Source organism: Aotus nancymaae, unplaced genomic scaffold (assembly GCF_030222135.1).
Source record: "Aotus nancymaae isolate 86718 unplaced genomic scaffold, 86718_ANA_hifiasm-v0.15.2.pri h1tg000002l, whole genome shotgun sequence".
Classification (NCBI taxonomy): domain Eukaryota; kingdom Metazoa; phylum Chordata; class Mammalia; order Primates; family Aotidae; genus Aotus; species Aotus nancymaae.
Window position 1 is genome coordinate 65,143,891 of NW_026988413.1, and position 72,089 is coordinate 65,215,979.

The 72,089-nt window shown below is 42.8% G+C and overlaps 1 protein-coding gene and 1 non-coding gene across 2 annotated transcripts; one reads left to right on the forward strand and one right to left on the reverse strand.

The window, feature by feature from the left end:
• Window positions 1-2,439: 2,439 nt before the first annotated feature.
• LOC135274274 (U6 spliceosomal RNA) lies at window positions 2,440-2,546 on the forward strand. Its single transcript, XR_010342117.1, has one exon. It is a non-coding gene; the product is annotated as a U6 spliceosomal RNA (small nuclear RNA).
• Window positions 2,547-40,184: 37,638 nt separating this feature from the next.
• On the reverse strand, window positions 40,185-40,457 carry LOC135270135 (non-histone chromosomal protein HMG-17-like). The gene has a single exon (XM_064365416.1). The coding sequence runs from the start codon at window positions 40,455-40,457 to the stop codon at window positions 40,185-40,187; it is 273 nt and encodes a 90-aa protein (XP_064221486.1).
• Between the last annotated feature and the right edge of the window lie 31,632 nt (window positions 40,458-72,089).

Below are 72,089 nucleotides of genomic sequence, written 5' to 3' on the forward strand. Positions count from 1 at the left end.
CATCAAATGGCAGTATTAAACTCATATATATTATTAACCGGATAAAAAGCCAAAACCCATTGGTACGCTATATCCAGATCCATCTCACAAGCAATGATACACAAAGACTCAAAACAAAGGGACGATACACAAAGACTCAAAACAAAGGGACGGAGGAAGATTTACCAACCAAATGGAGAGCAAACATAAATAAATAAATAAAAAGCAGGAGTTGCAATTCTCACCTCAGATAAAATAGACTTTAAAGCAACAAAGATCAAAAGAGGCAAAGAAGGACATTACATAATGGTAAAAGGATCAATGCAACAAGAAGAGCTAACAATCCTATATATACACACAGCCAATACAGGATCACCCAGATACATGACAAGTTCTTAATGACTTATAAAGAGACTTAGCCTCCCACACAATAATAGTGAGAGACTGTAACATCACATTGTCAATATTAGACTGATCAACGAGATAGAAAATTAACAAGGACATCCAGGACTTGAACTCAGACCCGGAACAAGTAAACTTAATAAACATTTATAGAACTCTCTACTTCAAATACACAAAACATACATTCTTATCAGTACCATATCACACCTATTCCAAAAGTGACTACATAATTGGAAGAAAATCACTCCTCAGTAATCACATAGCATTTCATAGGTTTAAATGAAATATTGGTTGGCTGCTTGTTTGTTATTTTCTTCCCTTATTCCTTCCCATCTCCATTGTTAAGCACAATTATTGGCATAAAAGAGGTTTTCAATTCCCATTTTTAGACTGCATTCTAGCCCAGGCAATAAAGCAATACTCCCGTTCTCTCTCCCTCTTTCTCTTCCTTTTTTTTCCTCCTCTTCATTCTTTTTTTCTTTCTCTTTCTTTCTTCCTTTTTCTTTTTTCAAAAAAAAAAAAATAAATAAAATAAAAATAAAAAAATAAAACATGTTTAAAATATTTTATCTGATGCCTTTCTAACTGGTTACACAATTGCCAGTCTACATCTAACAAGGGTTTCTAGGGATAAAAATTATCCCTAGAATATAGCATAATTCTTTTCCAGAAAATAATCGATTGTGTCAATAATACTCCAGTTTTAGGGAAGAATTCTCTTTACCTTACAGAGTTACTTTACTCCAAGTGGAAGATTATCATCTGCCATGAGAACCCAGCATCCCAATATTTTCCTATTTGTAGTGTGTCAGAGCTCATTACTACTGTTTTCTTTCTTTTTTTCTTTTTATTTCTTTTTGTTTTTTTGAGACACGGTCTCAGTCTGTTGCCAAGACTGGAGTGCAGTGGTACAATTACAGTTCACTATAGGCTTAATCTCCTAGGTTCAACCCATCCTCCCACCTCAGCCTCCAAGTAGCTGGTACCACAGGCATGTGCCACTACTCCTGGTTACTTTATATATATATATATTTTTAAAGACCGGGTTTCACCATGTTTGTCAGGCTGGTCTTGAACTCCCCACCTTAGGTGATCCACCTGCCTTGGTTTCAAAGTGCTTGGATTACAGGTGTGAGCTACCATGCCAGCCTCCTTTTTATATTTTCTGTAGAGAGAGTTTTTGCCAAGTTGCCCAGACTGGAGTGCAATGGCACGATCTCAGCTCACTGCAACCTCTGCCTCCTGGGTTCAAGTGATTCTCCTGCCTCAGCCTCCTGAGTAGCTGGGACTACAGGACTACAGCCATGAGCTGCTGTGCCCAGCTAATTCTGTATTTTTAGTAGACACAGGGTTTCTTCATGTTGGTCAAGCTGGTCTCGAACCCTCGACCTCAGATGATCCACCCACTTTGGCCTCCCAAAGTGCTGGGATTACAGGCATGAACCACCATGCCCAGCTTATTACTTATTTTGAATTCCCCATACAACCTCCACCATCCGGGTTCAAGTGATTCTCCTGCCTCAGCCTCCTGAGTAGCTGGGATTACAGATGCACACCACCATCCCCAGCTAATTTTTGTATTTTGGTAGAGACAGGCTTTCACCATGTTGGTCAGGTTGGCCTTGAAATGCTGACCTCGTAATCCACCCGTCTCCGCCTCCCAAAGTGTTGGGATTACAGGAGTGACCCACTGTGCCAGGCCATAATCTTAATTTTTTAGGAGGTTTTCAGATTAAAAAATTTACAGGGCTGGGCATGGAGGCTCTCGCCTATAATCCTAGCACTTTGGGAGGCAGAGGCAGGTGGATCACCTGAGGTTGGGAGTTCAAGACCAGCCAGCCAACGTGGTGAAACCTGGTCTTTAAAAAAAAAAAAAAAAAAAAAAAATATGTAAATTAAGTTGGGCACAATGGCTCACACCTGTAATCCTAGCACTTTGGAAGGCTGAGGTGGGTGGATCATGAGATCAGAAGTTCGATACTAGCCTGATCAACATAGTGAAACCCATTCTCTATTAAAAAAATAAAAATAAAATAGATAAAAAAATTACCTGGGCATGTGCTCACTTCAGCAGCACATACACTAAAATTGGAATGATACAGAGAAGTTTAGCATGGTCCCTGCGCAAGGATGACATGCAAATTCATGAAGCGTTCCATATTTATTTTGCAGTTTTGTAAAAATCAAATAAAAATACATTTAAATATAAAATTTAAAAAAATTAGCTGGGCATGGTGGTGGACACCTGTAATCCCAGCTACTTGGGAGGCTGAGGCAGGAGAGTCGCTTGAACCAAGGTGGCAGAGATTGCAATGAGCCATGATCACACCAGCCTGGGTGACAAGAGGGAAATTCTATCTCCTAAAAAAGGTGGGGCAGGGGGAATTATCCGGCACCTCATTTTTACAATTGTAGACACTGATCTCTCTTGATTTATTTATTTTTTTAAAATAAGATGGGGTTTCACCATGATAGTCAGGCTGATCTTGAACTCCTGACCTCAGGTGATCAACCCACTTCGGCCTCCCAAAGTGCTAAGATTAGTGGCATGAGCCACAGCACCCGTCCCAATCTCTCTGATTTTTAAAAATACATTTGGTCAGGCATGGTGGCTCACCTCTGTGATCCAAGCACTTTGGAGACCAAGGCAGGTGGATCACCTGAGCTTGTGAGTTCAAGACCAGCCTGACCAACATGGTGAAACCTCGTCTTTAAAAAACAAATAAATTAATTAAAAAATAAATAAAGTTAAGACTGAGTGTGGCGGCTTAGGCCTGTAAACCCTGCACTTTGGGAGACGGAGGTGGGAGGAGGTGTTACTGGTAGGGTGGAAATTCCAGTCTTAATTACTTATTGCAAGTCGCAGGGGCCAAGATAACATGGGTTTGGAGTGCTTGCCTGTTACATTTGGGTTACAGAGAGCAGTTTTAATGGAAAGCCGTGGTATGGTTGAGGTCTGCAGTTTTATGGGGCTTTTACTATGTTACATTTCCCCCTTGTTTTATTTATAGGAATTAAATCATTGATTTTTTTAACAGATTTTTATTGTTTGTTGGTTTTAAGGGCTTAATTTATGTGTTTAGTGTACCCTGATATAGTGGAGATAGTTTTATAACCCTAATGGGGGCAAAATAATTTATTTATTTTTTGGGGGGGTGGATTCTGGGTGCAGATAATTGTTGCTTTGCCCCTGAACTGCTGCACTTGGCTACACCTTCACTTGTTCTGAAATTTAGGTTGCGGCCTAGGAGGGCACAGAGGTCTAGGGAGAAGGTAATGGGGTTTTTTGGAATGTACTTCAGGGTTTTGTTCACGAGGATGGATCACTTCCCGGTTAAGGAACTAACATATTTTTTAGTGGAGCCCTTGGTGAGGACTCACTGATAGTAGGTGGGTTTTAGGGGGGTTTGCTGTAGGGATTTACAGCATGGATTAGGGTAGTGAAGGTGGTGACCACAAAGAACGCACAAGTTTTAGCTTTAGTGAATCAGGGGATGAGTGTTTGATACTTTATTGTTCTTTTGGTGGGGCAGTTTTGACGTGGCTGTGATGAATTTAGGCCGTTAGTCCCTTTACTTTGAGTGCGGTGGGTGTGGTAAGGATAACTGCATAGAATTCTTTTTAACAGGGAGTGAGGCCAGAGGTGGCAAATTTTTTAACAAGGACAGAGTTTTCAGGCAGGAAGGGGTGTGTTGGCTGCTTTGCGAGGTTCAATGGGATGGGACAGGTGTTCTTAACAAGCTGGTGTATTTGGGATTGAACAGACTGGAGCGCTTGTAAGGACTTAAGGAGTGTATAATTCTGGACTTTAGCATGCACGGTATCCGTGGGTCTGGGGAGTAAGGGAGGGGACTTACCGAACATGATTTTAAAAGAGGAGAAACAGCCGGGCAAGGTGGCTCACGCCTGTAATCCCAGCACATTGCGAGGCCGAGGCGGGTAGATCACGAGGACAAGAGATCGAGACCATCCTGGTCAACATGGTGAAACCTGGTCTCTACTAAAAATACAAAAATTAGGTGGGCATGGTGGCGTGTGCCTGTAATCCCAGCTACTTGGGAGGCTGAGGCAGGAGAATTGCCTGAACCCAGGAGGCAGAGGTTGCGGTGAGCCGAGATCGCACCATTGCACTCCAGCCTGGGTAACAAGAGCAAAACTCCATCTCAAAACAAAAAAAAAAAAAGGGGAGAAATTTTTTTGATAGGGTGTGCATTGGACGCGGAGGAGGATAAAAGCAGGCTAACTTAGTTTTTACCGGTTTTTAGGATAAACTTTGTTAGGGTTTTTTTTTAAGGTCTGGTTTATTTGTTTGACTTGGCCTGAACTTTGAGGATGATACGCCCAGTGCAATTTCCAGGATACACCCAGGGCCTTGACTAGGCCCTGAGAAATTTGTGCAGTAAAGGCAGGCTCATTGTTCGACCCTAGCATTAGAGGGAGGCTGAATTGAGGAACAAGGTTCTTTAATAGTTTTTTTTGTGACTACTAAAGTAGTCTCGGACCTAGTGGGGAAGTCTTTGACCCATTTAGAGAATGTATTTATTTATTTATTTATTTATTTATTATTTTTTTTGAGATGGAGTTTTGCTCTTGTTACCCAGGCTGGAGTGCAATGGCGTGATCTCGGCTCACCGCAACCTCCACCTCCTGGGTTCAGGCAATTCTCTTGCCTCAGCCTCCTGAGTAGCTGGGATTGCAGGCACGCGCCACCATGCCCAGCTAAGTTTTTGTATTTTTAGTAGAGACGGGGTTTCACCATGTTGACCAGGATGGTCTCGATCTCTTGACCTCGTGATCCACCCACCTCGGCCTCCCAAAGTGCTGGGATTACAGGCGTGAGCCACCGCGCCCGGCCCGAGAATGTATTTATAAACACTAGGAGATATTTATAGCTATTTGCTGGGGGTTTTATTTTAGTGAAATTTACTTCCTAGTGCTCCCTAGGGCTAGTTTCTCTGAGTTTTACTTCTTCCTGGCTAGACCTGTTCCCTCCCAGATTTACTCGGGCACATACATTACACTGAGTAATAGTAATCTTGTTTATACGTTTATGTAAGTGGGGAATGTAGTATTTGGCTTCTAGCAGCTCCGTTTGGTTTGTCCTAAGTGAGTGGCCTGGTGTGTATTTTTAACTAGGGCCTGTTTTAGAGCCTTGAGGACTACAATTTTTGTGTCCGGTAGAATTTACTATTTTATGGAATTTTGTGTGCCCCTTTGTTTTTTAGCAAAGTTTTTTTTATTAGGTGAGTATGTAGGGGTAGGAGGCAGGGTTGGGGCCGGCAGAGTTACAAGAAGAGTTAGATGTTTTACTGGTTTTAAGGCTGCCTGTTTGGCTTGCAGGTTAGCCGCCTTATTTTCCCTCACTTCTGGTGAATTTTCCTTCTGGTGTCTTTTGCAGTTTATTAATTCCACTCCCTTGGGCTTTTATGTAGCCTTTAGTAGGGCTAGAATTTTCTTTTATTTTTGTTGGTTTTTTCCCTCTGAAGTAAGTAGTCCTTTATATATATATATATATAAATGGCTCCATGTACATGAGCCATAGCAAAGGCATACTGGCTATTTGTGTAGATGTTAACAATTTTTCTTTCCACCTCATTTAAGGCTTTTGTTAGAGGCATGAGTTTTGCTTTTTGGGCCGAGGTTTTATGTGGAAGAGCTAGGCCCAGACAACCGGCTCTAGGGTGACTCCAGCTGCCCCGGCATACCTGACTCCATTGACCATGAAACTGCTGCTATTTGTATACAGTACTTCTTTTGGGTTCTGCAGGGGGAGGTCGGTGAGGTGCGGTCGAGCAGCATGGAGGACATCCACTGTTTGTTGGCAGTCGTGTATGGGCTCCTCCGGCTCGCTGTCTGGCAGTAGTGTGGCAGGGTTTAAAACTGTAGCTTTTAAAAACATTATGCAGAGCTGGTTTAAAAATAAAGCTTGATATTGAACTATGCGGGCATTTGACATTCATTTTCCCAGAGCTCCACGGAGTAGTGACTTCACCGTGTGGGGTGTTACTAAGTTTAACTCCTGCCCTAAGGTTAGTTTGTCCACCTTTTTGACTAACAGGACTGTAGCTGCTACCAACCTTAGACAAGCTGGCCACCCAGAGGTTACGGGATTAAGTTTTATTGAAAGGAAGGCGACTGGCTGGGACCACGGTTCCAATGTTTGGGTGAGCACCCTCTTAGCAACTCCCTGTATTTTATGCACAAAAAACCGGAAGGGTTTAGAGATGTTTGGCAAGGCCAAGCCTGGGGCTGTAGATAGGGTCCGTTCCTTTATTTCTGTCCACATTAAGGGCTGATTTTTTTCAGTATAGGCATACAGGGGCTTGGCTATTTTGGCAAATTCTAAAATCCATAGCCTGCAGTACCTTACAGCCCTAAGGAATTTTCAAACTTGGCATTTTGTGGTGGGGGCGGGTATTCGCAGCACGGCTTGGACTTGGCTAGGTGCCAGTGCCCAGTTGCCTTTCTTTGTGATATAGCCTAGGTAAGTAACTTTGGGTTGGCAGAGTTTGGCCTTTTTAGCTGAGACCTGATAATTTAAAGTTTGTAGGGTTTTTAATAATGACTGATGTTTTATTTACAGGCCTCTTGGGTTTTTGTAGCCAAGAGTAAGTTATTCACGTATGGGAGTAGGGTGCACTCAGGGAACTTAGCTTGGAAGGTGGCAAGATTTTGGCTAAGTGCCTTGTTAAACAGAGTGGGGGAGTTTTTAAACTTCTGAGGCAGTTTTGTTTAAGTGAGTTGCCCTGAGACCCTTATTTAAAAGCAAATATGGGCTGGCTAACAGGAGCTAGTGGGATGCACAAGCCTGCATTCTTGAGATTCAAGACAGTGTAATGGTGGTGTTCTGCACCCAAGAGACTTAGGAGGGTGTGTGGATTTGGAACCATAGGGTGGACAGTTTCCACTCATTTGTTTATTTCCTTTAAGTCTTCTGCAGGCCAATAGTTTTTTGTGCCTGGTTTTAAGACAGGGAGCAATGGGGCATTCTGGGGGGACTTACAGGTAGTAGGGACCTCTCCTTTTAGAAGTTTGGTTATATGTGGAGCAGTTCCCTGTCTGGCTTCCTGCCTCATGGGATATTGTCATATGTGGACTGGAGTTGCCATTGCCAATAGCTGGACCACAACTGGGGTTTGGTGACTTGCCAAGCCCGGGGAACTTGTCTCAGCCCACACTCCAGGTACACTTTTTTGGAATTGGTGGAGGAGGTTTGATGTTGATGGTTAATTTGTCTCTGAGGATAAGGTTTCCTGCAAGAGATACTTGTTTGACAGAGCACAGGTGATGAGGATTTTCCGAGGTGGCCCTGATGCCAAGGGAGGAGGAATTGAGAGGCAAGTCTGACTATCACCGAAAGAAATATTTGCTTGAAGTTTGTGGAGTAAGTTCTGTTTTAGGAGTGGGTACAGACACTTTGGAATGGCTAAGAAGGAGTGGGTGATGGTGCTGTTCTCCAGATTAATGACTTGGTTGGTGGTTTATGGGCTTGTTGTGTTTTTTTTTTTTTTGTCTGCAGCCCCTTGGATAATTGTTTTTTACTGGATAGTGATCCCAGAGGCTAAGGACCGAGTGGGCCACCTGGTGTTGACTAAGAAGCTGACATGTTTGTCCTTAACTTTTAAAGTGACCCTGAGCATTTGGGGGCTTAGTAAACAAGAGCCCCAGCCCCATTAATTCTGACCTTTGAAATTGAGGATAGCCCTCAGTGGATTTTTTTGAGCGATTATATCTTTTTTTTTAATTAGGGCATTTATTTAAAAAAATTTTTTTTCTTTACAGTACACACATTGTTTTTTCCTTTAATGGGGCCAGAGACACCAGGGGCCCTTTTACAAGGCCTACTGCCCTTGTGGAATGACTTATGTCTTCTGAAGGGCTGCTGTTACTGCATCTTAGTAACTTTTTTGTTTTGTATGGCTCCAGGAGTATTCCTGTTATTAAAAACTTTCCGGGCAATTTTTAGCAATTGGGTTAAATTTATTCCCTGGAATTTCTTTAACTTTTTAATTTTTTAATTTTTTTATTTTTAAGGCGGGGTTTTTCCATGTTGGTCAGGCTGGTTTTGAACTTCTGACTTCAGGTGATTCACCCGCCTTGGCCTCCAAAGTGCTTGAATTACAGGCATGAGCTACCACGCCTAGCCCCCCTTAATTTTTGTAACTTTTTTTTTAATATTTGGGTTTGACTGGGAAACAAAAGCCAGATTGACGGTCTACTGATTTTCTGGAGCTTTAGGGTTAACAGAATTGTAGGTGTGATAAGCGTTTTGTAGACGGTCAAGGAAGGCAGCCAGCGACTCTTGCAGACCCTGAGTTACAGTCCCTGCAGTGGAGAGGTTAGTGGGCTTGTGGGCCGCTCCTCTAACCCTTTCTAAAAGATACCAGTGAAAAGTGTTTAGAGCCTGGTGACCCCCAAGGTTTTGGGGTTCTATTGGGGTTGGATAGAGGAAAAACTTTTTAAATTTGGTCCCATACACACACACACACACACACATATATATATACACACACACATATATACACACACACATATATACACACACACATATATACACACAGACACACACATATATATACACACACATATATATACACACACACGCATATATATATACACACACATATATACACACACATATACACACATATATATACACACACACATATACACACACACACACACACACACACACACACATATATATATATTTACTGTTCTTTGCCCTGGACCTATGATGGCTTTTAGGACTTCTTGTTTAATTTTGCCTCTTTCCTCTGTGGTGAACAGAATTAGTAATAATTGTTGGCAGTCGCCCCAAGCAGGGCAATGAGTCTGGAGTACAGATTTTGAAAGCTTTGTTAAAGCCTGGGGCTTCTTAGAGAACAGGGGATGTTGAGCTTTTTGACAGAACTTACTCTATTGTAAACTGCCTTAAGTTTCCCAGCCTCCGGCCGGATGCGGTGGCTCACGCCTATAATCCCAGCACTTTGGGAGGCCGAGGCAGGTGGATCATGAGGTCAAAAAATCATGAAGGACTGCTAGTGGGTGTGGGGCCCCGCTGTGAGTGTGCAGGGGTGACAAGGTTTGGTTACTAGTACTGTTGAGGTGGGTGCTGAGGCCCTGGTTCAGAGAGCCTTGAGTAGGGTGGAGGTAATTCCTGATCCTTCGCTGGTGTGGGGAGAATGGCTGGTCCAGAAGGGGCTTTCTTTGGGCCGGTTAACATGACCTGAAGTTTAGCCTGTTTTATGCAGCATTTTAGCCACGGCTGGGTAGGGGTGGGGGGTTGTTGGACTAAATTTAACTATTGGTTAATGTGTGGAAACTGGTCATGGTGTCCAGGAGATTTTGAGACCATTTTCCGTACACCCTGTGTAATTTATTATTATTATTATTATTTTGAGTCATAGGTTCCAGTGTCAGGCCACCCAATTCTAAAAGATGGCCATTTTAGTTTAGATAAAGAGCAGAGTTCTCCAGGGGTTAATTTTACCCCATATTGGCCGGAAAACCCAAACTCAAAGTTGGCCACCGTGCATTGGAGCAGGATACAAGGCCGGCAGCTAGACGACCCCATTTGGATTTTCCTTCAGTTTTTGAATTTCCCCCAAGAGATTTCACTAATTTAAGACTGGCTTCACTGAAGATTTGAACCAACAACCCTGCAGTTGCAGGCCCTACACCTTAACTACTGTGCTAACAGGTCACTTGCATTGCAAAACTGATAGAAAACTTATTTCAAGCCATATTTTGTATGTAAACACTGCACCCTGAGGCAGTGTGGCCTGCCTGAAAGCTGGGCAGAGCTGGCAGCCAGCAGAGAAAGAAAAAAAATGCTTTTTGTGTCAGTTTAAAACTGAGCTCTCAGCTGCTGGGCCGGCTGCAAGATCCCCGCCCCTGCAGCTTTTGGTCGCCTTGACACAAGGACCCTAAAAAGCATTAAATTCCTCTCTCCCTATCTCTCTCTCCTTCTTTTATTTCTTTTCTCTTTGTCTCTGTATCCTCTCTTTCTCCTCTCTCCTCTTCTGTCTCCTCTCTCTCTCTTTTCTCTGTCTCCTCTCTCCTCTTCCCTTCCCCTACTTTCTTGTCCTCTCTCCTCTTTCCCTTCCTGTTTCTGTTTCTTTTGACAGAAGAGACAAGGACTCCTTTTTTAACCCTAAAGTGACAAAGAGGGCTGGTAGTTTCTTAATAAAGTTTGATTCCCTAAAACAAAGGGAAAAAAAACTACACCCAAGTCGTCAGGCGCAGAATTTTCTCACAGACATGAATAAAAGGAAGGATGAGGCCTCAGTGATAGAATAAGAAGAAGAAAAGTGGGGACCGGGCACAGTTGCTCACACCTGTAATCCCAGCACTTTGGGAGGCTGAGGCGGGTGGATCACGAGGTCAAGAGATTGAGACCATCCTGGTCAGCAAGGTGAAACCCCGTCTATACTAAAAATACAAAAATTAGCTGGGCATGGTGGTGCGTGCCTGTAATCCCAGCTACTCAGGAGGCTGAGGCAGGAGAATTGATTGAACCCAGGGGCTGGAGGGTGTGGTGAGCTGAGATCACACTATTGCACTCCAGTCTGGGTAACAACAGCCAAACTCCCCCTCAAAAAAAAAAAAAAAAAAAAAAACCGGTTCTAAAAATGGAATCTAAAAACAAATATTTCCTGCAAACTCCTAGCTTATACAAAATAGCAGTAAGACTGACTTAACACAAAGAAGAAAGGTATCTTTGAAACTGCTATGCTGTGTGTCTGTTCAACTAAGAGTATTGAATCCATGTTTTGATTCAGCAGTTTGGAAACACATTTTTTATAACAGCCAGCTTTTGACATTCCAATGTGAATATGAGTATATGCCGTGAAGAGGAATATCTCACCTTAAAAATAAAATGAAGCTATCTGCAAGAATGCTTGTCAATGTGTGCATTCAACTAACAGAGCTAAATTGATGTGTGGATGCAGCAGTTTAAAAACATTTTCTGTGGAGTATCTAAAAACAGATATTTCCAGAGAAATCCTGGCTTATATGAAATAGCACTAAGACTGCATGTAAAACAAAGAAGGAAGATATCTGTGAAACTGCTCTGTTGTGTGTCAGTACAACTAAGAGGATTGAAGCTCTCTTTCAATTTGGCAGTTTAGAAACACTTTGCTTATAGGAGCTAGACTTGGACATTCCAGAGTGAATGGAAGAACATGTTGGCAAGGGAAATACCTCACCTTGAAATCTAGAAGGAAGCTACCTGAGTGAATGGTTGTCTTTTTTTTTTTTTTTTGAGATGGAGTTTCGCTCTTGTTACCCAGGCTGGAGTGCAATGGCGCGATCTCGGCTCACTGCAACCTCCGCCTCCTGGGTTCAGGCAATTCTCCTGCCTCAGCCTCCTGAGTAGCTGGGATTACAGGCACGCGCGATCATGCCCAGCTAATTTTTTGTATTTTTAGTAGAGACGGGGTTTCACTGTGTTGACCAGGATGGTCTTGATCTCTTGACCTCATGATCCACCCGCCTCGGCCTCCTAAAGTGCTGGGATTACAGGCGTGAGCCACCGCACCTGGCCCGGATGGTTGTCATTATATGCATTTAACTAACAATGTTCAACTGATGTGCACATGCAGCAGTTTAAACACCCTTTCTGTGGAGAATCTAAAAGCAGATGTTGCTAGCAAAATCCTGGCTTATGTGAAATAGCATTAAGCCAGCCTTTAAAATGCAGAGCAAAGATACCTGTGAAACTTCTCTGCTGTGTGTCCTTTCACTTAAGAAGATTGAATATCTCTTTTGATTCGGCAGTTTTGAAACACATTTCTTAAAGGAACTAGATTTGGACATTCCAGAGTGAATGTCTGTATAGGCTGCAAAGGGAAATATCTCACCTTAAAAACTAAAATGAAGCTATCTGAGAGAAGGATTGTCAATGTGTGCCTTCAACTTACAGAGTTAAACTGATATGTGAATGCAGCAGTTTAAAAACCCTTTTTGTATGGAATCTAAAAACAGATATTTTCAGCAAAACTCAGGCTTCTACGTAATAACAGTAAGACTGCGTTTAAAACAGAGAAGAAAGATATCCTTAAAATGGCTCTGCAGTGTTTCCATTTAACTAAGAGAATTGAATCTACATTTTTATTCTGAAGCTTATAAACACATTTTTTATAGGAGGTAGATTTGGACATTCCAGAGTGAATGTGAGTGTAGGGTGTAAAGGGAAATATCTCAAGTTAAAAAGTAAAACAAAGCTATGTGGGAGAAAGCTTCTCAATGTGTACATTAACTTATACAATTAAACTGATGTGTTGATGCAGCAGTTTAAAAACACTTTTTGTAGAGAATCTAAAAACAGGTATTTCTAGCAATATCCTGGCTTATTCAAAATAGCACTAATACTGCCTTTAAAAGACAGAAGAAAGACATCTTTGAAATTGCTCCACTCTATGTCCGTTAAACTAAGAGAACTGAATCTGTATTTCGATTCAGCAGTTTAGAATCAGATTTCCTATGGGAGCTAGGTTTGCGCATTCCAGAGTGAACATGAGTACAGGTTGTAAAGGGAAATATCTCACCGTAAAAACTAAAGTGAAGCTATATGGAAGGAAACTTCTCAATGCATGCATTCAATTTGCAAAGTGAAAGTGATGGTGTATGCAGCAGTTTAAAAACTTTTTCTGTGGAAAATCTGAAAACAGATATTTCTAGCAAAATCCTGGTTTATATGAAATAGCAGTAACACCGCCTTTAAAACACAGAAGAAAGATATGTTTCAAAGTATTCTGATGTGTGTCGGTTGAACTAAGAGGGTTGAGTCTCTCCTTTGATTCAGCAGTTTGGAAACACATTTCGTATAGTAGCTAGATTTTGACATTCTAGAGTGAATGTGTGTATATGCTGTGAAGGGAAATATCTCAACTTAAAAATCAAAATGTGCCGGGCGCGGTGGCTCATGCCTGTAATCCCAGCACTTTGGGAGGCCGAGGCAGGTGGATCATGAGGTCAAGAGATCGAGACCATACCGGTCAACATGGTGAAACCCCGTCTCTACTAAAAATACAAAAAATTAGCTGGGCATGGTGGCACATGCCTGTAATACCAGCTACTCAGGAGGCTGAGGCAGGAGAATTGCCTGAACCCAGGAGGCGGAGGTTGCGGTGAGCCGAGATAGCGCCATTGCACTCCAGACTGGGTAACAAGAGCGAAACTCCATCTCAAAAAAAAAAACAAAAACAAAAAAAACAAAAACAAAAAAAACAAAATGTATCTATCTGGAAATGTAGCAGGAATCACCACGGGAAATGGATCTCTTGGACACTGAATACAGGAGGAAGAAATTTATTCAACTGGGAGCAAGGTGACATAGTTACCTAATAGCCAAGCTCGGCCAGGCATGGTGGCTCACACCTACAATCCCAGCACTTTGGGAGGCCGAGGCACGTGGATCACGAGGTCAAGAGATCAAGACCATCCTGGTCAACATGGTGAAACCCCGTCCCTACTAAAAATACAAAAATTAGCTGGGCATGGTGGTGCATGCCTGTAGTCCCAGCTACTCAGGAGGCTGAGACAGGAGAATTGCTTGAACCCAGGAGGCAGAGGTTGCAGTGAGCCGAGATCTTGCCATTGCACTCCAGCCTGGGTAACAAGAGTGAAACTCTGTCTCAAAAACAACAACAACAACAACAAAAGCCAAGCTCATTTAATGAAGGGAGGTTCAGCCTTTATATAGGCTTATACTGGCCAGACGCGGTGGCTCACGCCTATAATCCCAGCACTTTGGGAGGCCGAGGCGGGTGGATCACGAGGTCAAGAGATCGAGACCATCCTGGTCAACATGGTGAAACCCCGTCTCTACTAAAAAATACAAAAAATTAGCTGGGCATGGTGGCATGTGCCTGTAATCCCAGCTACTCAGGAGGCTGAGGCAGGAGAATTGCCTGAACCCAGAAGGCGGAGGTTGCGGTGAGCCGAGGTCGCACCATTGCACTCCAGCCTGGGTAACAAGAGCGAAACTTTGTCTCAAAAAAAAAAAAAAAAATAGGCTTATACTTTAGATGTTACACGTGGAAGAATCTTAGGTTCCATAGTTTTAGGACTCACATGTGAAACGGTTTTAGTTTATAGTTTCAGGAATCACACATGAAAGGGTTCCGGTTTACAGTTTTAGGACTCACATGTGAAAAGGTTTCTGGTTTGATCTTGTTTTAAGGAAAAATAGTGCCTTCTGGTGGGTTTCCCCAAGGCCTAGCCTGTCACCTATAGGAATGTAAAACCGGAGTTGCCAGTCAGTCAACCTTTTCTTCTATTGAAATGCAGCATGATAGTCAAAGGGGAAGTTTATCTGAGAAGCCTGGGTCTCCCTCTTCACCGCCCCCTTTGAGACCCTCACCACCTTATAATTAGTGAGAGGTCTCACTTTCATTCTCACTTTCTGGACTTTCTGAAGAAACCAACTGATAATGTTTCCTATAATATACTTGTGATGTCATTTTTGGGTAACTACAGTAGTGATGAAGCCCCTAATCATCTGAAGGAACAGGGGGAGTAGACAAGGGAGCAATGAACAAACACCTATTATTATGATAACACTTATGATGAGGGTTTTGAATCCTCCCAAGGATGAGAACCAACCTCTGAATAAGGACTCAGGGTTAAATCCGTGCCACACCTGTACAGGCACATGTGCTAATTTGGTCATGTCTCGCACCATACCTTCCACTGCTTGCCCCTGGTCATCTATGTGCCAACAGCAGTTGGTTAGACTGAATTTTCCACAGACTCCTCCTTCGGCTGCTGGCAAATAATCTAGGGCCAGCCGGTTCTGATAAATTGTGTTTCTCATTTGAGTTTCTTGTCGGGCCAAGAGGGACAGCTTTGCCTGTTTCATTAGTGAGTATCTTCAAAACAGCCTGCAACTGGATGATTCAGTTGAGCATGTAAATAGGGGTCTGGTATCCCCATGAGCCATCCTCTGCCCATGTGGCCAGCCCATAATACTTCATAGTTCTCTCTGGTGGCCGCTCACTATCTGTCCATTCTCCTATGTTTAGGTTTCTTTTTCTCTCTAGTGGAGTAGACTGATACATTAACAGCCCACCTGTCATAACAGATAATAGGAAGAAAGAGGGCTTAATGATGCCTGTGACACAGCTACCTGTCCATCTCATGGATTACACACCTTATATTGAGTACCATTATATAAACAGGTTCCCTTCTGTGTCCCTGTATGTTTACAAGAACTGTAGGACAAGAGAATGGCAGTAACTTTTACACCCTACCTGGTGTATATACTGAGGGCATTCTTTAAAATTAGTTCATGTTCCTACTGTACAAGTCCAAATATTAAAAAGAACAAGTCCCACGATGAATTTCCTCATGCTTTGGCCGTGTGTGGACCAGCCAGCTTCCAGGATGTGGCTGGAGCAAGGCTTGTTGTCCTTTTTAAGGTGATTCTGCAGTCCTTGCCTTGGTCCAAGTCTCAGGTGTTGCTGGTTTTTACACGGCTGTGGTGGATTCAGGCTGGGATTCTCTCTACCTTCACAGCTGTGGGATTGGTCAGGATCAGGTCTGAGGTCATTTCCATTGTGGCTTTAGACGACTGTACTCCTGTCCTTTATCCACACGTGATTACCTAGTGAGAAAGGGTGAACTGGGGAGAAAAAGGGTTACAGAACATTTGTTATTTACTCAGGTCGAAGCATCCTAAGTGATTCTCCCCAGGGCTAGTAACCAGCATCCTAACTCAATCTCTCCCCACTCCCAAGGAGTTTCTAGGAGTGCCCAGAATAGGGGAGGGGGCCTATGGTATAAGACTTCATAGGGGAATATCCTATTTTTCCTGAAGGGGGTGCCTCTAATTTTGAATAACACCAAGGGAAGTGCCTGCACCCACTTTAATCTTGTTTTCTGACATGCTTTCCCTAAGCTGTTTCTGATGGTCTGATTCATTTTTCCAGTTTTCCGGAACTCTGAGGTCGGTAGGCAGCATGCAGTTTCCAGGTGATACCCAAGGCCATTGCTGTTTTCTGGACTAAATCCTCCATAAATGTTGGTCCATTGTCTGATCCTAAGGATAAGATCTCAAAGCAGCACACAGATTACTTCATGGGCCCTTCCAGTCCCACCCAGAGTATGTGCACACCAGGACCAACAAATACTATGTTCCCCACACTTGGACATTTCAGTAAATTCTACCTGGAGATCTTTAAATGGAGCTGCTCCATAAGCTTGAATGCCAGGGAGAAGAGTTGGGACCCTGCCTCACATCATGTTGCTAACATGTGATGAACGCATCACTGTACCATAGTTTTAGTTAAGGCTGATAAGTGTAAGATGTAAAAGTACCGACCCAGCATCTTTTCAAGTGACTCTTGACCTAAATGAGTGGTCTCATGTATGGCTTGTACAACCACTGCACATAGCAGGCCCTGGTATTTGGCTGGCTTACCAATGAGGTCTTTTGGTATTCATTAGAGTCCCCGCTGTGTGGGGTGCTTTGATATTTAAATTCTTCCCAGAGTTGAGGCTAGAATCTTTGCCATTTTTCTTCTTCCTTTATTTGCTTTTTGACAGCATGAAAAGGCTGTTAAAATCGTCTACCCCCAAAGCCAGGGCTGACAGAAGTTTCACTTTTAGCTTCTGTCCCATTTAAGGGGTGTCTTGTCTTCTCCCCTCCCCGCTTTGTCACTTTGTGTAAGGGTTTGGCCAGTACTGAGAAGTTTGGAAATCCACAATTTACAAAACTCACCGCTCCCAGGAGCTCTCTCATCTGCTTTTGGTCTCAGATTCTGTGACTTTGCAAATGGCTTGCTTCCTCTCTGCTTCTAGGCTATGCTCTCCCTTCCACAAGGTGAGCCTCAGATATCGCATTTGCTTTTTGGCAAATCTGGGCTTTTGTTTTAGACACTTTATACCCACAGCCCTCCAGGTGCTGAAGTAAGGCATTTGTTTGTGCACCCGACTGCCGTGGGGTGTCCCAATAGCAGGTTATCACCATACGGGGGCAGCATGCAAGCAAGGAGCTTCTAGGGGGTGGTCACAGGCTGATGCCTCCCCAGCGATGATGAGAGTTTCTGAGCCCCTGGGAAGCCTGGTCCAGGTGTATTGAGTGGTTACACCTCCTGAGTTTCTTCCATTGAAATGCAAATAGTTTTTGACCCTCCAAGGCCAGTCCACTGCTAAGGAGGTATTCTTTAAGTCCAATTAAGTGAACCAACTATTCGCTGCTGGCAATAATACCAACTGTGTGTATAAGTTGGGTGTAAAGCCATGCAAGCCCTGCATAGGCCTGGGTGATAATATCAGTCCTCTGCTTCTGGCTAGGCAGTCTCCACCCTCCTTCCCAAGGGACAGTGAGAGCCCAGATGACCCCCAACTGAGGCAGTTTTAGCTGCAGATAGTCCCCTTTGTTGAATGGGATAGTGGCCCTTGATTTGCACAACAGATTTTGCCGGAGAAGGGAGGCAGGGGCAGTTCATCAAGTACAAGAAAGTTCGTGTTAAAAAGATGCATAAGCAGCTGATGGCACTCAGCCCAAATGGGGTTGTGAGTCTGAATAATAGTTTGCAGTAGATCAATGAGAGCTTGGGGTTTCTCGGTATAAGATACGTTGTTATTTTTCCAGTTGATAAGATCAGCCGAGGTGAATAGCAGGTATGTGAAAACACGCCTTTCTACCATGTGGCCATCCTTGTCCACTCCTGTGTACCTCTGCTCTCTCAAAGGCATCTGCACCCCGGCCTTGGGTCGCAGACGATCTGCCGGGAGGGGGGAGGAGGCATTATTGACATACACTCTTCTGCCGCTGGGTTAACCAAAACCTTGGGAGTTGTCTCTGCCACTGAATCTGCCCAGGACTTGAGATTCCACGTTTCTCAGTGGTGATGGGGATGGTGCTTTCTAGCAGTCTGTCCCTTGGCTACTAAAACAGTCGCCGCCTGCTCTCTTAGCCACTTCAGAGGGTTTAACACTAACTGCAACCACGGGTCTATGTATGGAAATTGATCGAGGTGTTCTCATTCACCATATATAACCTCATGCCTTACTTTGGAGACAAGGGATCTGTCTAGGGTCCCCTCTAGGGGCCAACCTACCCTAAGTGCTGGCCAATCTTCCCTACATAAAACCCTTATTTTTTCTGGTGTCATAGTTACTTTATAATTCCCACTAAAACCCTTCTTGAAATTTTTCAGCATGGATTCTAAAGGGGTGGTCTTGCTATGGGAGTGACCCATATTAACACTTCAAAGAAACAATTCTGACAGTTAGGGGAGTGTTAGTTCACTCACAGCAGTTCCCATTCCCGCCTAGCAAGACGCAGCATGGAGCACTCTCCAATTTACATTCACTTCAATCCTTTTACAATTTCCCAGAGGTTTCTTCACTCAAGCCTCTGTGGCTGTCTCTAATTCCTATAAATTGCTCAATGCATGAGGACCTTCCTAAACGGCCCAATACCTTTTATGACTGATGAGTCCTGTCGGACACATCTACACACACAGACACACATCCAGTCACTCTCCTTCCAATTCAAAACCATAAGCAAAAGCTTCCAAGGTTACAGAGAGAGCTACTTTCAAAAGTGCCGATCTGGCACCCGTGGGTGATCAGGCCACGTTTCTACCCAAGATGGGGTGGGCTACTTTCCTAGGGTTCAATCTTCTCTTACAAATTGCTTGATGACACAGACACACATTCACACACAGACACACATCCAATTGCTCTCCTTCCAATTCAAAATCATGAGCAAAAGCTTCCAAGGTTACAGAGAGAGCTACCTTCAAAATTGCCGATCCGTCACCTGTGGGTGATCAGGCCACATTTCCACCCAAAATGGGGTGGGCTACTTTCCTGGGGTCAATCTTACCAAATTCAATGTCCAGACTTCCCCAAATATTTGTTCCTCCTCGGTGTTCAGCCACTGGGTGGATCGACACTGCAGGGCCTCCTTGCTCTGCTCTGGTGAGACTTTTCCACCAGGCAAATACCTGCCCAGGAGCACTCTCAGGACCCCAGCAAGCAGGAGTCCCTCTGCAGGGATGCTCCACAGGGCTAGGCAAACCACCTAAGAGACTTTTTCCCACCTTCCACTATCTGAGACTCGCTTCCTGGCCAATGCACCAAAAATGTAGCAGGAGCGGTCACGTGAAATGGATCTCTTGGACACCGAATATCGGAGAAATGAATTTGTTCAGCTGGGAGCAAGGTGGCATAGTTGCCTAACAGACAAGCTCGTTTAACAAAGGGAGGTTCAGCCTTTATATAGGCTTATACTTTAGATGTTACACGTGGAAGAATCTTAGGTTCATAGTTTTAGGACTCACATGTGAAAAGATTTCTGTTTTACAGCTTCAGGAATCACATAAGAAAGAGAGAGATCCAAGATGGCTGATCACTAGCAGCTCAGGCTCGTAGTTCCCAGTGAAAGCACAGAGAACGAGAGGACACCACACTTGCAGACGAATATTTGTTGCTCATGGACCAGGAGATTCCTAGCAGAGGAGCCCCACGTGTCGCCAGGGCGACTCTTGTGGCTGGAGCAGCGGTTTTGCTGGTGCCTTAGTGCACCAGTGTTTGGTGCAGAGTCCAGAGATTCCCAGGCAGAAAAGCACCATCAATCTTAACACTGCTATTTTGGCCGGCACAGTGGATTGCTCAGATTTTGGCACTGGGAATCAACAACTTGGATGTCTGCTCAGAGACCTAGTCAGAAAGTCAGTAATTACAAAGACAACAGATGGATAAATATATAATGAAGGGAAGAAATCAGCATAAAAAGGCAGAGAATACTCAAAATCAGAATGCCTCTCCCTCTACAGGGGATCACAATTCCTCATCAGCAATGGAACAAGGCTTAATAGATTACAAGTGTGTTCCAATAACAGAAGCAGGTTTCAAAACGTGGGTGATAAGAAACTTCTGTGAATTAAAAGAACTTGTTCTAACCCAATGCAAAGAAACTAAGAACCTTGAAAAAAGGTTTGATGAAATGTTAACGAGAATGGACAATTTAGAGAGGAATATAAGTGAATTGATGGAGCTGAAAAACACAACACGAGAACTTTGTGAAGCATGCACAAGTTTAAACAGTCGAATTGATCAAGCAGAAGAAAGGATATCAGAAGTCAAGAACCAGCTCAGTGAAATGAAACGAGAAGACAAGATTGGAGAAAAAAGGATGAAAAGGAATGAGCAAAGTCTCCAGGAAATATGGGACTATGTGAAAAGACCTAATTTACATTTGATAGGTGTACCTGAATGTGACGAAGAGAATGAATCCAAGTTGGAAAATACTCTTCAGGATATCATTCAGGAAAACTTTCCCAACCTGGCAAGGCAGGGTAATATTCAACTCCAGGTAATACAGAGAACACCACAAAGATATTCTTCAAGAAGACCAACCCCAAGGCACATAATTGCCAGATTTATTAGGGTTGAAATGAAGGAGAAAATACTAAGGGCAGCCAGAGAGAAAGGTCAGGTTACCCATAAAGGGAAACCTATCAGACTTACAGCAGATCTCTCAGCAGAAACCCTACAAGCCAGAAAAGAGTGGGGACCAATATTGAACATCCTTAAAGAAAAGAACTTTCAACCCAGAATTTCCTATCCAGCCAAACTAAGCTTTATAATTGAAGGAAAAATTAAATTCTTTGTGAACAAACAAGTACTTAGAGAGTTCACCACAACCAGGCCTGCTTTACAAGAGCTTCTGAAAGAAGCACTATACATATAAAGGAACAACCAATATCAGCCTTTCCAAAAATATATATATTAAAAAAAGAACATTAATACAACGAAAAATTTACACTAACTAACAGGCAAAACAGCCAGCTAGCATCAAATGCCAGTATTAAAGTTATATATATTCTAACAGGATAAAAAGCCAAAACCCATCGGTATGCTACATCCAGACCCATCTCACATGCAATGATACACAAAGACTCAAAACAAAGAGAAGGAGGAAGATTTATCAACCAATCAGAGAGTAAAAATAAACAAATAAACAAAAAGCAGGAGATGCAATTCTCGCCTCTGATGAAGTAGACTTTAAAGCAACAAAGAGCAAAAAAGGCAAAGAAGGACATTACATAATGACAAAAGGATCAATGTAACAAGAAGAGCTAATGATTTTATAGATCAACGAGAGAAAATTAACAAGGACATCCAGGACTTGAACTCAGACCCGGAACAAGTAAACTTAATAAACATTTATAGAACTCTCCACTTCAAATACACAAAACATACATTACCACCTCACACCTATTCCAAAAGTGACTACATAATTGCAAGTAAATCACTCCTCGGTAATCGCATAGCATTTCATAGGTTTAAATGAAATATTGGTTGGCTGCTCGTTTGTTATTTTCTTCCCTTATTCCTTCCTGTTTACATCAAGTATAATTATTGGTATAAAAGAGGTTTTCAATACCCATTACTAAACTGCATTCTAGCCTGGGCAAGAAAGCAATACTCCCATTCTCTCTCTCTCTTTCTCTTCCTTTTTCCTCCTCTTCTTTATTCTTTTTCTTTCTTCTTTCTTTCTTTCAAAAAAAAAAAAAAAAAAGGAAAGGTTTCTGGTTTACAGCTTCAGGAATCACATGTGAAAGGGTTCCGGTTTACAGTTTTAGGACTTACATGTGAAAAGGTTTCTGGTTTGATCTTGTTTTAAGTAAAAATATAATGCTTGAATTATCTTTCTTTCTTAGTCTCAGGCTAAGAATTTCTTCTTAACTTAATGCAAACTTTTCTTATCTCAGTATAGTGTTTCTCATCCATACTTTGCCTTTACTGTATTTTAGTACAGATAATTATATTTTAAGGATAATATGAAAGATTCTGAGAATTTTAGTTATAGTCACCTGCTGTATTGGTCACAAGGTTAGGTAAATGGTTTCTCCATGTGCCAGTAGTTGTTTCACTTGCTTCCAGAAGACAGCTATTTAAACAGCCCTTATTTCAGAAGATGTAAAATCAAAATAAATAAACAAATAAATTTACAATAAAAAAAAAAATGGTGCCTTCTGGAGAGTTTCCCCAAGGCCTAGCCTGTCACCTATAGGAAGGTAAAACCTGGGGCGCCAGTCAGTCAACATTGTCTTCTATTGAAATGCAGCATGATAGTCAAAGGGGAAGTTGATCTGAGAAGCCTAGGTCTCCTTCTTCAACCAGATACCCCAATCTGATCCATTTCTCCCCTCCCTCCCAGTGGGACTCCACACATCTGTCTTTGGGATGGGGCCACACAAAATTCAAGTTACTGAACTGAGTCATTAATAGGGAGAGGGGATCGATGGGGTCAACCTACGGCAGAAATGACACATCATTCAGAGCCTAAGGAAGGGCTGGCCGCAGTGAAAGATGGCAGGGTGTGAGCTTGCTCTTTGCTCTTTTTACCCCTGAGACAGAGTCTCATCCCTGTCTCCCAGGCTGGAGTGCAATGGCGTGATCTCGGCTCAGTGCAACCTCCCCCTCCCAGGTTCAAGCGATTCTCCTGCCTGCCTCAGCCTCCCGACTTGCTGGGACCACAGATGTCTGCCACCACGCCTGGTTAATTGTTTGTATGTTTAGTAGAGACGGGGTTTCATCATGTTGGCCAGGCTCGTCTCGAACTCCTGACCTCGTGATCCTCCCTCCTGGGCCTCCCAAAGTGCTAGGATGAGCCAAGATTGTGCCACTGCACTCCACACTGGGTGACATAGTGAAACCCCATCTTGAAAATAAATAAAGTAAAATATAATATAATATAATATAAATAAACAAATTTTAGCTGAATTGAGATCAAAGTAAAAATCATATATGGGACAATCAGAACAGAATGTATGTGTGTGAATTGGAAAAACAAGTAAGAGCATTATATCTTCACCCTTCAGTTAGATGTTTTAATCAGAAAAGAAAATCAATATTTAAAAAAAATTATTTATTTAGAAATGTGGATATAAATATGCAAAGAGGTAACTAACTAGTTAAAAGGTGTAATTGTTGGGAAAAAGAATGGAGGAGGAGGAAAGATAACTTTCTTTTTTGCACAACTGACCTTTTAGAATCATTTGATATTTATTTTTTAATTCTACTCCTGCGTGACAAATTACCATTTGACTTTTAACAAGTATGAATAACTTTGATAAAAAATAAAAGATAAATTATTAAATAAAGAAGAAATTAATAATAAGTAAATAGACTTTAGGTATTCACTGGTGAATTTCTTTTTTATTCACTTTCTTGAACATCTGTCACAATTGTTTTAATATCTGTTTCATATAACTCCAATATCTGGATTTCCTATATTTTATTCTCTGTTTTTTCTCTTCAGTTTTTTTAATTTGGTTCTTTTCCCAGACATGACTGTGGATTTTTTTTTTTCTTTTTCTTTTTTTTTTTTTTTTTTGAGACGGAGTTTCGCTCTTGTTACCCAGGCTGGAGTGCAATGGCGCGATCTCGGCTCACTGCAACCTCCGCCTCCTGGGTTCAGGCAATTCTCCTGCCTCAGCCTCCTGAGTAGCTGGGATTACAGGCACGCGCCACCATGCCCAGCTAATTTTTTGTATTAGTAGAGACGGGGTTTCACCATGTTGACCAGGATGGTCTCGATCTCTTGAACTCGTGATCCACCCGCCTCGGCCTCCCAAAGTGCTGGGATTACAGGCTTGAGCCACTGCGCCCGGCCGACTGTGGATTTTTAATTAAATGCCATGTTATATTTTAAAAAATTATAGTGTTTATACATTTGTTCTGTCTTCTCAGAAAAATTTAACTTTATATCCAGCAGGCATTTGGGGTCCATAAAGATCATTTTTGGCTAATCAGTTATTGAGATCATTTAAGACTGAACTTGATTCTCCAAAGGCTTTTGTTTGCCCTTAATGCATATAGAATTTCAAGATCTTCAATCAAAAGCCTGGGGTGTATATCAGTGCCCCTCCTCCTAGGGAGGTCATAGAATCCAATTCCCCAAGAATTCTCCTTCACTTCTTAGCCTCCTACCTGCTACTTGGTTCCTTCCTTTCTTCCTTTTCCTATCCTCCTTTTCCTTCCTGCCTTTCCCTGCCTCCCTCCTTCCCTTCTTTCTTTCTCTCTCTGTTTCTTTCTTTCTTCTTCTCTTTCTTCTTTCTTTCATTCCTTTCTTTTTTCTTTTGACTTTCTTCTTCCTTTCTGGTTTTCTCTTTGTCTTTTTCTTTCATTTCCTTCCTTCCCTCCATCCTTTCCTTCTTTTTTATTTTCCTCCTTCCTTTTCCTTTCATCTTTTTCTTTCCTTCTCTCTCTCTCTCCATCTGTCTCTCTTACATACACACCTTTCACCATGTGCAGTTTCAAGACAAGTGAATGAATATCTTTAAAGGGAAAATGGAGAAGAATGGTGCCTCCACTTTTCCAAAGTTTCCATTTCCTTCTATGCCTGTGATACTCTGAAGATCTCTAAGATGTTACTTCCTTTTGGCATGGTGGTCTAATGCTACTTGGAAATTAGCTAACATTTAAGAGGAAAGCCAGCAGGGAAAGAAGTCAGGGTCATTCACTCAAATGCCTTTCCCTTCTCTGATTTTCTGAGCCTATCTTGAAGTCATAACTTTGATTCCAGTTTTTTGGCTGGATAATACATGATTTTGAAAAATTTTTTTCAGACAAACAAAACAGCCATTTACACTCCGCCCTATTGCATTAGAAAAATAGCTTTCTCCTACATTTATACAGAATATCCTAACTGAATATATAATTCCTGGCTGAATGAGGTCATTTTATCCTCTAATAGTATTGGTTACTTTTGTGTGTGTGATGTAGTGTTTTTGAAGCCAACCTTGATTTTTTTTCCCTTTGTTAACATGCTGGGTTTTTGTCTGATCTGAATTTTAGAAATTTGAAAGATTGTCAGCATATGTGTGAATATAATCTGTTTACTAAAGATACTGTAACAGAACAAAACCTTACTTCATTTCCTAAGGCAGTGACTGTGTTATTCTTTTTGTGAGCCTATATCACATAGTAATTGCTTTGAAACAAAGTAAATGCAGAACATTATTTTCATTAAAAAAGAAGCTGATCTTAAAAGTTCTTGTTATAGAACATTCATACTATATGCTTATATAGTATAATAGTTCATAATTATATATAAATATAATTATATAATTATCATAGTACTGTTTATAGAAATGTCATGTATTTATACATATATATGTATATAATGTATAAATTTAATATAGATTATATAAACACATATAAATATAATATATAAATAGCATATATTTATATAACATATAAATTATGTTTACATTATTTATATATGATTATATAAACATAGTCATATAAATTTTTTTTTATTTTTTTATTTTTAAATTTTTTTTGTTTTTTATTTTATTTTTTTTTAAGACGGGGTTTCAGCATGTTGGTCAGGCTGGTCTTGAACTCCCGACCTCAGGTGATCTGCCCGCTTTGGCCTCCAAAGTGCTTGGATTACAGGCATCAGCCACCACACCCGGCCTTAAAGTTTTATATTATATAAAATAATGTGTATGGTATTCACATTTGTTTATATATAAATATTTATATAAATAATATATTCTATTTGTGACATATATAATAATATAATGACACATGTAATATAATATATTATATGTTCTATTATATTCATGCATAATATATGATATATAATAATATACATATTATTACATTATATAATTATGATATTTTATACTATATATGTATTATACACTATTGTATATTATATATTACATAATACATATATAATATATAGTGTTATATGATGTGTTTTATATATAAATACGTAGATTATATACTTATATATTCTACATTGGTATTTTTAATATATATATTTAATTTGATTCCAGTTTTTGGCTAATTTGCATTTTTAAAAGCTTTCTTTCAAAAAAGTAAAAAGCCGGGGCTGGGCGCGGTGGCTCACGCCTGTAATCCCAGCACTTTGGGAGGCCAAGGTGGGTGGATCATGAGGTCAAGAGATCAAGACCATCCTGGTCAACATGGTGAAACCCCGTCTCTACTAAAAATACAAAATATTAGCTGGGCATAGTGGCGCGTGCCTATAATCCCAGCTACTCAGGAGGCTGAGGCAGGAGAATTGCCTGAACCCAGGAGGCAGAGGTTGCTGTGAGCCGAGATCGTGCCATTGCACTCCAGCCAGGGTAACAAGAGCGAAACTCCATCTCCAGAACAACAAAAAAAAGTAAAAAGCCATTTATACTTCATTTATAAAAAGCCATTTATACATATTTATATACACAAATAAAAATATGTAAATATTTATATGCATAAACCATACATATTTATAAACATAAATAAAAATATATAAGTCTATACAATATAAATACAGAAGTATATAAATTTATATACAATATTTATATGTAAATATTTGTAAAATATAAATATATAAGTATATAAATTTATATATAATATATACTTATTCATAAGACACATAAATATAAAATATATATTTACATATAAATACAATATATAAATAAAGAATTATATATATATTTATTCCCTTAATACTGATTCTCCAGTGTTAGTTAACAGAAAGCATTGGAATTATAGTCTGTGCAAACATGTTATGTGGACATGGATTCCATATACAAAGATTTCTGTTTCAAAAGTGGCACCATACGTGTTATTTCACTATTTTTTTCACTTTACAACATATTTTTTGACATTTTGTAAGTCAGTAAATTAAATTTTTCTGGTTATTTATTGCTGCATAGTAAAATTTCATCCCAAAACGAAGTTAGTTGACACAATAATTTATGACTGCCTGTTGTAGTTCTGTGGACTGAGAATTCAGATAGTGCATGGTGTGGGTAGCTGGTCTCTACCCCGCAGAATCTGTGGACTCCTCTGGGAAAACTCTCACAGCAGGGGCTGGAATAGCCGTGGACAGGTCCCTCAAAGCCTATCTTTCTCTTCCTGTCTCTCTTTTTCTTTCTTTTTTTTGTTCTGTCTCTCTTTTTTCCTCTTTGAAATCACAACTCTGCACTCCATCCTGAACAACAGAGACTCTGTCTCTAACCAAATAAATAAATAAATGAAATTTTAAAATAAAAAGATAGATCTTTCCTTATCTGTAGGCTCCTATGAAACTGCTGAGTGAGGCACAGTGTCTTTAAATATGTAGAAGCTGGCCAGGCATGCTGGCTCACACCTGTAATCCCAGAACTTTGGGAAGTTGAGGTGGGCAGATCACCTGAGGTCAGGAGTTCCAGAGAACAGCATGACTAACGTGGTGAAACCCCGTTTCTACTAAAAATACAAAAAATTACCTGGACATGGTTGCTTGTAATCCCAGCTACTCAGGAGGCTGAGAGAGGAGAATCCCTTGAACCCAGGAGGTGGAGGTTGTAGTGAGCGGAGATCGTGCCACTGCGCTCCATCTTGGGCAACAAGAGTGAAACTTCATCTCAAAAAATGATATGCAGAAGTTCTCTTGGGTATACCCTTAAATGTGTCTAAGGCCTTAACAAAGGATCGTACAGCCCTATTCTTGAGTTCATCCTTCTCAGAGACCAGATTTTACTGCCCTAGATTTGAAAGGTTTTGCATGGAAACACCACAGTGAGAAACAGTAGTCCTTTCTCACCCAGCAAAATTCCTTGCTATTCTATCTTAATTCCACTGAAAAACTGGAATAGCTTCTTCTTTAATTAATGTTTCTCTGCTTGTCTTTTCTCACAGGCATCTTGAGAAATCCAGCTTGCCTTTTCTATTTTCCGCTTGGAAATTGTCTTTGTCAAATTCATGAGGTGATTAGGTATCCTTGACATTGGTTATATTGATTTGCTGTTGTTTTTTGAAATGGAATCTGGCTCTGTCACCCATGCTGGAGTGCAGTGTTGTGATCCCAGCTCACTGCAACCTCCGTCTCCTGGGTTCAAGCAATTCTCCTGCCCCAGCCTCCTGAGTAGCTGAGATTATAGGGGCCTCACACCAAGCCCAGGTGAGTTTTTGTAATGTTAGTAGAGACATGGTTTTGCCATGTTGCCCAGGCTAGTCACAAACTCCTGAATTCAAGTGATCTGCCCGCATTGGCCTCCCAAAGTGCTGGAATTTAGTCATGAGGCAGTCCTCCCCGCTTACCATTGGTCATATTGTTACAGGCAGCAATTTTGTATACTTTTCTGCTGGGACCTGACTCAGATGTTCTCAGGTGTCAGTCTTTCTGCCACCAAGAGGGGACAAGAAACTGGGGACCCAGTAAAGGAGGGTGCTGTAAGGAAGGACTAGTCTGCTTCAGCCAGGTTTTTTTTTCTTTATTGGCACACCTTTAGGAACAGCAGAGAGGGACTGGCATTCTCTGATATGTCTACCGGACAGCCTGAGACCCACCTTGCTGCTTTGACTCTTTCTTTATTTTACCAAGACAATCTTTGGCTGCACTGTGTGTTTCATCAGCCCCCAGGAGGCAGGCAGGTGGGGACTTGGAAAGGTGACTGCTCACTCCAAGCAAATGTGTTCCCCTTGAGACCCGCGGCAGGGGAGACAGGGGTCTGTCTGGGTGTAGACTCAGGAGAGGTGAGCACATGAGCAGGCTGTGGACAGTCTGTGAATTTGTAGCTCACATCTATGCCCAACCACCCTCTCCCTCACATCGGATCCATTTTATGACCTTGGAAGAAGTGGGGGTCACGCCCCATGTTCTCAGGCCCTGAAGGAGAGAGATCGATGGTGAATGGGTTATGCCCCATGGCTGCCGTGCCTCCTTGGATGTCACCAGGGTTGCTCACACCGAATCGTCCCCCCTCCACTGTTTCACCATTGGCCGTTCACCTTGGTGCCCTGCCTTCCCTCTGGATGTAGGTGTGGTCATGGCCCTGGGGTGTGGGCACCTGGGATGAAGTAATGAAGGAAGCAGGTGCTTGGGTGATTTGTCCTGTGCCAAGGAGCAGCAGTTTGCCGGAGTTAACATGGGCAGCTTCCTTGAGAAGGGAAGGAAGGAGCACCGTCTGCCAAGCTCCTGCTCACCCCCTCGCGTGTCTGCCTGTGTGTGTGGTGCATGTGCGTGCGTGCGTGCGCCCCCGAGTGTGAGTGCGTGTACACCGAGGCGCTCCTCAGGTTGCGCAGGTGGAAACCGAGGAGACATAGGAAACGCGAAGGGTAGTGGTGGGGCCTCCCCGACCCTCGGAGGAGCCAGGGCGCAGGCGGCTGAGGTGAGCCCAGAAGCCCAGCTTCTGAACTCGGGCATGGGCAGAGCGGGGATGGGGCTGCGAACGGCTGCAAGGCCCCCAGGGTCCCGTCAGACAGTCCCTAAGAAGGAGGCAGGAGCTGAAGGGAGTTTCTAGGGCGCTAAACTGCTTTCCGCCTCGGCCACTGGGCTCCTGGGCAGGGCAAGGCAGCCACCAAATGGGCTGATCCCACAGGGCCGGCGAGAGCGGGAGGGGTAGAGGAGGGCGTGGTGCAGGGGTTGAAGGACACACCTCCCCAGAAGAGAGTAGAGGACAAGATCAGGGAGGCACGCACCCAGATCGCGCTTGGAGTCGACTAGGGGGCTCCCGCCGGCCTGCCCTCTCCCTGCAGGCCTCGGAGATAGCATGCCGCGCGGTGCAGAGGCGACTTGGCTGCAACCTGGACCCAGCTTGAGGTGAGTGCCGCCGTCTGCTCACCTGCCCACTCTCTCTCCAGTCCTCTTGAATCAGTCCTTGCCCTTCTCCAGGGTGCCCAAACTCCCTGGCTGTTGCAGGTCCCCGTGTTCGGAATGGGCGGGTGATCAGCAGGCAACGCCTCCTGTACCTGTAGGCTCCAGCACCGGACACCATCCGGGGGACTGGGGGCTGCCCCGGCCAACTTGCCCTCCATGGAGCAGCTGGCTTGTGGTCGCCTGCCTGGTGGGGGTGGTGTTAGGAAGGGCTGCGGCTCACTCGATTGTCCTGGCACAGTGCTGGCTGGAGACTGGGAGCCAATCCTCTATCCCCCACGCACCAGTGACTTTTAAAAATGCGCGCTTTGAGTGATGAGACCCCCACAAACAGGCTTTGTGTGAGCAACATGGCTGTTTATTCACCTGGGTGCAGGCGGGCTAATGCAGAAAAGGGCGGTGGGATAGGAGTTGGTTTTATAGGTTGGGGCAAATCTTCTGGGGAGGAGGCAGGAGTGTTACAGGGTAAGATCAGTTACCGTGGTGGGGCTAGGGTCAACAAATGTACATTACCGTAAGTTCAGTTACAATGGCGGGTGGGGTTAACGTGTCAGAGTAGTTAAGATGGCAGGGTGGGGTGAGGGGACGCTTTTGTTCTGCTGGGAAATCAGGGATAATGGCAAAGGCAGGCAGGACTTAAGACTTTCTGGGTCTGGGCTTGTACATGGAGGACTGACAGTGGCCACCGGCTCTGCGCCCCTGGCCACAGGCTCCCGAGTGGTGGGGAGAGAAGGCGTGGACCCGGAGCCCCACCGCAGTGAGTCTCGGTGAATAGCTACAATTAAGAAAACTCCCTAATGCTTTGTGTTCTGTAGGAAGAGCTTACTGCAAAGAAATACCCTTACCATTATGACTTATTCTAGATACGCCCTCTTTTAGATATCACAGATTCACACTCTCCATTCCCATTGTTCTTCATAAATAAATTTGTCTTCAGTGTTCAGAAGAAAATACTTGTTAAGCAAACTTGGCTTAAGTTTCTCTCTTTCCCCAAAACCCCTGGATTCTGCTCCACATCCCGTCTGAGCAAACACACAACCCTCCTTCATGTCCCTCCCAAGAACTGACTTCAGGGTGCAACATTCTCGAATCTTGTGTTGACTTTGCCACCCTCCATTCTTCCCCTCCTCTCCCACCTTCTTTCTCATCTTACTTGCTCCTCCATATGAATGACAGCCCTTTTCAGCCTAACTTTTGAGACATTTGCAGATATTATATTTAGTGCTTGCAACACTACTTATTTTTTATTTATTTTATTTATTTATTTATTTATTTATTTATTTATTTATTTATTTATTTATTGAGACGGAGTTTCGCTCTTGTTACCCAGGCTGGAGTGCAATGGCGCGATCTCGGCTCACCGCAACCTCCGCCTCGGCAATTCTCCTGCCTCAACCTCCTGAGTAGCTGGGATTACAGGCACGCGCCACCATGCCCAGCTAATTTTTTGTATTTTTAGTAGAGACGGGTTTCACCATGTTGACCAGGATGGTCTCGATCTCTTGACCTCGTGATCCACCCACCTCGGCCTCCCAAAGTGCTGGGATTACAGGCGTGAGCCACCGCGCCCGGCTTTATTTTATTTTTTTAAGACGGAGTTTCACCATGTTGGTCAGGCTGGGCTTGAACTACTGATCTGAGGTGATCCGCCTGCTTTGGCTGCCAAAGTGCTTGGATTACAGGTGCGAGCCCCTACGCCTGGCCGTTGTGTTTTTTTTTTTTTTTTTTTTTTTTTTTGAGACAGAGTCTTACTCTGTCACCCAGGCTGGAGTGTAATTGTATGATCTCTGCTCATTGCAACATCTGCCTCCCAGGTTCAAGCAATTCTCCTGTCCCTGGGTCCTAAGTAGCTGGGACCTGCCACCACACCCAGCTATTTTTTGTATTCTTAGTAAAGACAAGGTTTCACCATGTTGAACAAGCTGGTCTTGAACTCCTGATCTCAGGTGATCCACCTACCTTGGCATCCCGAAGTGCTGGGATTACAGGTGTGTGCTACCAGGCCAGGCCACACTCCTTGAGAATAAAGTTCCTTTTTGCCTCCATCTAAATTTATTTTATTTGACACTATGTAAAAACAGCCCCAAAACAATAGCAATTACATCCTGATAGAGGACGTCACAACCCTCCTCCCATCTCAATTCTAACTGCGTTTTCCCGTGGATCCCCACAGTTGAGATGGTGACATACACTTTGACCCAGCTATAGACACTACAAAAACTCTTACACATAGTACACGTAGGCCAGACAAAGAGAGAAATTTTGACTCTCTCTTTCCTGCAATTCTCCACTTCTTCCCCGAACTGAAAACAAAACAAAAGAACAAAACAAACAAACCAAAAACAAGGTTTAGAAGCGTTGGTTTCAGAGTTGGTTTTAGAGCAAGACATAGGTTGCCAAGTGGGAATATCTTGCTGTAAGCTTTCTCACTCCCCCTGAAGCAGCTGTGTTGAATCAGATCTGTTTCAACATGCCCAGAATAAACAATGTGCTCAGATATTTTCCTAATTGACACATTTTAGCTAATATATTTTGGTTTTCTTCTCTTATGTTGTCATTTATGTTCTTTTAGTTCTTTAATTATTTACTATGTCAATCAGATTGAGCTAATACAGTATAGTAATTGCTTTAAATTCTGTAAGTTTTGCTTTATAAATTTTGAGCATATATTATTAGGTGTATCCAATTGATATATTGTTCTATCTTCCAGGGAGATTGGCACTTATTATACAATTTTAGTCCTCCTTGTTAGTTTTACATTCTTTATTATTCTTTTAGTGGTATCCCTAGGGACCAAAATGTGTATTCTTGACCCACTGGTATATATCCTTAACTGGTACATTCATTGTTTCAATACAAGTTGTGTCTAAACTTGCAAGGACCTTAGAATATTTTACTCCATTTACTTCATTTCTACCTTTTGTGCAATTGTTTTCATGTACTTTATTAGTAGATTTAAGAACCTACCCAGTATTATTAACATTTATTATTAGACTAAAATACAAGAATCATTGAGATTTATCTACATGTTTGCTATCTCCAGTGTTACTTGCTCTTCCATCTCTGTTCCTCCATTTGAAACCATACTTTTTTCTGTCTGAATAGCTCACTGTAGCAATTGTTATCTTTTGCAAAATTTTAACCACAATCATTAATCTAACTTCTAAATTATCGGTTTAAATCAACGCACAAACATTGTGCATATTTATTGTGTACAGTGGGATATTTTTATATATATATATAATGTGTAATGATCAAATCAGGGTAACTAGCAAATCAATCACCTTAAATATTTATCATCCTTTTGTACAACCAAAAGTTTTTTTAAGGCTTAATGTTCTCCTTCCTTTCTTTTCAAATCAACTTTATTGAGGATAATTTGCATATCATAAAATATAACCATTTAAAATGTAGGCTTTGATGAGTTTTGACAAACTGTATAAACTTTTGTAACAATCACCATAATTAAGATGCAAACAGTTCCTTCAACCTAACCTATTCCCTCGGACTCTGTTGGAATGAACCACTCCACCCCAGGAATCCACAGATTTACTTTCTGTCACTATAGATTTGATTTTTCTGTTCAGAATTTCATAAAAATGAAATAATGGATATGTATTATGAATGATTTTTCCCTGCCTGTGACTTGTCTATTTATTTTTTCAGAAATGAATTTTTCAGGAGCATAAGATTTAAAATTACATGAAATAAAAAATGATCACATTTTTCTTTATGATTCATGTTTTCTTTTTTGTTGTTTTTGCGACAGATCTCACTCTGTTGCCCAGACTGGAGTGCAGTGGCACAATACCGCCTCACTGCAACCTCTGCCTCTTGGATTTAAGTGATTCTCGGGCCTCAGCCTCCTAGTCAATTTAGACCTTTTGTATCCTCATTAAGCAATTTTTGTCTGTGCATGGTGGCTCATGCCTGTAATCCCAGCACTTTGGAAGGCTGAGGGGGATGGATCACTTGAGCACAGGAGTTTGAGACCAGCATGGGCAAATGATGAGACTTTGTCTCTATAATAAAAAACACAAAAATTAGCTGAGCATGGTGGTGCAAAACTGTTGTCCCAGCCATTTCAGGGACTGAGGTGGGAGGATGGCTTGAGCCCAGGAGGTGGAGGATGCAGTGAGCTGTATTTGTGCCATTGCACTCCAGCTTTGGTGAAACAGCGAGATCCTGACTCAAGGGAAATTGAAAAAGAAAAAAGAAAGAAAGAAGAAAGAAAATTTTGCTTTCCCAAGTCCTCAAAAATTTTCTCCTGGGTTTTATTTAAAAGTTTTATGTCTTTAATTTTTACCTTTAGGTCTACCATCCATACTCAGTTAATCTTTGCATATAGAGTAAATGAAATATCAAAGTTCACTTATTTCCACGTGAATATCCAGTTATTCTACCACAATTGGATGAAAAGACTATCCTTGTTGAATTAATTAATTTGAATTAATTTGGCACCTTTGTGAAAACCGAATGGTCACACAGATGTGGGTCTATTCCTAATCAGTTCTGTTTCTTTGCTCTATAAATCCATCCTGTGCCAAAACCACACCCTCTTGATTAGCTTTATAGTTAAGTCTTGAAATCAGTTGAAAATAAAGTCTTTCCAACTTTCTCCTCTGAAAAGAATGTTTTGGCTGTTCTATGTCTTTTACACATATATATGTTTTTTAACCAGCTTGTAAAATTTTGCAAAAAAGCTTGTTATGATATTGATTGAGTTGATGAAACTGTAGATCAATTTGGGGAAAATTCACATCTTAAAATTTTTAAACCTCCAAACCATTAACATAGTATATTAATCTCCATTTATTTTTGGTCTTCTTTAATCTCTCTCAGCAGTGTTTTAATGTTCTTAGTATACAGAACTTAAACTTATTTTGTTATACTTATCCCTAATATTTTATGTTTTCGATATTATTATGAATGGGAGTTGTTGTTGTTGTTTTTTAAGATAGAGTCTCACTCTGTTGCCCAGGCTTGAGTGCAGTGGCATGATCTCAGTTTACTTGGTTCAAGCAATTCTCCTGCCTCAGCCTCCCCAGTAGGTAGTATCACAGAACCCCACCACCACACCTGGATATTTTTTGTGTTTTTGGTAGGGATGGTGTTTCACCATGTCGGCCTGGCTGGTCTCCAACTCCTGACCTCATGATTCGCTCATCTCAGTCTCCCAAAACGCTGAGATCATGGGCATGAACCACCACACCCAACCTGAATGGGACTGTTTTTAAAATTTTATTTTTCAATTGTTCATTGTTGGTATTGACCTTGTAGTCTATGACTTTATTAAGGTCAGTTGGTCATTCAAATACCTGCCACCATGCTCAGCTAATTTTTGTATTTTTAGTAGAGACAGGGTTTCATCATGTTGTTCAGGCTGGTCTTGGACTCCTAACTTCAGGTGATTAACCCACTTGGCTTCCCAAAATGCTGCAATTACAGGCAAAAGCCACTTTGCCCAGCCATCACTTTTAAATTTAGAGAAAATTTTTCTGATTAGAAAATTCTTGGTAATTTTTTCACTTTTTTAAAAACTTTTACTTTTGTTTCAGAGGTACATGTGCAGGATTATTATATAGGTAAGTTGAGTCTTTCAGAGGTTTACTGTACAGATTGTTTCATCACCAAGGTAATGAACATAGTATCTGAGAGGTAGTCTTATTATCCTCACCCACCTCCCACACTCCACCCTCAAGCAGGCCCTGGTGTCTGTTGCTCTCTTCTTTCTGTCCATGTGTACTCAATGTTTAGCTCCCACTTATCAGTGAGAACATGCAGTATTTGATTTTCTGTTCTGTGTTAGATTGCTTAGGATAATGGCCTCCAGCTCTGTCCATATTGCTGCAAAAGACATGATGTCATTCTTTTGTATGGCTGCATGGTATTTCATGATGTATGTGTACCACATTTTTTAATCCAGTCTACCATTGCTGGTACTTGGGTTGATTCCATGTCTTTACTATTGTGAATAGTGCTGTGATGGACATCTGTATGCACAGGACTTTATGGTAGAAAGGTTCATATTCCTTTGGGAATATACCCACTGGATTGCTGGGTAAAATGTTAGTTCTGCTCTAACTTCTTTGAGTGATTGCCAAACTGCTTTTCACAGTTGGAGGATTCCCTTTTCAATAAATGTTGCTGGGATAACTGGCTATCCAATGCAGAAGATTGAACCTGGACCCCTTCCTTTTACCATATGCAAAAATCAACTTAAGATGGATTGAAGGCTTAAACCTAAAACCTAATGGTTGATGGGGCTATGAAAACCCTTGAAGGAAGCCTAGAAGATAACACTGTGGACATACGTCCTGCAAAGATTTCATGAGAAAGATGCCCAAAGCAATGATAACAATAACAAATATTGACAAATAGGATCTAATTAAACTAAAGAGCATCTGCAAAGTGAAAGCAATTAAGAAAGTAAACAGACAACGTACAGAATTGGAGAAAATATTTGCAAACCATGCACCTATCAAAAGCCTAATATTCAGCATCGGAACTTAGTTAGTCTTACAATAGCTGTTATTCTAGAGCTAGTTTATTTCTGCTGCCAGGAAGGTGCCATCCATCTATGGGCTGTCTTGTACTCACCAGGTGTTCAATGATTTTTCTCAATCAGGATCATCAGAACTTGCCTATATTCCAGTTCTTTGTTACATCTAGAAATTGTTGGACTTACACCTCTCCACTAACTGCTCTCCTCCTAGCTGCATGGGATTTTAGTCTTTTTATGCACATATTAGTTGTCAACTAGGAACTTAAAATAATCTTTATGAAAAATTGCTGCCTTTTTATCTGTGTAGCCTTCTCCTCTCCAGTTCCCTGTCCCCCAAAATGTAGCTACCTGAGCCTCCATGGACTCTGATCCTTTAATTTAGTGAAACCACTGTGTTCTGTTTGGCTTCCTTTTCCTCTACAGTGATACCAAAAATATGTCCAGGTAGAAAGCTGGGCAGTTGCAGGATGCATGTAATTTGTACCCTTCTCACATGGATCACAGCCTTGTACTGTCTGTTGTCCAATTACAGAAAACACTTAATTTGTACATTTGTTTAGTTTCCAATTGTTAATAGTGGGAGGGACACTAACTGATTATGTTGGTGCAAACATAATTGAGGTTTTTGCCATTACTTCTTTTTTCTTTTTCTTTTTCTTTTTTTTTTTTTTTTTGAGGTGGAATCTTGCTCTTTTGTCAGGCTGGAGTGATCTCAGCTCATGGCAACCTCCACCTCCCGGGTTCAGGCAATACTTCTGCCTCAGCCTGCCGAGTAGCTGGGATTACAGGCACCTGCCATCATGCCTAACTTTTGCATTTTTAATAGAGGCAGGGTCTCACCATGTTGGGCAGGCTGGTCTCAAACTCCTGACCTCTCAAGTGATCCAGCTGTTTCGGCCTCCCAAAGTGCTGAGATTACAGGCATGAGCCTCTGCGCCCTAACTCCATTACTTTCAATGACAAAAACTACAGTTACTTTTGCACCAACCTAGTAACATAGAAGCAAAAATTGCTCAGTTTTCTTTTCAGTGGGCATGTTCCCTGCATTCAGAATTTAGTGAATAGCTATTTTCCTTTAGTGCACCAAAGATGATATCAATGATTGTAAGTTGTATTAGCTTTTTAATTTTTGAAATCATCTATTAGGCAAATTGTTCCCTTCAAATATGTAGTCTGTGTGAAGCAGAGGTGACCTGGCTGCTTTGAATATTTTGTCTTTGAGTTTTAGAAATGTTGGCCAGGCACGGTGGCTCACACCTGTAATCCCAGCACTTTGGGAGGCTGAGGCAGGCGGATCACGAGATCAAGAGATCGAGACCATCCTGGCCAACATGGTGAAACCCCGTCTCTACTAAAAATACAAAAACTAGCTGTGTGTGGTGGTGTGTGCCTGTAGTCCCAGCTACTCAGGAGGCTGAGGCAGGAGAATTGCTTGAACCCGGGAGGTGGAGGTTGCAGTGAGCCGAGATTGTGCTACTGCACTCCAGTCTGGTGCCTCGCAACAGAGCGAGACTCTGTCTCAAAAAAAGAAAGAAAGAAAGAAAGAAAGAAATATAATGATGACTGCTTTCATGTGGATTTTATTGCACATATCCTGTTTGAAGTTTATAGAACTTCCAGAATCTGTGGCTTTATGTCTTTATTGGTTTTGGAGAATTCTCAGCCAGTATTGCATTCACCCCACTCTTTCTCTCCTTTCCTTCTCAGACTTCAGTTACATGTTTGACTATTCACTGTGCTCTAATTCTCTCTTATTGTTTTTTCTCTGTTCCCACCTTTTCTTCTCACACATTAGCAGGATTTTTTTTTTTAACTGACCTATTTAATGTTCACTAATCTCTTCTGCTGTGTCCAGTTTACTTTAAGCATATCTCTTAAGTGCATTTTATTTATTTACTTTTTGGTTGGTTCCAAATCACTATTTTATTGTGTGTTAAAAATAAACAAATTTGGCCAGGTGCTGTGGCTCACAACTGTAATCCCACACTTTGGGAGGCCGAGGCAGGTGGATCATTTGAGACCACGAGTTTGAGACCAGCCTGGCCAACATGGTAAAACCCCGTCTCTACTAAAAATACCAAAAATTGGCTGGGCATGGTGGCTGGTGCTTGTAATCCCAGCTACTCAGGAGGCTGAGACAGGAGAATCACTTGAACCTGGGAGGCAGAGGTTGCAGTGAGCCTAGATTGAGCCATCGCACTGCATCCTGGGTGGCAGAGTGAAATTCCATCTCAAAACTAAATAAAGTAAAATAAATAAAATAAAATATAAATAAGTTTTTAGTGAATAGAGATCAAAGTAAAAATCATATGTGGGACAATCAGAACAGAATGTATGTATGTGAATTGGAGAAACAGGTAAGAGCACTATGTCTTCACCCTTCAGATGTTTTAATCAAAAAAGAAAATCTATATTTTTAAAAATATTTAGAAATATGGATATAAATATGCAAGAGGTAATTAACTAGTTTAAAGCTGTAATCATTTGGAAAGGGAATGGTGGAGGAGGAAAGAGAGAACATTTTTTGCACAATTGACCTTTTAGAACGGTTTGATGTTTATTTTTTAATTCTACTTCTGCATGACAAATTACCATTTGTCTTTTAACAATTATGGGTCACTCTGATAAAAAAATAAAAGTTCAATTATTTAAGAAAAAAATTAATAGTAACTAAGCTTTAGTTATTCACTGGTGAATTACTTTATCTTGTTATTCATTTTCTTGAACATCTATCACAATTGTTTTAGTGTCTATTTTATATAATTTCAATATCTGGATTTCTTATATTTTATTGTCTGTGGTTTCTCTTTATTTTTTCTTAATTTGATTCTTTTTTTTTCCAAGCCAAACTGTATCCAGCTTTATTAAAGATACTTTCCATAAACAATCATGGTATTTCAGGCAGGACATGGGCAGATAATCATTAACAGTATACAACAACTTTCAAATTCCCTTCTTTGATAGAGTACCAAAAATCAGAAAACCACTATAAAACCCAATGAAGTCTTCATCTGATGCTCTGAACAGGGAAAGTTTAGAGTGAGGGTTGACATTTCACATTTAGCATGCTGTTTTACAACTTTTCACGAGCCGACCCTGACTTTCAGGAAGTGAAATGAAAATGGCAGAATTTATCTGAAGATCCACAATCTAGAAATGGAATCACTGTTCTTTTGACAGGTGCCATCTCAGTGGCATCACTGGCAAGTCCAGATTGCCTGACACACTGGTAACAAATGACTAGGGGTCAGGTCCCAACAGATGTCTGGGCTTAAGGGAGTTAAGTCTATGCTTAAAGATGGAAAGAGAGAAGAGGACATAAAAACGAATCTGTTTTTCCATACCACAAGGCTTTTGTGTGCCAAGGTGGCCATGTGTGTCAAAGTCAGGGAATCCCTCCTCCTGGGAGCCAAGAGGAAGTCTCAAAAATCTAGAAGGGAAAGGCATTTCCCCACATCTATCCAGCTCTGGAGACGTTCTATTAGTGACATATGCCCCTTCCCCCAAAACAACAATGAAGTGTTCTGTGTGCTAACAACATAGCTTAAAAAAAAAAAAAGTAAAACAAAATTCTGCATTTTTATAAAACTTGATAAAAAATAGTATTTCAAGCTGTACAAGCTGTACAGTCACCAGAAGTACAGAGTTATTAAAAATGTACACACTTCACTTGGCATCTCCAGCACCTTCAGCTTTCTGTGCCTGGTCTGTTTTGGCATCTCCATTTTCGGCAGGGTTATTCCCCTCCTTGCCAGCATCAGCTTTTCCCTTTTTCCCTTTGGGTACCTTCGCTCTCTTCTCTGCTGGGGCCCTTTTAGGCTTGGGCTCTGGCTTTGGAGGAGCAGGTTTAGCAGATAATCTCATGGATCTTCTCTGTGGTTCGTCCTTCACCTTGGCTTTATCTCCTTTAGCATCTCCTTCAGCCTTTCTCTTGGGCATGGTGGCAACGGTGGTGGGATGTAGGCACTGGGCAAGGGATGCAGCAGTGCGTGGGCTTTGGTGGGTCCAGGGGTCGTTCTTGCCTCTTCTTCTTCACAATGCTCCAATTTGATTCTTTTTCTGGACATGTCTGTTGACATTTGAGTAAATGCCACATGCTATATTTTTAAAAATTACAGTGTCTATATATTTGTTCCCTCTTCTCAGAAAGATTTAACTTTTCATCCAGCAGGAATTTGGGGTACATAAATATCGTTTTTGGCTAATCAGTTATTGAGATAATTTAAGGCTGAACTTGATTCTCCAAAGTCTTTAGGTTTGCCCTTAATCTTAATTCATGTAGTATTTAAAGATCTTCAACTGAAACCCTGTGGTGTATATCAGTCCCCTTCTCCTGGGGAGGTTATAGAATCCAATTTCTCCTTCACTTCTTAGCCTCCTACCTGCTGCTTGGTTCCTTCCTTTCTTCCTTTCCCTTCCTCCCTCCCTCTATCCCTCCCTCTTTTCTTTCTTTCTTTTTCTTTCTTTCTTGCTTTCTTTCTTCTTCCTTTCTTCTTCCTTTCTTCTTCCTTTCTTCTTCCTTTCTTTCTTTCTCCCTCTTTCCTTCCTTTCTTTCATCTTCTTTCTTTTTGTCTTTCTCTCTTTTTCTTTTTCTTCCATTTCCTTCTTTCATTCCCTCTAACCTTTCCTTGTTTTTATTTTCCTCCTTTTTTCCTTTCTTCTTTCACTTTCTTTCCTTCTCTCTCTCTCTCTACCTCACACACACACACACACACACACACACATTTCACCATGTGCAGTTTCAAGACAAGTGAACGAATAGCTTTAAGGCAAAATGGAGAAGAATGGTGCCTCCACTTTTCCATTTATTCCCTTCCCTTCTACACGTGTGATATTCTGAAGATCTCTAAGATGTTACTTCCTTTTGGCATGGTGGTCTAATGGTACTTGGAAATTAGCTAACATTTAAGGGGAAAGCCAGCAGAGAAAGTCAGCATCATTCACTCAAATGTCTTTCCCTTCTCTGGTTTTCTAAGCTTATTCTTGAAGTCATAACTTTGATTCCAGTTTTTTGACTGGATAATACATGTTTTTGAGAAATTTTTTTCCAACACACAAAACAGCCATTTATATTCTGAACTATTGCATTAGGAAAATAGCTTTCTCTAACTTTTATACAGAATATTCTAACTGGATATATAATCCATGGCTGAATGCGACCATTATACACTCTAATAGTGCTGGTTTCTCCTATTAGTGTGTGATGCAGTGTTTTCAAAGCCAAGCTTGATTTTTTTATTCCCTTTGTTAATATGTTGGGTTTTTGTCTGGTCTGAATTTTAGAAATTTAAAAAAATATCAGCATATATGTGAATATAACCTTTTTATTAAAAATCCCGTTACAGAATAAATCCATAGTTGATTTCTTAAGGCAGTGACTGTGTTATTCTTTTTGTGAGCCTATATCACATAGTTATTGCTTTGAAACAAAGTTAATGCAAAACTTTTTTTCATTAAAGAGAAGCTGATTTTAAACATTGTTGTAGAACATTCATTCCATGTGCTTATATAGTATAATAGTTGATAATTATATATAAATATAAATATAGAATTATAATACTTCTATAGAAATGCCATATATTTATACAGTATATCATATATGTATATAATGTATAAATTTAATAGAGTATATAAACCTATGTTGTATATTATATAAATAAAATATATAAATCACACATATATTTATATAGCATTATATACAATTATATATTATACAATACATATATAACATATAATGTGTTATAAATATGTAAATTATATACTTATATGTTCTATATTTATATTTATTATATATAAATAATTTGATTCCATTTTTTGATTGGCTAATTTGTGTTTTTTAAAATTTTCTTTCAAGAAAGTAATAAGCCAAGGAGGGTGTATGTGTCAAAAAAAAAAGAAAGAAAGTAAAAAGTGATTTATACTTCATTTATAAAAAGCCATTTACCAAAAGTCATTTATATAAATATTTACATACATAAAAATATATATTTATTTATATACACAAATAAAACCATATTTATATAAATAAATAAAATATACATTTATATATTTACATACACAATAAATATTAATGTAAATATTTATATACATAAATAAAAATTTATTTATCTAAATTAATGTATATTTATGTGCATAAATATATAAACATATATGACTATAAATATATATTTATATCAATGTTTATGTGTGTATAAATAAATATACATAAATATATAAATACATATGTAAAGAAGGAATAGCATGCTTCAGCGAGGTTTGTTGTTCCTTTTTTATTGGCACACCTTTGGGAGCAGCAGAGAGGGACTGGCAAACTCTCATCTGTCTACTGGACAGCCTGAGACCCACCTTGCTGCTTTGACTCTTTCTTTTTTTCTTGCCAAGACAAACTTCGGTTGCACTGTGTATTCTGTCAGCTCCTGGGAGGCAGACAGGTGGGGACTAGGAAAGGTGACTGCTCACTCAAAGCAAATGTTGCCCTTGAGACCTGGGGTAGGGGAGACAGGGGTCTGCCTGGGCATAGATTCAGCAGATGTGAGCACATGGGCAGGCTGTGGACAGTCTGCAAATTTGCAGCTCACACCTGTGCCCAAGTGCCCTTTCCCTCACATTGCATCCATTTTGTGACCTTGGAAGAAGTGGGGGTCTCGCCCCACGTTCTCAGGCCCTGGAGGAGAGAGATCTGTGGTGGGTGGGTGTGGGAAGCCCACCCGTGTGAAAGCTTCCAAGGCGAGTTACACGATACGGGTGGTTGAGCCCAGACACAGTGACTCCAGGAGGAAGGAATTTGAGATTGGGAGATGAAAAGAGGCAGAAGGAGAGGCTAGTTAAAAGATAACCTAGAAGATGTGTTTTCCGGAGGAACAATGTATATGGAAAGATTACAGGGATCTTAAGAAGTCATCTTGAGAAATGGAATCTTTGTATACCTTTAAGATAGTCATTACCCTTCGAAATTACTGATTGTGCACCTGTCATCCATATTGCGATTAGTATCTGATTTATTGACTACTTTTTCTCTTTGAAAAATGTATATAAACTAAGGCTCTGAAGAATAAAGTTGTTGGTGAAGCATAGACTTCTCAACCCTCCTGACTCTGTCTGTCTTCTTATTTTCCTGCGCACCCCCCACTCAGGTTGGAATCCTCTTGCTGGTCAAGAGTTCCTGGCAGATGTGGCGCCTGAACACAGGGACCCGAGATCGGGGATTTTGGTGACGCTTAGGTGAGTGGCTGCAGCGGTAAGTAAAAGAGAGTTAAAAGATTTTTTGTAAATACAACGTTTAAAACTTGGTCAGGTACAAGAGTTTTTACAAATTGTTCTTGAGTTGTGTCCCTGGGTCCCTGAAGGTGGAATTTTGGATGAAGCGGCTTGGGGACTTATTGGAGAAAAAATCAGTCATTTTTGTTCTCATAACAATCTACCTCAAACTGCCATATTGACTACCGTATGGAGTAAACTCCGCGGGTGTGTTTGTCCTTCTCCATTGCCTTCCGCCCCTCCCTATCCTTCATCTCCTCCATCTTCTGTCCCTCCTGCTTATCAAATGCAGCTGAGTCTTGCTCCCGGAGACTCAGACTTTCCACCAATTCCGCCTGAACAAGAAGAAATTGCTGAAAGAGGTTCTTACAGTCATCACAGTGAGTATAATTCTAATCCTTATGATGTTCCTCTGGATGAGGTTGTAGTTCAAAAGCCTTTAGAAACTATGCCACAGACTGTGCCTAGTTGGCACCCAGGATCTACTACACTTACTCTGCCTACAGATTTCTTGAAACAATTCCAGGATTTACTTTCACTTTGCTCACACGCCGTCTCTAATCAACAGTGTTTCCCTGTAGTACAGAGGAATGAAATGGGTGCGGGAGGCTATTCTACTGGGAGTATGCCTCTAGCGCTACGATCCACTGACATCGCTCCTATGACTCGTTTAACTCATGCTTTATTGTCTAATCAGAGAGGATTTTCTGATGTGGATAGCATGCTTCCTTTTCCTTTTCCTGTTGTAGAAGTCCAAGATGCACAGGGACAAGTAGTTCACAGATATCACCCTATCCCTCCTAAGACATTGAAAGAAATAAAAGAAGCTGTTGCTCAGTACGGTCCTACAGCTCCTTATACTATCTCTCTTTTAGAAAATTTAACTACAGAAGCCTTACCTCCTCGTGATTGGGGTCGACTAGCCAAAGCTTGCCTCTCTGGAGGTGACTATCTCCTTTGGAGAACTGATTATGACGATCGTGCTCATGATCAAGCACAAAGAAATCGTACTTATCAAATTCCAGTTACCTTAGATATGCTTCTTGGAAAGGGACAGTTTGATGACCTTAATGCCCAGGTACAACTTCCTGAGATGGCTTTTGGACAAATCAATACTATCGCTTTACAAGCATGGAAATGACTGCCTTCAATAGGGGTCAAAACTGAGAAATTGGTGAAAATTAAACAAGGCCCCGAAGAACCATATCAGGATTTTGTGTCTCGTTTACTCCAGGCAGTTGGTAGATTGGTACAGGATGGAGAAGCTGGCACCTTATTGGTTAATGGCACCTTATTGGTTAAGCAATTGGCATATGACAATGCTAATCCAGCCTGTCAAGCAGCCATATGACCACGGAAAAAGAAAGGCACACTTAATGACTATATTCGCCTTTGTGCCGATATAGGACGTGCTTATCAGCAGGGACTGGCTATGGTTGCAGCTCAAGCAAGAATGTCTGTTGCCGCTTATGTAAAAAATAAATTTAACAACAAAGGAGGACAGGGTCCTAAGTGTTTTAGATGTTGAAATTCTGGACATATAGCTCGGCAATGTACGGGAGAATTACCAAGTGGAAAAGAAACTCAAGTGGCAGGGACAAATAATGGTTCTGGATGGCAACCTGGAGAATGTCCTCGTTGTCATAGAGGAAATCGCTGGGCTAATGAGCACCGCTCTAAGTGGGATGCACAGGGAAATTACTTACAGCCTAAGTCGGGAAGTGGTCAGAGGGGGCCGTCCCGATGCTCACAGAAATTCGGGGCACCTGTACTCCAGGAGACACCAAATCCAGGAATGGCAAACCCATTTTTCAGTTCTGTAGGGCAACACCAGGCAGTGCAGGACTTGACCTCTGTCCCTCCTCCCGAGAAGTATTAACCCCAGAGATGGGTCCTCAGGCTATTCCATACAGGAATTTTTGGTCCTTTGCCACAGGGTCATTTTGGCCTTTTGTTAGGCAGGAGTGGATGGACTATGAAAGGACTACAGGTCCTTCCTGGGGTTATAGATGCTGATTATACAGGGGAAGTTAAAGTCATGGCTTGGGCACCTCTTGGAATATTTACTTTAACTCCTGACAAGCCTATAGCACAGCTTCTTATTATACCTGTGAATACTTCCATAGGTGATTTCTCTTTCCACTGAGACACTGGGACACTCAGGTTTTGGATCTTCAGACTGAGCTTATTGGGTATAATCAATTACCTCCTCTTGCCCTGAGTTAACATTATGGATTAATGGCAAGCCCTTTAAAGGCTTACTAGACACTGGAGCTGATATTTCTATTATCTCAGCTAATCACTGGCCTTTACAATGGCCTTGTTCTCCCTCCATGACATCCTTACAAGGTATTGGAATGAGAGAAAATCCTAAACAATCTACTCTGTTATTAAAATGGAATGATAATTAAGGACATGAAGGACATTTGCGTCCTTATGTTCTCCCTGGACTCCCAGTTAATCTATGGGGTCGAGATGTTTTAGAGGCAATGGGAGCTAGACTTACTACAGAAAATGTTGCCTGGCTACTCATGAGAAGCCAAGGTTATCAAGAAGGAAAAGGCCTAGGTAAGAATTTACAGGGCATATCAGAGCCTATTTGTCCTTCTCCAAAGTATGACAGACGGGGCTTAGGGCATTTTTCCTAGGGACTACTAATCCTCCCAATGCCCATGCTGATGCTATTTGCTGGAAATCTGATTCTCCAGTGTGGGTAGAGCAGTGGCCCTTATCTAAAGAAAACATTTCTGCCCCTTGAGAGTTGGTTTGGGAACAACTTGAGGCAGGACATATTTGACCTACTCAGAGCCCTTGGAATTGTCCAATTTTTGTTATAAAGAAAAAATCTGGTAAATGGAGACTCTTACAGGATTTAAGAAAATTAATGAAACTATGGAAATAATGGGACCTCTTCAATCTGGTTTACCGTCTCCTGTGACAATACCTCAAAAAGGAAATTAATTGTTATTGATTTAAAAGACTGTTTCTTTACTATACCTCTTGCCCCGCAAGATTGTAAAAGGTTTGCTTTTGGCATTCCATCTACTAACTATGAACAACCTTGGGATAGATATGAATGGGTAGTGTTGCCTCAGGGCATGGCTAACAGCCCTACCCTTTGTGAGACTTTTGTTGCAAAGGCTATTCTTCCAGTCCGACAACAATATCCTGACATTCTTCTTATTCACTATATGGATGATACTTTAACTGCCACCTCGACTGATGCTCTTCTGCAATCCACTTTTGTGCAATTGCAGAAATGTTTGACTAATGCTGGCCTTGTGGTTGCTCCAGAGAAAATGCAATTTTCTGCTCCTTATCACTATTTAGGATGAGTAATTGAGTCACAAAAAATATCTTATGAAAATCCAAAATTAAATACCTCTCAATTAAAACTCTCAATGATTTTCGAAAATTTTTAGGTGATTTAAATTGAATCAGACCTAGTCTCAAACTGACCACCGGATACTTAAAACCCTTATTTGATATTTTAAAAGAACCTTCCAACCCTGCTTCCCCACACCAGCTTACTCCTGAAGCCATGCAAACACTCCAGATTGTTCAAAAAGCCTTGGAAGAACAAAAATTAAATAGAATTCAAGACAAGACACCCTGGAACTTTTGTGTGCTATATACGCAGTACACACCCACAGGTGTTTTCTGGCAGCAGGGGATATTAGAATGGCTACACCTCCCTGCTAGTCGTGGAAAGGTAGTGACTCCTTATTAGGATTTAGTTGCAGCTTTGGTTGCTAAAGGCAGGACTCATGCCCTTGCTCTGTTTGGATACGAGCCTCCAGAAATTGTGGTTCCTTATACAGGCCCTCAACAAACTTGGCTTTGGCAATTCTCAGAAACTTGGCAAATTGCTTTTGCTGGATTTCCAGGAAACATTAGTTGTCATCTTCCCACTGATAGAAGTTTACAATTTTATATTCTTAATTCACTCATTTTTCCTCAGATCTGTGTCAAGACACCTTTAACACAAGCACACCTGACTTTCACGGACGGATCTTCATCTGGCATTGCTGCTGGCTCAGTTAATAATCAACCTTTTTCTTTTCAGACTCAGGAAATCTCAGCTCAATGAGTTGAACTCCTTGCAGTGCAATTTGTTTTATTTCATTGGCATGTTCCTCTTAACATTTACTCTGATAGCCAATACGTTGTTCAACTTGTTCAGCACTTGGAGACTGCTCCCTTGTGCTCAACTGATTCCTCCTTTATCATTCACCTTTTGATCCCTCTGCAGAAATCTCTTCAACAGCGCTCTCATCCCTTTTTTATAGGTCACATTCGGGCTCATTCTAATCTGCCAGGACCTCTTAGTGAAGGAAATCAACAGGCTGATCTTCTCACTCATTCTATTTTTTCCAGTGTTAACTCCTCTTCAACAGTCACAGGCATCTCATGCTTTACATCATCAGAATGCTCACAGTCTTCGTTTACAATTTAAAATTACTTGAGAACAGGCTCAACAAATTGTTAAACAATGCTCTGCATGCCTTCCTCACTTGCCAGTTCCTTTCCATTATGGAGTTAACCCTCGAGGACTACAGAGTGGCTATGTATATCAAATGGATGTCACTCATTTTACACCTTTTGGTAAATTTCAATATATACATGTAACTATTGATACTTTTTCTAATTTTTTAGTGGCTTCTGCTCATACAGGTGAAGCTGTTAAAGATGTTATAGCCCATTGCTTATTGGTCTTTTCTATTTTAGGCCCCCCTAAAATCCTTAAAACAGATAATGCTCCTGCTTACACCAGCAAAGGATTTAATCATTTTTGCTTTCAGTTTCATATTCAACATCGTACAGGTATACCCTACAATCCACAAGGACAAGGAATTGTAGAACGTGCTCATGCAACTTTGAAATTAACTTTACAAAAAATAAACCAGGGGGAGTCAGGAGCTGATTTACATAAGACTCCTCATACTTGGCTTAGACGTGCTCTATATATTTTAAATTTTTTGACTTTTGATGCAGAAGGACATTCTGCTGCTGACCATTTTTGGCATCCTCAGCATACAACAACAGCTGAGGTTTTGTGGAAATATTCTCTTTCTAACCAGTGGCATGGCCCCAATCCCATCCTCATATGGGGATGAGGACATGTTTCTGTTTTTCCTAGGTCTGCAAGCTCTCCCATCTGGGTTCCTGAATGCCTGGTAAAGCATGGCCCACCACAGTAACACACATGGCCTCATCCCTCACCTTCGCCATCTTTACCTGACATCTCAGCCACCACACAGATGCCGTTGCCCCCATCACCACTCCCTGTCTCTGATGCCACCTCGAGGAGCACCTCTCCTGAGGTGGGCCCACATGAGGCATCTCAGTGCTGAGGCCTCCCGACTACTTGCTGAAAATGGACAATCTCAAACACCTTCTGTTTTGTTCCTTGCTATGCTAGCCATTTTATAGTGCCAACCCAATGTCCATGCTCAACTACCAACTGATTCTCAGGTTCTTTGGGCCTATGTCCCTGATCCTCCTGTTCTTCGTCTTGTCACTTGGAATGATCCTTCCTTCCCTGTTTATCTCAATGACACCTCTATTCTTGGTTTTCCTTCTTCTACTCATATCACTCCTCAATCTGCCACTTACTCCTATATGGCTCAGGCTGCCAGTCCTCCCATGTGTTTTCATGCCCCTGCCCTTTCTGATATTCCTCCTTCCACTTCTGTTACCCCTTTCAAAACCTCTCCTTACTGCTTTGATTTGGTTTTAAAACAACTTTCTACCTATGAAGTTCCTTTTCATTTGCTCCCTGGTGGATCCTATCTCACTTGGGATTGGTCTTTAATTTATTATGGCATTAAGGAATCCTGGAATCTTATTTCTCTTAATTTCCCTGATGAGGATAGATGCCGTTGCAGACCTACTAATCACTATTTGGATCCTTCTCCTCCATGGAGAACATATTATATATATCATCAGACTTTACAGTATACCTTGTTTACTGGTTTTACTTTGTATGATTGGTCTATTCCCCTTCCTCTTAGTAACTCTGTTTCTCATTACCACGTTCCCGGTGGTTGCAGTACTCCTCTTGTCTCCACTCCCTCTGGCTGCCTGTTCCCCTCCCTGTGGTGACTCTTTCCTGCTTTGGTGCCTACTTATCACACAGTTGGCTCTCGTAGCCCTGCGTATGCCTATTCATCTCCTTCTTATCAATATCACTATGTTAAAGCTTGTGTTGCTGCTCCTTATGCTCTTCTTTATGGTTCTATCAATATTACTTTTACCTCTGGACAATTCTTTATTCCTTGTTCCTCCTGTACCCTTACCAATTGTTTGGATTCCTCAGTTTTTCCTATGCCCACTATTCTTGTTGTTCATCAACCACCTTATGTTATGCTCCCTGTTAATATTTCTGGTCCCTGGTATCCTGGTATGAAGAACGCAGTGTTCAAATACTCCACCAGATGCGGGACCTCCTTCTTCGCCCTAAACGCTTCATTGGTTTACTTGTTACTGGTATTTTTGCTATTGTCTCTATTGTTGCCACTGCTGCCACGGCAGCTGTTGGTCTTGCTCATAGTGTTCAAACTGCTACTTACGTCAATCACCTTGCCCAAAATATCTCTGTTTCTATGGGTACTCAAATGGATATTGATAAAAAATTGGAAGTTAAACTTAATGCTTTAGAACAAACTGTTACTTTATTGGGTGACAAAGTGTACAACATTCAGTCCCATCTACTATTACGTTGTCATGTTGGTTTTAAGTATATTTGTGTTACCAATACCACTTACAATGATACTCAATGGAAATGGCCTTTAGTAAAGTCTCACTTAGAAGGTATCTGGAGTCATAATAACTTGTCCCTTGATATTCTCAAGCTTCAACAACAAATTCATGCTATTAACTTCTCACGCCAGGTGCTTCCACGGGATGATACTGTTGCCCATGACATTGTTAACACTTTGTTTTCTTGGACACATGGTTTTCACCTGCCATCCTTCTCAAGCATCTTGGCTGTTGGAGGCTGTGTCCTTCTGCTTCTCATTTTTCTGCCCTTCCTGTTCCGCCTTGTGTTCTCCTCCATCCAGAAATTGCAGCTCAAACTATTTGAACTCAATTTAAAAAATAAAAATGGAGGAAATGTGGGGATCCCCCACCAGCGTACAGACCCCTCTGTGTCTCTGCCATGACGGGGTATGAGCCCAGACACATTTCCCTCCACTGGGTGTAGTCGAGAGAGGTGGCAACAGGAGGATGTGGGAAATGTTAAGCTTGCAGAGAGTCACTCTCAGTTCACTGCTTCTAAGCCATGACTGAGGTAATGCCAGATTATTGTTTTTCTCTTGAAGTCACTGTTCTGGGCTAGTTCTATGACTCTGTTTACCCATAATCACTGTTCTGTGACTCTGTTTACCTGTAGTCATAGAGGCTTGAGATCATTCACATGTCACTAGAAAATTGCTACCTTCCTGATTTATTGCTTGCCCTACCTGTCTTGATGTTATTTTCTGTAACAATGGATAAGAGGATAATATTTTGTGACGTTTAGGTAAACCTGCATGTTGCCCCCTCCCTTGGTTACTTTGTACCTTCCTTGGTTGCTTTATAACTTTCTGTTTTCCCCTGATAATGATTCTGTAAGAAGACTGACGTCAGTCACTGTATGGAAAACCATATATAAGCTCATGTGCACAAGAATAAATCGCTGATCTGAGCACAGCTCATTTGAGACCTCCAGACCCATTTCTCTGTCTCTCTTCTCTTCTGTGCACTCTCTTTTCCAGGTATTAGGACACTCTTGCTGGTCAAGAGATCCCTGGCAGACATGCCGATCTCATGGCCAATGACACTGACTTCTGATCCACCCACCACGAAGCCCCGCACAGGCATGAGCAACTGCGCCCGGACCAGAAGTGTAGCTTTGTGTCACTGTGGGTGTTTATTTTTTTCTTTTCTTCCCAAAAAATCACTCATTCATTCATTAGTTCAGTCCTGTTTTATTCAGTTCCGTTCTCTTCTATTGTATTTCATTCTAATTTTTTTTTTTTTTTTTTTTTAAAGATGGGGTTTCTCCGTGATGACCAGGCTGGTCTTGATTTCCGGACCTCAGGCCTCCCAAAGTGCTAGGATTACAGGCCTGACCACCGCGTCCAGCCTCATTCTAATGTTTTTGAGAAGCAGTCTTGCTCTGTGGCCCAGGCTCGGTGCAACCTCCACCCCCTGTATTCAAGCGATTCTCCTACCTCACCCTCCCAAGTGAGTGAGCAGCTGGGACTACACTACAGGCATGCGCCTTGGCGGGCCGCTAACTTTTTTGTATTTTCAGTAGAGGCAGGGGTTTCACTATGTTGACCAGGCCAGTCTCGAACTCCTGACTTCTGATCCAACAGCCGCGACATCCCAGGCAGACGTGAGCCAGCCCGTCTGGCCCAGAAGCGTAGCTTTGTGTCACTGTGGGGTTTGTTTTCTTTTTTCTTCCCAAAAATTCACTCATTCATTCATCACTTCAGTCCTGTTTTGTTCTGTTCCATTCTCTTCTATTGTATTCCATTCTAATTTTTTTTTTTTTTTAAATAGATGGGGCTTCTCCTTGATGGCCAGGCTGGTCTTGAACTCCTGATCTGAGGTGATCCACCCACCTCTGCCTCCCAAAGTGCTAGGATTACAGGCCTGTGCCACCGCTTCTGGCCTCATTCTAATGTTTTTGAGAAGCAGTCTTGCTCTGTCGCCCAGGCTCCGGTGCAACCTCTGCCCCCTGGGTTCAAGTGATTCTCCTACCTCAGCCTCCCGAGTGAGTGAGCAGCTGGGAGTACACTACAGGGATGCGCCACCACGCGCTGCTAACTTTTTTGTATTTTCAGTAGAGGCAGGGGTTTCACTATGTTGACCAGGCCGGTCTCGAACTCCTGACTTGTGATCCACCCACCGTGACCTCCCGCGCAGGCGTTAGCCACCACGCCCGGCCCTGAAGCATAGCTTTGTCTCACTGTGGGTTTTCATTTTTTTCTTTCTTCCCTAAAAATCACTCATTCATTCGTTAGTTCAGTCCTATTTTATTCTGTTCCGTTCTCTTCCATTCTATTCCATACTAAATTTTTTTGTTTTTGAATGATGTGATTTCTCTGTGATGCCCAGGCTGGTCTTGAATTCCCGACCTAAGGTGATCCACCCACTTCAGACTCCGAAAGTGCTAGGATTACAGGCTTAAGCCACCATATCCAGCCTCATTCTGATATTTTTGAGACACAGTCATGCTCTGTCGCCCAGGCTTGGTGCAACTTCCGACCTCTGGGTTCAAGCGATTCCCTACCTCAGCCTCCCGAGTGAGTGAGCAGCTGGGACTACACTACAGGCACATGCCATCACAGGCCGCTAACATTTTTGTAGTTTCAGTAGAGGCAGGGGTTTCACTATGTTGACCAGGACGTTCTCGAACTCCCTGACTTCTGATCCACCCGCCGCGACCTCCCGCGCAGGCGTGAGCCACCGGGCCCGGCCCAGAAGCGTAGCTTTGTGTCACTGTGGGTTTTCTTTTTTTCCTTTCTTTGCGAAAAGTCACTCATTCATTCATTAGTTCAGTCCTGTTTTATTCTGTTCCGTTCTCTTCTATTGTATTCTATTCTAAAATTTTCATTTTTTTTTTTTTTTAAAGATGGTGTTTCTCCATTATGGCCAGGCTGGTCTTGAATTAACGAACTCAGGTGATTCACACAACTCGGCCCCCCAAAGTGCTAGGATTACAGGCGTGAGCCACCGCGTCTGGCCTCATTCTAATGTTTTTGAGAAGCAGTCTTGCTCTGTCGCCTAGGCTAGGTGCAACCTCCGACTCCTGGGTTCAAGCGATTCTCCTACCTCAACCTTCTGAGTGAGTGAGCAGCTGGGACTACACTACAGTCACGCGCCACCAGGGGCCGCAAACTTTTTTGTATTTTCAGTAGAGGCAGGGGTTTCACTATGTTGACCAGGCTGGTCTCGAACTCTTGACTTCTGATCCACCAGCCGCGATGTCCCAGGTAGGCGTTAGCCACCCCGCCCAGCCCAGAAGCGTAGCTTTGTATCACTGTGGGTTTTCTCTTTTTTTTTTCTTCCCAAAAAATCACTCATTCATTTATTAGTTCTGTCCTGTTTTATTCTGTTCCATTGTCTTCTATTGTATTCCATTCTAATTTTTTTTTTTTTTTTTTTTTTTTTTTTTTTTTTTAAAAGATAGCATTTCTCCCTGATGGCCAGGGTGGTCTTGAACTCCTGACCTCAGGTAATCCGCCCAGCTCGGCCTCCCAAAGTGCTAGGGTTACAGGCCTGAGCCACCGCGTCCGGCCTCATTCTAATGTTTTTGAGAAGGAATCTTGTTGTGTCGCCCAGGCTCGGTGCAACCTTCGCCCCCTGTGTTCAAGCGATTCTCCTACCTCAGCCTCCCGAGTGAGTGAGCAGCTGGGAGTACACTACAGGGACGCGCCACCACGCGCTGCTAACTTTTTTGTATTTTCAGTGGAGGCAGGGGTTTCACTAGGTTGACGAGGCCGGTCTCGAACTCCTGACTTGTGATCCACCCGCCGCGACCTCCCGTGCAGGCATGAGCCACCGCGCCCGGCCCGGAAGGGTAGCTTTGTGTCACTGTGAGTTTTCTTTTTTTCCCGAAAAATCACTCATTCTTTCATTAGTTCAGTCCTGTTTTATTCTGTTCTGTTCTCTTCTATTGTATTCCATTCTAAATTTTTTTTTTTTTTTTTTTTTTTTTTTTTTAATATGGTGTTTCTCCGTGATGGCCAGACTGGTCTTGAACTCCCGACCTCAGGTGATCACCCACCTCGGCCTCCCAAAGTGCTAGGATTACAGGCCTGAGCTACCCCGTCCGGCCTCATTCTAATGTTTTTGAGAAGCAGTCTTGCTCTGTCGCCCAGGCTCGGTGCAACCTCCGCCCCCTGGGTTCAAGTGATTCTCCTAACTCAGCCTCCTGAGTGAGTGAGCAGCTGGGACTACACTACAGCCACGCTAAGCAAGGGATTTTGATTTTGTATATAGTAATTATGATTTCTTATAATCTGCATGTAAAGACCAGGTGCCGTGGTTCATGGCTTTAATCCCAGCGGTTTGGGAGGCCCAGGTAGACGGATCACCTGAGGTCAGTTGAAGACCACCCTGGCCAACATGGCAAACCCCATTTATACTAAATATACAAAAAAAAATAGCCGGGAATGGTGGCATGTGCCTGTAATCCCAGCTACTCGGCAGGCTGAGGCAAAAGAATCATTTGAATCCAAGAGGCTGAGGTTGCAGTGCCGAGATCTCGCCACTGCACTCCAGCCTGGGCAACAGAGCAGGATGTCATCTCAAAAAAAAAAAAAAAAAAAAGCATTAAAAAAAGAAAAAACTTGCCAGGCAAGGTGGCTCACACCTGCAATCCCAGCACTTTAGGAGGTCGAGGCGGGTGGATGATGAGGTCAGGAGTTCGATATCAGCCTGGTCAACATAGTGAAGCTCCATCTCTACTAAAAATACAAAAATCAGCTGGGCATGGTGGCGGGCACCTGTAGTCCCAGTTACCCAGGAGGCCGAGGTTGCAGTGAGCCAAAATCTCAACGTTGCACTCCAGCCTGGGCAACAAGAGCAAAACTCCATCTCAAAAAAAAGAAAAAAACAAAACTTGCTGGACACGGTGGCTCATGCCTGTAATCCCAGAACTTTGGGAGGCCAAGGCGGATGGATCACAACGTCAGCAGTTGGAAACCAACCTGACCAACATGGTGAACCTCCGTTTCTACTAAAAAAACAAAAATTAGCTGGGCATGATGACATCTGCCTGTAGTCCCAGCTACTCAGGAGGCTGAGGCAGGAGAATCATTTGAATCTGGGAGGTGGAGGTTGCAGTGAGCTGAGATCTCACCACTGCACTCCAGTCCAGGAGACAGACTCCATCTCAAAACAAAACGAAACAAAACAAAACTTCAAGATATCTAACATAGTTGTTGAAGAAGAAGAAGAAAAAAAACTTACAAATATCATTTTGATTAGGGCGTTATACCTGAGCCAGGCGCAGTGGCTTATATCTGTTATCTCAAAACTTTGGGAGGCCAAGGCAGGTGGATTGATTGAAGCCAGAAGCTTGAGATCAGCTTAGCCAACATGGCAAGACCTGTCTCTACAAAAAATGTAAAAGTTAGCAGGGCATGGTGGTACATACATCTATGGTTCCAGCTATTTGAGAGGCTGAGGTGGGAGAATCGCTTAAACCATGTTTGCACCACTGCACTCTAGCCTGAGTGACACAGAGAGCTCCCCAACCATCTCAAAAAAAAAAACGTAGAGGGAGGATGGTATAAGAGGGTAAACTAGAGAAACGCTAAAATAGGAGAGGCAAATGTGAGCCTTTAAAAGCTTTGAGGAGTAACATAATTAAATTTGCATTTTAGATTGCTGTCCCTGTACTATGGGAAGAAATTGGAAGGGAGCAAGACAGGAGATTAGTCTATTGCAATGATTATGCCTATTTATAAAGGCCTAGATTAGGATTCATTGGGAAACAGTGTATTGCAAATGACAGAAATAAAGAGATGATCAAAGTATGATTTCACAGCCAGACTGGTGGTTCATGTCTGTAATCCTATAACTTTGGGAGGTCTAGGCAGGTGAATCACTTGAGGTCAAGAGTTTGAGACCAGCTTGGCAAATAATGTAAAACCCCCGTCTCTACTAAAAATACAAAAAAATTAGCTGGGCATGGTGATGGGCACCTGCAATCCCATCTGCTGAGGGGACTGAGGCAGGAGAATCATTTGAACCTGGGAGGCAGGGGTTGTGGTAAGCAGAGATCCAGCTACTGCACTCCAGCTTGGGCATCAGAGCAAGACTCCATCTCAAAAAAAAAAAAAAAGTATGATTTCATGAATTATATTCAAAGATAATTTTTTCTTTTCCTTTTTGAGATGGAGTTTTGCTCTGTCTCCAAGGCTGCGGTGCAGTGACACCATCTCTGCTCCCTGCAATCTGTGCCTCCCAGGTTCAAAGGATTCTCCTGCCTCAGCCTCCTGAGTAGCTGGTATTACTTGCAGGTGTGCACCACCACCACCTCATCCCCAGCTAATTTTTTTGGTATTCTTAGTAGAAACGGGGTTTCAACGTGTTGGCCTGGCTGGTGTCCAAGACCTGACCTCAAATGATCCATCCACCTGCCTCAGCCTCCCAAAGTGCTGGGATTTACAGGCATGAGCCACCAAGCCCAGCAGGAAGAGAATTTTTCTCTTAGGTTCACAGTGTTTTTAAGGAGGGAGAATACTGTGAGCAAACCTGACAGGGAATGTACTCTGATGTTGAAGCATTAACTATATTTAAATAGATAAGGTACATTAGTCCCACAGTGAGTGAGTTCCAAAATTATTATTCATTTTCATTCCTTTCTTTTTTTTTTTTTTGAGGTCCAAAATTATTAAAGTTCAGTTGCTCAATTAGGATGGAAGCAGGCCTCTTGTAAAGTCAAGTCTAATCAACGTTTGAGTTATACCTTAATATGAATGTTCCTAGGGAGAAATTAGCTTTGACCACCCCAGTGGAGATTCCAGATGACAAGTGAAGCCCCTTAGTGCAAAGAGTGATGCTCGTGTCACAGGCCAGGCTTGAAAGATTAGCTGTGGACTAGGCACAGGGGCTTATGCCTGTAATCCCAGCAGTTTGGGAGGCCGAGATGGGAGGATCACCTGAGGTCAGGAGTTTGAGACCAGCCTGGCCAATGTGGTGAAACCCCATTTCTTTTTTTTTTTTTTTTAATAGAGATGGTATTTTTCCATGTCGGTCAGGCTGGTATCAAACTCCTGACTTCGGCTGATCCACCTGCCTCAACCTCCCAAAGTGCTGGGATTACAGGCATGAGCCACTGTGCCCTGCCAAAACCCCATTTCTACTAAAAATACAAAAATTAGCTGAGTGTGGCATGCACCTGTAATCCCAGCTACTCAGGAGGCTGAGGTAGGAGAACTGCTTGAACCTGGGAGGCAGAGGTTACAGTGAGCCCCTGCACTCCAGCCTGGGAAGACAGAGCAAGACTCCATATGAAAAAATAAATAAATAAATTAAGAAAAGGCCAGGCGCAATGGCTTACACCTGTAATCCCAGTACTTTGGGAGGTTGAGATGGGCAGATCTTGAGGTCAGGATTTTGAGACCAGCCTGGCCAACATGGTGAAACCCCATCTCTACTAAAAATACAAAAATTAACCGGGTGTGGTGGTGGGTACCTGTAAAATCCCAGCTACTAAGGAGGCTGGGGAAGGAGAATCTCTTGAACACGGGAGGTGGAGGTTGCAGTGAGCCGAGACGTGCCATAGCACTCCAGCCTGGGTGACAGAGTGAGACTCTGTCTCAAAAAAAAAAAAAAAAAAGAAGAAGAAAAGAAAAGCTGGGCCTGGTTGCTCAGGCCTGTAATCAGCACTTTGGGAGGCAGAGGCAGGCGGATGACAAGGTCAGGAGGTCAAGACTAGCCTGGCCAACATGGTAAAACTACGTACCTGCTAAAAATACAAAAATTAGCCAGGCGTGGTGGCATGCGCCTGTAATCCCCAGCTACTTGGGAGGCTGAGGGACAAGAATCTGTTGAACCCAGGAGGCAGAGGTTATAGTGAGCCAAGATCGCACCACTGCACTCCAGCCAAGAGGCTTCCTCTGTGCACAGGCTGGAGTCCAGTGGTGCAATCACAGCTCACTGCAGCCTCCAAATCATGGGCTCAAGGGATCACCCTGCATCCGCCTTCAGGGTAGCTAGAACTACAGGTGTACACATCCACACTTGGCTATATATATATATATATTTGTATTTTTTGTAGAGCTGGGGCCTCACAATGCTGCCCAAGCTGGTCTCAAGCAATTTGCCTATCTGGGCCTCCCAAAGTGTTGGGATCACAGGAGTGATCTTCCTCACCCCTCCTATAGCATGCACTTTTTTTTTTTTGAGATGGAATTTCACTCTTGTTATCCAGGCTGGAGTGCAATGGTGCAATCTTGGCTCACTGCAACCTCTGCCTCCTGGGTTCAAGCAATTCTCCTGCCTCAGCCTCCCGAGTAGCTGGGATTACAGGCCCGTGCCACCATGCCCAGCTAATTTTTGTATTTTCAGTAGAGACGGGGTTTCACCATGTTGACCAAGATGGTCTCGATCTCTTGACCTCATGATCCACCCGCCTTGGCCTCCCAAAGTGCTGGGATTACAGGCATGAGCCACCGCACCCAGCCCAGATCTATGCCAACTTATATATTGGCCTTTGATGAAAACTTTAAACGTTAACATTAATTGTATTCATATAGTGAAATAACCCATTATATTTGTAGACTAGCTATAAAGCACAGAAGTGCCCTTAAAAAAAAGAACTGGCAGATTTATTTGTTTTTAGGAGAGTTTGCTGTTGTTGCCCTGGCTGGAGTGCAATGGCATGATCTTGGCTCACTGCAACCTCCGCCTCCTGGGTTCAAGCGATTCTCCTGTCTTAGCCTCACAAGTAGCTGGGACTACAGGCCTGGGCCCCCACACTAAGCTGCTTCTAAAATAGCAGTCTTCTCAGCTAATTTCTTCCTTCACTCTAACCAAAAATGTAGCAAAGACTTAGGTTTACGCTGTATTTGTACTCATTGAAACACTAGGTGAAATCTGGGTAAAGTCATCTAAAGGAAAAATGGTTGTTTCATTCATTTGTACTTAAACCAGCCAAAGTAGTAAGTACTAATGTCATTATGATTCAGGAAATTTAAGGCCTCTTTCTATAAATATTAGCATACCAACAATTCAGGGAATATAGGAAAACAGAGCCAAAAAGGATGAGGAAATCAATAAAGTATGTTACAGCTTAACCCCTTACCTCAGGGTTTAAAAAAATTTTTTTTTAGATACAGGGTTTCACCAAGTTGGCCAGGCTGACCTCAGGTGATCTGCCTGCTTCGACCTCCCAAAGTGCAGGGATTACAGGTGTGAGCCACTGTGCCCAGCCATACCTATTTTTAAAAAATAAGTAAAGCCTCCCAATCCCCAAAAAATAGTAACAAACCTTCATCACACCAATTTGTACTTTCTTTCTTTTCTTTTTCTTTTTTTGTTTTGAGATGGAGTTTCACTCTTGTTACCCAGACTGGAGTGCAATGGCGCGATCTCGGTTCACCACAACCTCCGCCTCCTGGGTTCAGGCAATTCTCCTGTCTCAGCCTCCTGAGTAGCTGGGATTACAGGCACACGCCAACATGCCCAGCTAAGTTTTTTGTATTTTTAGTAGAAACGGGGTTTCACCATGTTGACCAGGATGGTCTCGATCTCTTGACCTCATGATCCACCCACCTCGGCCTCCCAAAGTGCTGGGATCACAGGCATGAGCCACCGTGCCTGGCCCCATTCTTCCTTTCTTTCATGTCGGAGAGAAAATTCTGCGCCCGTCGACTTGGGTGTAGATTTTTTCTCTGTTTCAGGGAATCAAACTTTATTAAGAAACTACCAGTCCTCTTTTTCACTTTAGGGTTAAAAAAGGAGTAATTGTCTCTTCTGTTAAAAGAAACAGAAACAGGGAGGGAAAGAGGAGAGAGTACAAGAAAGTAGGGGAAGGGAAGAGGAAAGAGGAGACAGAAGAGAGGAGAAAGAGAGGAGACAGAGACAAAGCAAAAAGAAAAAACAGAAGAGAGACAGATAGGGAGAGAGGAATTTAATGCTTTTTAGGGTCCTTGTGTCAAGGCGACCAAAAGCTGCAGGGTCGGGGAACTTGCAGCCGGCCCAGCAGCTGAGAGCTCAGTTTTAAACTATCACAAAAAGCATTTTTTTTTTTCCTTTCTCTGCTGGCTGCCAGCTCTGCCCAGCTTTCAGGCAGGGCACACTGCCTCAGGGTGCAGTATTTGTATCTAAAATCTGGCTTTAAGAAAAGCTTTCTAACTCTTTGTAATGCAGGTGACTTGTTAGCACAGTAGTTAAGGTGTAGAGCCTGCAATTGCAAGGTTGTTGGTTCATATCCTCAGTGAAGCCAGTCTTAAATTCGTGAAATCTCTTGGGCAAAATTAAAAAACTGAAGGAAAAACCAAATGGGGTCGTCTAGCTGCCAGCCTTGTATCCCACTCCAATGCATGATGGCCAATTTCAAGGTTGGGTTTTCAGGCCAATATGGGGTAAAATTAACCCCTGGAGAACTCTGCTCTTTATCTAAACTAGAATGGCCATCTTTTGGAATTAGGTGGCTTGACACTGGGACCTACTCAAAAAAAAAAAAAAAAAAAAAAAAAATTACCCAGGCTGCATGGAAAATGGTCGCAGGAACTCCTGGACACCCTGAAGAGTTTCCACACATTAACCGATGGTTGGATTTAGTCCAAACACCCCCGCACCCCACCATGGCTGAAACACTGCATAAAACAGGCTAGACTTCAGGTCATGTTAGCCAGCCCAAAGGAAGCCCCTTCTGGGCCAGCCATTCTCCCCACAGCAGCAGAGGATCAGGAATTACCTCCACCCTACTCAAGGCCCTCTGAACCAGGGCCTCAGCACCCATCTCAACAGTACTAGTAACCAAACCTTGTCACCCCTGTACACCCGCAGTGGGTCCCCACACCCACCAGCAGTCCTTCCTTTCCAAGAGGCGCCCCCAACAGGAAAAGACAATCGGGGTCATCCATTCTTTGTTCACCAACCTTCTTGTCAAGTCACTTATATAACTGGAAGGTGAAAGAAATTAAAGACAGGGCCGAAACACCAAGTGCTGGCACAAGCTTTATTAAGAGCAAGGGAAAAGCTGCTGGGCTGCACCCAAAATTGGCACGCAGCACCCGTGGCATGGCAAAGGGGATTTGTATGGCCTGCGAGCTGTCAGATGCATCCAGTGTGAGGGGCTGTGCAGAGGGGGATGTGCTGGGGAACTGCTGAGTTTAATAGTTCCTGGGAGGGGTTCAGGCTGGGGAACTGCTAAGATGGTGAGCGGGGAGGGTTAGAAATCTGCTGAGATGGAAAGTTCCTGGGAGGGGGTCGTGCTGGGAGGCTGGGGAACTTAAGGCAGTGGCGGGGTTTTACAATGGAGTAAGTTCTCTCAGAAGGCTCAACATCCCCCATTCTCTGAGAAGCCCCAGGCTTTGACAGGGCTTTTAGAATGTGTACTCGACTCATCGCCCCATTTGGGATGAATGCCAACAATTATTACTGATTTTGTTCACCACAGAGGAAAGAGGCAAAATTAGACAGGAAGCCCTGAAAGCCATCATAGGTCCAGGGTGAGGAACAGTAGGGAAAAAAATCGGGGACCAAATTAAAAAGGTTTTTCCCTCTACCCGACCCCAATGGGACCCCAACACCTTAAGGGTCACCAGGCTCTGAACACTTTTCACCAGTATCTTTTAGAAAGGGTTATGGGAGTGGCCCACAAGCCCAGTAACCTCTCCAGGGCAGGGACTGTAACTCAGGGTCCACAGGAGTCGCTGGCTGACTTCCTTGACTGTCTGCAAGATGCTTATCGCACCTACACTTCTGTTGACCCTGAGGCTCCAGAAAATCAGTGGACCATCAATCTGGCTTTTGTTTCCGAGTCAGCCCCAGATATTAAAAGAAAGTTACAGAAGTTAGAGGGATTCCAGGGAATAAATTTAACCCAATGCACTCCAGCCTGGGTAACAAGAGCAAAACTCCGTCTCAAAATAAATAAATCAATAAAATAAAAATAAATTTAACCCAATTGCTGGAAATTGCCCAGAAAGTTTTTAATAACAGGAATAATCCTGGAGCCATACGAAACAAAAAAGGTTACTGAGGCACAGTAATAGCAGCCCTTCAGAAGACACAAGTCATTCCACGAGGGCAGGGGGCCTTGTAAAAGGGCCCCTGGGTTCCCTGGCCCCATTAGGAAGAAACCAATGTGTTTACTGTAAAGAAGAGAAAATTAGGCCGGGCGCGGTGGCTCAAGCCTGTAATCCCAGCACTTTGGGAGGCCGAGGCGGGTGGATCACGAGGTCAAGAGATCGAGACCATCCTAGTCAACATGGTGAAACCCCTGTCTCTACTAAAAATACAAAAAATTAGCTGGGCATGGTGGCACATGCCTGTAATCCCAGCTACTCAGAAGGCTGAGGCAGGAGAATTGCCTGAACCTAGGAGGCGGAGGTTGCGGTGAGCCGAGATCGCGCCATTGCACTCCAGCCTGGGTAAGGAGAGTGAAACTCTATCTCAAAAAAAAAAAAAAAAAAAGAAGAAGAGAAAATTAGAATGAGTGCACCCAGAGAAAAAGAGGAGTAATAGCTCAGGAAAATCCACTGAGGGCTATCCTCAATTTAGAAAGTCAGGATTGATGGGGCTGGGGCTCTTATTTACTAAGCCCCCAAGAGCTCAGGGTCACATTAAGAGTTGGGGACAAACCTGTCAGCTTCTTACTCGACACCAGGTAGCCCACTCGGTCCTTAGCCTCTGGGACCACTATCCAGTAAGAAAACAAGTATCCAAGGGGCCACAGAGAAAAAAAAAACACAACAAGCCCTTGGACCACTAACCAATTGGTTGATCTGGGGAACAGCACCATCATCCACTCCTTCTTAGCTATTCCAGAGTGTCTGTACCCACTCCTAGGATGGGACTTACTTCACAAACTTCAAGCAAATATTTCTTTCGGTGATAGTCAGGCTTGCCTCTCAATTCCTCCTCCCTTGGCATCAGGGCCACCTCGGAAAATCCTCATCACCTGTGCTCTGTCAGATGAGTATCTCTTTCAGGAAACCTTATCCTCAGAGACAAATCAACCACCAACATCAGACCTCCTCCACCAATTCCAAGAGAATGTACCTGGAGTGTGGGCCGAGACAAATTCCCAGGCTTGGCAAGTCACCGGACCCCAGTCGTGGTCCAGCTATTGGCAACGGCAACTCCAGTCCAGATACAACAATATCCCATGAGCCAGGAAGCCAGACTGGGAATTGCTCCATACATAACCAGACTCCTCAAAGGAGAGGTCCCTATTACCTGTAAGTCCCCCAGGAATAGCCCCTTGCTCCCTGTCTTAAAACCAGGCACAAAGGACTATTGGCCTGTACAGGACTTGAGGGAGGTAAACAAATAAGTGGAAACTCTCCACCCTATGGTTCCAAATCCATACACCCTCCTAAGTCTCTTGGGTGCAGAACACCACCATTACACTATCTTGGATCTCAAAGATGCATTCTTTTGCATCCCACTAGCCCCTGTTAGCCAGCCCATACTTGAATTTCAATGGACTGACCCCGATACTGGGGTCTCAGGTCAACTCACTTGGACAAGACTGCCTCAGGGGGTTAAAAACTCCCCCATTCTGTTTGATGAGGTACTTAGCCAAGATCTTGCTGCCTTCTGAGCTGAGTTCCCCGAGTGCACCCTACTCCAATACATGAATAATTTACTCTTGGCTACAGAAACCCAGGAGACCTGTAAAGAGACCACCCAGTCATTATTAAAAACCCTACAGAAGCTGGGCATGGTTGCTCACACCTGTATTCCCAGCACTTTGGGAGGCCGTGGTGGGCGGATCACCTGAGGTCAGGAGTTTCAGACCAGCCTGGCCAACATGGTGAAACCCCATCTCTAAAACAAAAAGAAATAAAAAAGAGAGAGAGAGAGTCAGTTTAAGCCAACAGAAATCAGATTATGAGAGAGAGAGAGAGAGAGATAAAGAGAGACGGACAGAGAGAGGAGGAAGAAAGGGGTACTCAATAGATAGAGAATCACACATATCTTATAATGCTTTTGATACCATAAACAGTGGCCTGGGTGAGCATTCAAAACAAAAACAGCAGCAGCATTGGCAGCAAAAGACAGACAGACAGACAGACAGAGAGTATTGTTACTAAAGACAGGTTTTCACTAATGTGGGGGTGGGTGGGAGAGAGAGAGACAGAGAGAGAGACAGAGACAGAGACAGAGAGAGAGAGACAGAGAGGAAGAGAGAGAGAGAGAGACAGAGAGGAAGAGAGAGACAGAGAGAGAGGAGGGTGAATAACGAGGTCAAGAGATGGAGACCATCCTGGCCAGGCCAACATAGTGAGACCCCATCTCCACTAACAATACAAAAATATTAGCTGAACAGGAATGTTGTCAGCAGGCTCAGGCCTCATAGCCGAAAAGCTAAAATCACCATCTGGGATGTTTTCCCAAGTGTCAGTGGTGCCACAAGGGGCCGTGTGTAGTTGTGGAAATGGAGAGGAGTGTTTGGAGTTAAATATTTGAGACAGAATGGATGGGGCTCAGTCACGGGTCATTTAGGACATGGGGAGATACAGACAGAAAACCCTCCCAGCATCCTAGTGAACAGAGGTAAGGGATTTATTGAGACAGTAAGTCTGGGTGACAACCGAGTCAACAGAGAAAGCAAACCCAGATTTTAGGGTTGGATTTTTTTTCTCTCTCTCTCTCTTCGGAGGGAGTCTCACTCTATTCACCAGGCTGGAGTGCAGTGGTGCAATCTCGGCTCACTCACTGCAACCTCCGACTCCTGGGTTCAAGTGAATCACTGCCTCAGCCTCCCGAGTACCTGGGATTACAGGCATGCACCACCACACCTGGCTAATTTTTGTCTCTTTTGTAGAGACGGGATTTCACCATGTCGGCCAGGAGGGTCTCGAACTCCTGACTTCAGGTCATCTGCCCACCTTGGCCTCCCAAAGTGCTGTGATGACAGGCATGAGACACCATGCCAGGCCTGGATCTTTATTAATGTGTAACATCTATGAGGTCTCCAAGTCCAGAAATCAACTCACCACTTCTGTACAGGAATCTGTATGGAGATCAAATCTGGGATTCCTAAAGTAAAGAATTGAGGCCTTGGGAATGGATTAGATTGGATTTACCTGAGCTTCTAGTAAAAAGAAGAGGGAGAGGAAGGGGGAGAGAGAGAGAGAGGAAGAAGAAAAAAAGTGTTGGGGAAGAAGAAGGAGAAGCAGCAGCAGCGGCGGCAGCGACCCTCATGAATTTCTAGAAAACAAGACCCTATGACTTTTGTGTCGGTCGGCGACTCTAGGTAGTGTGCCAGGCCGGGTTCTGCGGCCTTGCTTCTGTTTACTTTTGCACTCCAGGCCACGATGCCCCAGTACGAGACCTGGGAGGAGTTCAGCCTCGCTGCCTGCCGAGAGAGAAGCTTCACATCGCTGACCTGTGAAGGCACGTGTGGTTCTCAAACACAGGCATTCTTTTGTTTTTTTTTTTTTTTTCACATACATATTTTATTACATACAAGCAAGGAACGACAAAATGTTTCATCATGTAAACAAAAGAATATAATGTTTAGACATAATTGGAAGTTTCAAAAAGTCCTTAAATCATTGTGATCTTCTCCAAAAGACACAGGTCTTAGAGTGTGGGCACAGGGCCATTAGTCAGATCTCTGGGTAGTCTCCCATAATAGCAAATCACATTCTAGAGAAGTGGGATTTGTGAACTCTGTCAGGGCAAATCTCTTAGGCCACTTAACGGAATGAAACCCTTTCACATCGCGGGGAAACAAATAAAAAATGTTGAGGCCACGCGCGGTGGCTCCAGCCTGTAATCCCAGCACTTTGGGAGGCCGAGGCGGGTGGATCATGAGGTGAAGAGATACAGACCATCCTGGTCAACTTGATGAAACCCCATCTCAACTAAAAATACAAAAAATTAGCTGGGAATGGTGGCACGTGCCTGTAATCCCAGCTACTCAGGAGGCTGAGGCAGGAGAATTGCCTGAACCCAGGAGGCGGAGGTTGCGGTGAGCCGAGATCGCGCCATTGCACTCCAGCCTAGGTCACAAGAGCGAGACTCCATATTAAAAAAAAATGTTGAAAGAAGGGATACTTCCAGGGTTAGATATATTGTTGACAGTGATTTTAAAAATAACCACTAAAATACTGTTCAATGATTCCTAGGTAAACTTCTGACTACCAAAAATAAGAAAGAACCAGGCGTGGTGGCTCACACCTGTAATCCCAGCACTTTGGGAGGCCGAGGTGGGTGGATCACAAGGTCATGAGATCGAGTCCATCCTGGTCAACACAGTGAAACCCCGTCTCTACTAAAAATACAAAACATTAGCTGGGCATGGTGGCGCATGCTTGTAATCCCAGCTACTCAGGAGGCTGAGGCAGGAGAATTGCCTGAACCCAGGAGGCGGAGGTTGCGGTGAGCCGAGATCGCGCCATTGCACTCCAGTCTGTGTAACAAGAGTGAAACTCCGTCTCAAAGAAAAAAAAAATAAGAAAGGATACCTTCTGCAGCTCTACAAATGATTTGGTAAAAAATAAGAAGGGAAAAAGTGAGCCGACAAGAAAGCGAAATAGGAACGCCTAGGAAGGAGGCAAGAAAATACAGAAGTCATAGAAAAAAAAAAAAAAAACACATGGTCCATTGCTAAGACCAGGTGTTGGTTACATTCACCTATGTAAACTCAAGCCTAGAAGAAGAGTACAATTCTTATATATTCACTACTTAATAATATACAAGAAGACGTGTGTGGTGGTTCACGCCTGTAATCCCAGCACTCTGGGAGGCCGAGGTGGGCAGATCACCTGAGGTCAGTAGTTCAAGACCAGCCTGATCATCATGGTGAAACTTCATCTTAAAAATAATAATAATAATAATAATAACATACAAGAAAAATACTTTTCATTTGTTATATGAGAACTTTATATGAAAAGCTAGAAATATATATTTACATTGCAAATCCCTAATGAAACCCAACTTACTACAAAGTGAACCATAGGGATGACAGAAAAATTGGTAGATATCAGAATTCAGCTACGTTTCCAGTTCTGCCTTATATCTTTTTTAAATTTTGTTTTTGAGACAGAGTCTTGCTCTGTTGCCCAAGCAGGAGTGCAGCGATGCAATCTTGTCTCACTGCAACCTCTGCTTCCTGGGTTCAAGGGATTCTTGTGCCTCAGCCTCCCCAGTAGCTGGGATTACAGGCATGAGCCACCGCCCCCGGCCCAGAAGCATAGCTTTGTGTCACTGTTGGGTTGTCATTTTTTTCCTTTCTTCCTGAAAAATCACTCATTCATTCATTACTTCAGTTCTGTCTTATTCTGTTCTGTTCTATTCTATTCTAATTTTTTTTTTTTAAAAAGATGGGGTTTCTTCGTGATGACCAGGTTGGTCTTGAAATCCTGACCTCAGGTGATCCACCCAGCTCAGCCTCCCAAAGTGCTAGGATTACATGTGTGAGCCAATGCGTCTGGCCTCATTCTAATGTTTTTGAGAAGCAGTCTTGCTCTGTCACCCAGGCTCTGTGCAACCTCCGCCCCCTGGGTTCAAGCGATTCTCCTACCTCAGCCTCCCGAGTGAGTCAGCAGCTGGGACTACACTACAGGCACCCGCCACCACGGGCCGCTAACTTTTCTGTATTTCCAGTGGAGGCAGGGGTTTCACTATGTTGACCAGGCTGGTCTTGAACTGCTGACCTCTGATCCACCCGCCACGACCTCCCAGACAGGCATGAGCCATCGCCCCTGGGCCTATTTCTTCTTTTTTCTGATCAAAGAACAATGAGACCCAGTGGTAAGAATGGCGATTCCCTAGGCAACAAGGGAGGGAGGAACTTGGAGATGGGGTGGGGGGCAGGGGTGGGGGCAGTGGACAAGACACAGTTGCCCCGGGCTGTGCGCAGGCGGCCTGAGCATTCTTTCTCAGTGAGGCCTCGGTTTTCAGAGTAACCGTGGCCGCTAGGTGATGCCTGAAGTTTGCCAGTAGAGAGTGTCGACACGGAATGAATTGGGATCACCCGGAGGGGAAGAATGGAGCCCTCCCCCTGCCACAGCACAGTGGGGCCACCATGCCCTCCCTCCCAGGCAGTTCTCACAAGCAATCGACCAGGGCCCCAGGGAGACACAGCCTAAATCCCCACCCATCAGATTATCTGAAACTTCCTTCCAGAGAGGAGAGACCGACTGGAAATTCTCTGGGTCAAGGTCAAAACCTAAAAGGATCACGGGCACACTCACCAGGCTTAAGACAATTTTTATTTTTTATTTTTTTAAGATGGGGTTTCACCATGATGGCCAGGCTGGTCTTGAACTCCTGGCCTCAGGTGATCCACCCATCTCGGCCTCCCAAAGTGCTAGGATGACAGGCGTGAGTCACTGCGCCCGGCCAAGACAATTTTTAAAAGAGTAGTTTCAAAATAGAAGAGCCGTTTCTGTGTTTTGGCTAGATCTGTGTATTTCCATATAACAAAATTAGTTGTTTTAAACGTGACGATTAAAACTCCTTACGTGTACCATCCTGCGATAGACAGACCATGGAACTCGTCAGCTCAGAGTCCATGAGGCCTGAAGCTGACTTCCTACATATCCATTTAGAATGAACGAACGAATGAACGAATGAATTTATTTATTTATTTTGAGATGGAAGTCTCACTCTGTCGCCTACGGTGAAGGGCAATGGCACGATCTAGGCTCACTGCAGCCTTGGCCACACGGGGAAACCTCGGCTCCACAGAAATACAAACATTAGCTGGTTTCATAACCTGGGCTCCAAATTAATAAAAAATAAATAAATAAATAAAGATTAAAATTTAAAATAAAAAAATTAAATGCTGTATTCTGTTAGTTTTGCTTTGTACCCTGAGAAGGACATAATATACCTGTTGTCTGTCCGTCGATCTGTCTGTTTGTGACAGGGTCTCACTCTGTCTGTCACCCAGGGTGGAGTGCCTCCAAGTAGCCGAGACTACAGGCACGCACCCCGGGGTTTGGCCGTGTAGCCCCAGGTTGGTGTTGAGCTTCTGGGCTCAAGAGATCTTACCGCCTCAGCCTCCCAAAGTGTTGGGGTTACCAGCATGGGCCACTGCACCTGGCCTGACTTAATACCAGGAAGGGCCAGGATCTGCCAAGGCCTGTGTTCCAGGGTGAGGATGGTGGATCCCATGGTAGAGGGAGCCATCGGTCCACACTGAGCTCCGGCCAGTCCCAGGCCCCACCGTGCAGACCGAGTCAGAAGGAACAGCGTCCCTCGTCCTACACACCACATCCCTCCACTGAACTTGGGAGCGGATCCGTTTTCCAAGCATGAGGTGGCTCTCAGTTTGAAATGGATCACAAGGGGCCTGGCTTTCCTGAGTCTGTAGGATAAAGAAGTCCTTCTGTGACTTAGAAGAAGCTGTGGCTCGAATCTAGACTCTCCAGTTAAAACCAATGAAGATGGCCAGGCGCAGTGGCTCGTGCCTGTCATCCCAGCAGTTTGAGAGGCCAGGCCAAGGCAGATGTCTCCAGAGGTCAGGAGTTCAAGACCAGCCTGGCCAAGATAGGGAAACCCCTGCCTCTACTGAAAACACAGAAAAGTTAGCTGGGCATGGTGGTGCGTGCCTGTAATCCCAGCTACTCAGGAGGCTGAGGCAGGAGAATTGCCTGTACCATGGAGGCGGAGGTTGCAGTGAGCTCAGATCATGCCATTGCACTCCAGCCTGGGTCACAAGAGCGAGACTCTGTCTAAAAAAAAAATGTTGAAAGAAGGGATGCTTCCAGGGTTAGATATATTGTTCACAGTGATTTTAAAAATAACCACTAAAATACTGTTCAATGATTCCTAGGTAATCTTTTGGCTACCAAAAATAAGAAAGAGCTGGGTGTGGTGGCTCATGCCTGTAATACCAGCACTTTGGGAGGCCGAGGTGGGTGGATCACGAGGTCAAGAGATTGAGATCATCCTGGTCAACATGGTGAAACCCCGTCTCTACTAAAAATACAAAAAATTAGCTGGGCATGGTGACGCATGCTTGTAATCCCAGCTACTCAGGAGGCTGAGGCAGGAGAATTGCCCGAACCCAGGAGGCGGAGGTTGCAGTGAGCCGAGATCACACCATTGCACTCCAGCCTGGGTAACAAGAGTGAAACTCTGTCTCAAAGAAAAAAAAAATAAGAAAGGATACCTTCTGCAGCTCTACAAATGGTTTGGTGAAAAATAAAAAGGGAAAAAGTGAGCCAACAAGAAAGCGAAATAGGAACGTCTAGGAAGGAGGCAAGAAAATACAGAAGTCATAGGAAAAAAAAAAAAAAGACATGGTCCATTTCTAAGGCCAGATGTTGGTGATATTCACCTATGTAAACTCAAGCGTAGAAGAACAGTACAGTTCTTATATATTCACTATTTAATAATATACAAGAAGCCGGGCACGGTGGCTCACGCCTGTAATCCCAGCACTCTGGGAGGCCGAGGTGAGCAGATCACCTGAGGTCAGGAGTTCAAGACCAGACTTACCATCATGGTGAAACCTCATCTTAAAAATAATAATAATAATATACAAGAGAAATACTTTTCATTTGTTATATAAGAACTTTATATGAAAAGCTAGAAATATATATTTATATTGCAAATCCCTAATGAAACCCAACTTAATACAAAGTGAACTATAGGGATGACAGAAAAATTGGTAGATATCAAAATTCAGCTACGTTTCCAGTTCTGCCTTATATCTTTTTTAAATTTTGTTTTTGAGACAGTGTCTTGCTCTGTTGCCCAAGCTGTAGTGCAGCGGTGCAATCTTGGCTCACTGCAACCTCTGCTTCCTGGGTTCAAGGGATTCTTGTGCCTCAGCCTCCCCAGTAGCTGGGATTACAGGCATGAGACACCACCCCTGGCCCCGAAGCATAGCTTTGTGTCACTGTGGGTTTTCTTCCCAAAAAATCACTCATTCATTCATTACCTCAGTCCTGTCTTACTCTGTTCTGTTCTGTTCTATTCTATTCCATTTTAATTTTTTTTTTTTTTTTTTTTTTTAAGATGGGGTTCCTCCCTGATGGCCAGGCTGGTCTTGAACTCCTGACCTCAGGTGATCCACCCACCTCAGCCTCCCAAATTGCTAGGATTACAGGCATGAGCCACCGCCTCTGGCCTCATTCTAATGAGCTAGTCCCAGAGCACAAGCTTAAGTGTTGTTTAAGTATGTCTTAACTAGAAAGTGGTATGGACCTGATCCCGTCCTAATATGGGGATGAGGACATATTAGTGTTTTCCCTAGATCTGCTGATAGTCCATTGTGGGTATTGGAGTGGTTGGTGAAACATGAACCTCCTGTTGATGGGAAAAACCAGAACCTTGATCCCAAGCTTCAGACGGCTGCATCTAATGCTACCACCTCCACCTCTTTGACGCCGCCAAAGGAAGTGTCGCCAGACACAGAACACTCAACATCTTCCCTTGCCTACCTGGGGCCAGATGAAGTGTCTTTGCATTGAAGCAGCCCAACTTGTGAACTGACAGGGAATTTCAAAAACTCTGGCTGTAATATTCATAGCCATGTTGGCTATTTTGACCTACAAATCATTTATGAACAGGCTTGTGTAGCCTCTCCTTATGCTATTCTATGGGAATATATCTATAGATGAGAAAAGTGGACATTATTTTATAACTTGTCCCAAGTGTGTT

Coding starts and splice junctions, on each gene's coding strand:
- LOC135270135 (XM_064365416.1), bottom strand. CDS start 40,457: ATGCCCAAGAGAAAGGCTGAAGGAGATGCTAAAGGAGATAAAGCCAAG.